This window comes from Triticum aestivum, chromosome 7B (genome assembly GCF_018294505.1).
Source record: "Triticum aestivum cultivar Chinese Spring chromosome 7B, IWGSC CS RefSeq v2.1, whole genome shotgun sequence".
Taxonomy (NCBI): domain Eukaryota; kingdom Viridiplantae; phylum Streptophyta; class Magnoliopsida; order Poales; family Poaceae; genus Triticum; species Triticum aestivum.
The window spans coordinates 516,423,513-516,495,601 of NC_057813.1; the positions used below are offsets into that span (position 1 = coordinate 516,423,513).

A 72,089-nucleotide genomic window follows, 5' to 3' on the forward strand; every position below is an offset into this window, starting at 1 on the left:
TGGCAAGATCCATATGTTTTTGTGGAGACTGTCAAAACAGTCACTGCCGACGAATGATGTCTGAGCGCACCGACATATGACCAATTCTGACCAGTGTGGTTTGTGTGGAGTCCAAGATTCATGGCGCCATTCATTGTTGGAATGCCCGTCGGCTCGAAGTGTATGGCATTGACAGAAGAGGAGGTCACACATAAAATCATGACCAATACAGAACCCAACGCCAAGCAATGGTTATTCACATTGATGGAACTGCTCCCCCATGACAAATTTGTCAACATGTCTGTTACCTTATGGGCGATATTGTATGCTCGACGAAAGGCAATCCATGAAGGGGTTTTCCAGAGCCCCCAAGCAACACATCCTTTTGTGCAGAGGTTTGTTGAAGAACTAGGATTGTTGGCAACATAAAACAACGACCCAGTCCATAGGCCGAGACCCCAGCAATGCAACGACGGGAACCAAAGAAGCCACCCCCAGGCTTTTGTAAAATCCATGTCGATGCAGGGGTGCGATCACGAGGAGGTTCGGCAGTCGCGGTATGCATGGACGACGTAGGCAACTACACGGGTAGTTCGGCCTTAGTAATTGAAGGAACTTTTGATCCAGCTACCTTGAAAGCAGTAGCATGTCGCGAAGCACTATCACTAGCAGAAGACCTGAACATCATGAATTTTGTCGTTGCTTCAGATTGCAGACAGGTTGTCCTGGATATAAGTGTGAAATCTCGGGGGCGATATGGATCAATTATAAAAGAGACCAACCTTAAAGCTTCTTTCTTTCTTTGTAATTTATTTTCGAGAGTCGTGCTGCTAATTATGAAGCACATTGTCTAGCTAAATTTTCTCTTTCTAGAGACCCTGGTCGCCATGTCTGGTTTGGTCAGTCCCATGACCAAAGATGCATCCCACACCATGTGGAATTTGATAAATAAATTTGAGTTTTACCCTAAAAAAACAATCGGGTCAATTGACTCCCAGGGCTCCCACCAAATCAATCGTGATTTAAGAGAAATTTGGAAGAAGTAATTTGAACCGTAGCTTCCTAGAAAAAAAGATTTGAACTGCTACTTTATTTCAGTCGTTCAAGTGGGAGTGGGTGAAACAACACTGTTCTGACGAGGGCGCCTCGCCCATTCTCACTGAGTCACTGTCCTCGTGCCCGCGGGTACGCCTCGCCCTCGCTTGGTTTCATCTTCCTCGCTGCTCTTTCTCGATTCAAAACTCCAAGCTCCTCTCCTCTCCCCTCCCCACCACCCCCCTCCACCGACGCCATGGCGTCGCCTCGCTCTCATGATCGATCCGACGGTAAGCGCCTCTGCCCATAGCCCATCCCTAACCCTAACCCCAGCCTAAATCCTGACTCTGCCCCCTCCCGCCCCAGTCCGCGACCCGCTGCTAGACATGGTCTTCCAGGCGGCCTCCGACGACAACCTCCCCCGCTTCAAGGGTACGCTGCCCCCTCCCCCGTCCCGGATTCCGACCCTGACCCAGTTTCGTTGCTTGACTGCTAACATTTTGGAGGCCCAATCCGTCGCAGCGCTGGTCATGATGCTGGACATGGGCAGGGGCCGCCCCAAGGAGGCGATTGAGGAGTTGAGGGTGGAAGATGATGCGAAGCTTCAAGGTTTCAGTGCGCTGCACATCGCGGCCAGTAGATGTAGTCTTGAGGTGTGCAGGTACCTCGTCGAGGAGCTGCTGATAGATGTGGATCTGGTCGACAAGGAAGGTCCATCTATCTTCAAAACCCTAATATACTAGTTTAGGACCCTGCACACACATTCAGTGTAGGTTTTGTCGAATCGTATGAAGTGCTATCTCACATGCTGGATTTATTGTTCACAAGGGTTGCTTGATCTGTAGGTTAGGTGTCATGATATCCGACTGTTTTGTGCTTTCTCTGGGTTTGGCATAGAGGTGCATTATGATAATCCAGCTTTTGGAACCAGCTTTTGCCATAGCTCCAAGCTCAGCACAACACAGTCCAGCAACCATAAACAGAGCCTAAGATTATCTACGTCAGTATGAACCAATGTATTATAAAGCACCAATATTTATCTCGCAAAATAAAATTATGATTTATCATATTCTGTTGTGCTAACTCATGATCATGCAGCTTTATATGAAATAAATTGGTCTTTTCAAGGGAACAAATAAGTCGGGCTTAATTATGATACTGAATGTGAATACCCTACATAAGCACTGTTCACATAAATAATTAAATAGGCTACTCTTTGAGGGCAAATTAATCTTTGTTTTAGGATAGTTTGGTTGTTTAGTTATTGCACATATGTATGCACTCCAACTCTGAGGATGCATTTGATTCTTCTATTCGGGTAGCCTAATGTCTAATTTTCATGTGTCAGTTCCATTTAACCAATACTCTCTCGAGCATTATGAAAACCCCGCTTCATATCATATCTAATTCGATGGGTCTACTTTGTGTGTCTTGGGGAGCCATATCTAAATTCTATACTCAGAGAAGATAGAGCAGTGTTAGGAAACTTCTGTGGTGGTATGCTTTTGAAGATAAGACATGCTTTGATACAAAAAAGATCTCATTTTTTGCTATGCTGAGAAGTGCTTTGATATAATTTCATTTTTGTGTGTTTGTCTGCTTTATAGGTAGAACACCTCTGTTGTTTGCAAAATACCACAATGGGGGTACTGCCGAGTATCTTCTTGATCATGGTGCTAATCCACACAAAGCCAATAACGATGGGGCTTTCCTGTTACATTATGCCGCTGAATTAGGTCCAACCTCTATAAACACATATCTCTGTTCTGCATCTCTGCATTGCAAATTGTTTTGTGTTATCTTATTCAGAGCTATTTTCCTTTGTTTCATGTAAGTAATTTACCAATATTGTTCTGTGCTAATAAATTATCTTCAAACCCGATGGTTAAGTTCTTGTAATGTGTCTCTCTGTTCAGAAGTACATGTTGTACACGCTTCTAAGTAGAGGTTTGGTGGTATTTCCTGATATACTCTTAGCTGTACTAAATAATAATCTTGCACACGCTTCTAGTCAAAGTCATCGATATATTTATGTTTAGCTATTAGCCGAAGTTCTGCCGTGTGCATGCATGTATTGCATCAAACCAGGGCTCTTTGTGTAGCATAATTACTAATATTTTAAACACTTTAACATGGATATAGTGGCTTAGCTGCTGTGCATGTGCAATATCCTAAAATGTCACCTCATTGGGAAGTCAAATAACCTAATACATGTCACTATCATTCCAGTCTTACATGGTTGTGGAGTCGCAATAATCTGGTAACTGACTTAATAACCCGGTTACCAAGTGGCTCTAACCTGGCAATTAGTAACGAAAAGAAGGTATCGAAACATATGTACGTGGGATCTACTTTCGGCGGTATCATCACAGCAAAGCCAACAATGAGCACAGATCGTCAATCATACACACGATTTGAGAGATAGAAGTTCTTGAAAATTAAAAAAAAAGGTGTCTTTCTGATTCCATGTTTGCATGCATTGGTCTTTTGGTATTGTGCATGTGGAAGCGAGTGACCATGTTGTACATCATGGTCTTATCTTATTGAATATCCCCCTTGATGGGAATTAGGCCTCGTCCCTAAATACTCCTATTAAAAGTTAACTTAACTATGAAAATTTTGGTTTTGATTCCTTCCAATCCAAACAAGTCCTCATTGGGCATTTTTGTAGCACATGATCAAGGCAAACACAGGTACAGGATACACCAGAAACAAAAGAAATTGTCACAAAAAAATACCAATCATCTTACTTGGTTTCTCATCTTACATTTTTACATAGAGATAAAAATATGTTGCATACTAACTAGATCCATAAAACCAGAATTGTTGTGTTTGTGAACCCATCTCCTGTTACTGAATTAGAGAGATCCATGCTGCACTTTGGGAAGTAGGAAGTAGCGAACTGTGAACCTGATGAATCATGAATCGAGTAGCCATGCTGTAGATCATGGTCTTATCTTATTGAATACCCCCCTTGATGGGAATTAGGCCCCATCCCTAAATACTCCTATTAAAAGTTAACCTAGCTATGAAAATTTTGGCTTTGATTATTTCCAATCCAAACAAGTCCTCATTGGGCTTTTTTGTAGCACATGATCAAAGGCAAACACAGGCCCAGGATACACCAGTAACAAAACAAATTGTCACAAAAAATACCTACCATCATACCTTATAAGCTCATGGATTCTTTTTAGAAGAGATTGCCGGAAAACCAAAGAGATCTGTAAAGACTGGAATATCACCAAAGAACTAGCCATGGACAGGGGTGCGTGGAATCTAGCTATCCATGTGCCAGAACCATGAGTTGGTTGCGAGATCTTATGAGTTTTAGCTCTAGCCTACCCCAACTTGTTTGGACTAAAGGCTTTGTTGTTGTTGTTGCTGTTGTATTGCCAGAAAATACCTCTCTTTGTAATAAGTTCCGTGTTTTCTCCCAGGCATTTGTGAAATGATAGAGCTTTTGCTTGCAAAAGGATCTTATGTTGACCCGGTATCTGCTCGTGGAACACCACTTCATGTTGCTGCTGGTGGAGGGCATTATGGTGCTATGAAGATTTTGTTGGACCACAATGCAGATGTAAGTTTAAGTACATACCGTTTCTGCCTCAAGTTACCCTACATGTTTTGAACTTTAATTACTTGTGTTTTGCAATTTTTTCCCTCGGCTATCTTGTCATGTTTTTTTTAATTGATTGTGTATGGTTGCTTGATGCTGCTATGGTGCTTGTGCTGCATAGTTAACTCTTGAAATCCTCAGTACATTTTTCTTCTATTCTGCATGCCCCTCGTTGTGTAGTAGTTGTAATGCTACATCTCATCATAGTGTCTTGGTAATAAGTATGCTTCATCCACTTCCCTTTCAATTCATAGCACTATACTATCAAATGTACAGTGCATTTCGAATATAATTCTATTTTTGGAAATTGAGCAGAGCACATAATACTGAACATCTTCTCATTTTTGGTCCCTTCAATGCCAATTTCCATGCCTAAAACTACTTAATATGGTTACTTTCTTTTTACATATTGGCCATAATAGATTAGTCTCTAACTCTCTGTCATGTATTGCCATTTGTTTCTGGGTGCTACCTAGAATTTTATGAAGTTTACTTGACCAATATGATAGTAAGCTACAAGGTTCCACAATATATTCACACCGTTGTTGACTTCTTGTGTGTTTTGTTAATGCCATGGGAGCTGTTTAATTTTCACTGAAGAGGCTTGCTTCGGTACGCCCCCTCTGAAAAGATCTTTTCACACACCCAATTCTACCTGCATCTGCAAATTCTACCCTCGCACAATCTTTCCCTGTCGGCTCATCCATCTTCCCATATAAGCTGTGGGTGTGACCGTGTGAGGGCGCTGTTGCCTCCCAAATCGTTCTCACTGCTGGCGTGATACATCATCTTCTTCGTTCTCTAGTTGTGGTTCCATATTCAGGTTTTAGTACCTTCTCTTATTGATGGCTGCATTGCTTTGTTCTCAACGTAGGAGAAGAGTCGTTGTCGGCTTGTTCCTCAATGATTGCCACATGATGGGTGATCGGTGGAGATCTGATTTCTCTCTGATCGGGTTTAAGCCCAATCCGATCATAGTCGGTTGTGACCCCCAGGGCGGTGATGCGATCTAGCAGTTCATTTAAGGCTGATACATCTGCCGAATTCATCTTGTCAGAGTATTCAGGGCCGATGCAGAGATGATTTTTGGTGATGAGTTGGGCCGCTTCTAGCTTAAAGGCCGGGTGAGCACCCATGATGAAGCTGCCGAGTCGGAGAGTTTGCCCTAAAGCTAGGGCTTCTCCGAAAGTGATGGTGTCTTTGATGACAAGGCGAGCCATCAATCCTTCTGTCGACGGCATAGAGGAACTCTCAATGAAAGCACCAATGTCGGTGTCAAAACCGGCAGATCTCAGGTAGGGGGTCCCGAACTGTGTGTCTAAGGATTAAAGGTAACAAGGAGGCAGGGGACACGATGTTTACCCAGGTTCGGGCCCTCTTAATGGAGGTAACACCCTACTTCCTGCTTGATTGACTTTTATGAGTATAGGGGTTACAAGAGTCGATCTACCTCGAGATCGTAATGGCTAAACCCTAGATGTCTAGCATGTATGATTGTGATCGTCCCTAAAGACTAACCCCTCTGGTTTATATAGGCACCAGAGGGGACTAGGCGGGTACAAAGTCAGTTTACAGAGGAAGGAAACTACACATCCGGATGCCAAGCTTGCCATCCACGCAAAGGAGAGTCCCATCCGGACGCGGGAGAAAGCCTTCGGTTATGTATCTTCACGGCCCATCAATCCGGCCCATGTTACATAGGCTGGCTCTCCGAGGACCCCATAATCCAGGAGTCCCTCACCTGCCACGACGCTCTGCATGGAACTGCACCAACTGACAGCTCCACCATTCAACAAAAATATGTATCCGGATTGTGATTTATTATCATCTGGATCAGTGTCAAAGCTAGCTTCGACGTAACCACTTATGACAAGCTCTTTGTCACCTCCATAAATGAGAAACATATCCCTAGTCCTTTTAAGGTACTTCAGGATGTTCTTGACCGCTGTCTAGTGATCCACTCCTGGATTACTTTGGTACATCCTTGCTAAACTTATATCAAGGCACACATTAGGTCTGGTACACAGTATAGCATACATGATAGAACCTATGGCTGAACCATAGGGAATGACTTTCATTTTCTCTCTATCTTCTGCAGTGGTCGGGCATTAAGTCTGACTCAACTTCACACCTTGTAACATAGGCAAGAACCTTTCTTTGACTGATCCATTTTGAACTTCTTCAAAACTTTATCAAGGTATGTGCTTTGTGGAAGTCCTATCAAGCCTTCTTGATCTATCTCTATAGATCTTGATGCCCAATATATAAGCAGCTTCACCGAGGTCTTTCATTGAAAAACTCTTATTCAAATATCCTTTTATGCTATTCAGAAATTCTACATCATTTCCAATCAATAATATGTCATCCACATATAATATTAGAAATGCTATAGAGCTCCCACTCACTTTCTTGTAAATATAGGTTTCTCCAAAAGTATGTATAAAACCATATGCTTTGATCACCTCATCAAATATTCCAACTCCGAGATGCTTGCACCAGTCCATAAATGGATCGCTGGAGCTTGACACTTTGTTAGCACCTTTAGGATTGACAAAACCTTCTGGTTGCATCATATACAACTCTTCTTTAAGAAATCCATTAAGGAATGCAGTTTTAACATCCATTTGCCAGATTTTCATAATCATAAAATGCGGCAATTGCTAACATGATTTGGACAGACTTAAGCATCACTATGGGTGAGAAAGTCTCATCATAGTCAACTCCTTGAACTTGTCAAAAACCCTTTGCAACAAGTTGGACTTTATAGACAGTAACATTACCATCAGCGTTAGTCTTCTTTTTGAAGATCCATTTATTCTCTGTGGGTCGCTGATCATCGGGCAGATCCACCAAAGTTCACACTTTGTTCTCATACGTGGATCCTATCTCAGATTTCATGGCCTCAAGCCATTTATCGGAATCTGGGCTCATCATAGCTTCTTCATAGTTCATAGGTTCGTCTTGGTCAAGTAACATGACCTCCAGAATAGGATTACCACCACTCTGGTGCGGATCGTGCTTTGTCAGACCTACGAGGTTCTGTAGCAACTTGATCTCTAGTTTCATGATCTTTATCATTAGCTTATTCTCCAGTTAGTGTAGGCATCATGGGAACAAATTTCTTGGTTGAGCTACTTTCCAAATTGAGAGCAGGTACATTTACCTCATCAAGTTCTACTTTCCTCCCACTCACTTCTTTCGAGAGAAACTCCTTCTGTAGAAAGGTTCCATTCTTAGCAACAAAAATCTTGCCTTCGGACTTGTGCTAGAAGGTGTACCAAATTGTTTCCTTAGGGTATCCTATGAATACACATTTCTCTGATTTGGATTCAAGCTTATCGGGCTGAAGCCTTTTGACATAAGCATCGCATCCCCAAACGACAGCTTAGGTTAGTTTCCAAACCACAGTTCATACGGTGTCATCTCAACGGATTTTGACGGTGCCCTGTTCAAAGTAAATGCAGCTATCTCTAATGCATAACCCCAAAATGATAGTGGTAAATCGGTAAGAGACATCATAGATCGCACCATATCCAATAAAGTGCGGTTACGACGTTCGGACACACCATTACGCTGTGGTGTTCTAGGTGGCGTGAGTTGTGAAACTATTCCACATTGTTTTAGATGAAGGCCAAACTCGTAACTCAAATATTCTCCTCCACGATCAGATCGTAGAAACTTTATTTTCTTGTTACAATGATTCTCCACTTCACTCTGAAATTCTTTGAACTTTTCAAACGTTTCAGACATGTTTCATTAAGTAGATATACCCATATCTGCTCAAATCATCTGTGAAGGTCAGAAAATAATGATACCCGCCACGAGCATCAACACTCATTGGACTGCATACATCGGTATGTATTATTTCCAATAAGTCACTAGCTCGTTCCATTGTTCCAAAGAACAGAGTTTTAGTCATCTTGCCCATAAGGCACGGTTCACAAGTATCAAGTGATTCCAAAAGTCCATCTTTATGGAGTTTCTTCATGCGCTTTACACCGATATGACCCAAATGGCAGTGCCATAAATAAGTTGCACTATCATTATCAACTTTTCATCTTTTGGCATTAATATTATGAATATGTGTATCATCATGATCAAGATTCAATAGAAATAGACCACTCTTGACGGGTGCATGACCATAAAAGATATTACTCATATAAATAGAACAACCATTATTCTTTGATTTAAATGAATAAATGTCTCGCACTAAACAAGATCCAGATATAATGTTCGTGCTCAACGCTGGCACCAAATAACAATTATTCAGGTCTAAAACTAATCCCGAAGGTAGATGTGGAGGTAGCGTGCCGATGGCGATCACATCAACCTTGGAACAATTTCCAACGTGCATCGTCACCTAGTCCTTAGCCAATCTTTGCTTAATCCATAGTCCATGCTTTGAGTTACAAATATCAGCAACCGAGTAGGTATCAAATACCGAGGCACTACTATGAAAATTAGTAAGGTACACATCAATAACATGTATATCAAATATACCTTTGTTCACTTTGCCAGCCTTCTTATCCGCCAAATACTTGGGGTGGTTCCGCTTCCAGTGACCAGTCCCTTTGCAGTAGAAGCACTCAGTTTCAGGCTTGGGTCCATTTTTAGGTTTCTTCATGGGAGTGATAACTTACTTGTCAGTCTTTTTGAAGTTCCCCTTCTTTTTATCCTTGCCCTTCTTCTTGAAACTAGTGGTCTTGTTAACCATCAACACTTGATGCTCCTTCTTGATTTCTACCTCCGCGGCCTTTAGCATTGCGAAGAGCTCGGGACTAGTCTTTTCCATCCCTTGCATATTGTAGTTCATCACGAAGCCTTTGTACCTTGGTGGCAGTGATTGAAGAACTCTGTCAATGACACAATCATCTGGAAGATTAACTCCCAGCTGAGTCAAGTTATTATGGTACCCATACATTATGAGTATGTGCTCACTAACAGAACTGTTCTCCTCCATCTTGCAGTTATAGAACTTGTTGGAGACTTCATATCTCTCAACTCGGCATTTGCTTGAAATATTAACTTCAACTCCTGGAACATCTCATATGGTCCATGACGTTCAAAACATCTTTGAAGTCCCGATTCTAAGACATAAAGCATGGCACACTGAACTAACAACTAGTCATCAACACACGACTGTCAGGCATTCACAGTGTCTGCAGTTGCTGGGGCAGGTGGTACACCTAGCGGTGCATCAAGGACATAATTCTTCTGTGTAGCAATGAGGATAATCCTCAAGTTATGGACCCAGTCCGTGTAGTTACTGCCATAATCTTTCAACTTAGCTTTCTCTAGGAACGCATTAAAACTCAAAGAAATGGTAGCACGGGCCATTGGTCTACAATGTAGATATGCAAAAAAACTATCAGGGCTAAGTTCATAAATTAAGTTCAATTAATCATATTACTTAAGAACTCCCACTTAGATAGGCATCCCTCTAGTCATCTAAATGATACGTGATCCAAATCAACTAAACCATGTCTGATTATCAAGTGAGATAGAGTAGTCTTCAATGGTGAACATCACTATGTTGATCATATCTACTATAGGATTCACGTTCAGCCTTTCGGTCTCCAGTGTTCCGAGGCCATATCTGTATATGCTAGGCTCATCAAGTTTAACCCGACTATTCCGTGTGTGCAAATCTGGCTTGCATCCGTTGTATTTGAGCGTAGAGCTTATCACACCCAATCATCACGTGGTGTCTCAGCACGAAGAATTTTCGCAATAGTGCATACTCGGGGAGAACACTTGTACCTGAAATTTTAGTGAGGGATCATCTTATAATGTTGCCGCCGTGCTAAGCAAAATAAGATGCATAAAATATAAACATCACATGCAATCAAAAATATATGTGACATGATATGGCCATCATCATCTTGTGCTTTTGATCTCCATCATCGAAGCAATGTCATGATCTCCATCGTCACCGGCTAGACACCTTGATCTCCATCGTAGCGTCGTGGTCATCTCGCCAACCATTGCTTCTACGACTATTGCTACCGCTTAGTGATAAAGTAAAGCAATTGCATATCGCTTGTATTTCATACAATAAAGCGACAACCATATGGCTCTTGCCAGTTGCCGGTAACTTTTACAAAACATGATCATCTCATACAACAATCTTTATATCACATCATGTCTTGACCATATCACATCACAACATGCCCTGCAAAAACAAGTTAGATGTCCTCTACTTTGTTTGTTGCAAGTTTTACGTGGCTGCTACGGGTTGCCAGCATGAACCATACATACCTACGGCACAAAAACCACACCGGTGATTTATCAAGTTTGCTGTTTTAACCTGCACAAGGACCGGCCGTAGTCCAATTCAATTCAACTAAAGTTGGAGAAACAGACACCCTCCAGCCACCTTTATGCAAAACTAGTTGCATGTCTGCCGGTGGAACCGGTCTCATGAATGCGGTCATGTAAGGTTGGTCCGGGCTGCTTCATCCAACAATATCACCACCCACAACTCTTTGTGTTCTACTCGTGCATATCATCTATGCATAGACCTGGCTCGGATGCCACTGTTAGGAAACATAGCATGCAATTTCAAAAAAAAATCCTATGACCATGCAAGATCTATCTAGGAGATGCCTAGCAACAAGAGGGGAGAGTGCATCCACGTACCCTCGTGGACCGAAAGCGGAAGCGTTAACTTAACGCAGTTGATGTAGTCGAACGTCTTCTCGAATCAACCGATCAAGTACCGAACGTACGACACCTCCGAGTTCTGCACATGTTCAGCTCGATGACGTCCCTTGAAATCTTGATCCAGTAGAGGCACGAAGGAGTCGATGAGTTCCGTCGGCACGACGGCGTGATGATGGTGTTGGTGAAGTGATCCACGCAGGGCTTCGCCTAAGCACTACGTCAGTATGACCGGAGGAGTAAACGGTGGAGGGGGGCACCACACACGGCTAAACAGTTGATGTGTATTGGGGTACCCCTCACCCTCGTATATAAAGGAGGAGGGGAGGAGGCCAGCCACAAGGGGCCAAGGAGGGGGATTCCTACTAGGACTCCACTCCTAGTAGGATTCGCCCCCCCCCCATCCTATTTTCCTTCTTCCTGAGGGGGAAAAGGGGAAAGAGAGAGGGAAGAGGAGAAGGAAAGGGGGCGCGCCCCCTCCCCTAGTCCAATTCGGACTCCCTATGAGAAGGGGGCACGACCACCCCTTGTGGGCTGCCTCCCCTCTCTCCTACGGCCCATGTAGGCCCAACAATTCCCCGGGGGGTTCCGGTAACCTCTCGGTACTTTCAAAAATATCCGAACCTTTCCGAAACCATTTCCGGTGTCTGAATATAACCTTCCAATATATCAATCTTTACCTCTCGACCATTTAGAGACTCCTCGCCATGTCCGTGATCTCATCCAGGACTCTGAACAACCTTCGATCACCAAAACACATAACTCATATAATACCTATCGTCATCGAACGTTAAGCATGCAGACCCTACGGGTTCGAGAACTGTGTAGACATGACCGAGACACCTCTCTGGTCAATAACCAATAGCGGAACATGGATGCTCATATTGGTTCCCACATATTCTACGAAGATCTTTATCGGTCGAACCGCAATGTCAACATAGTTGTTCCCTTTGTCATCGGTATATGTTACTTGCCCGATATTTGATTGTCGGTATCTTCATACCTAGTTCAATCATTATCGGCAAGTCTCTTTACTCGTTCCATAGTGCATCATTGTGCAACTAACTCATTAGTCACATTGCTTGCAAGGCTTCATATGATGTGCATTACCGAGAGGGCCCAGAGATACCTCTCCGATACTCGGAGTGACAAATCCTAATCTCGATCTATGCCAACCCAACAAACACCTTTGAAGATACCTGTAGAGCATCTTTATAATCACCCAGTTACGTTGTGACGTTTGATAGCACACAGGGCATTCCTACGGTGTTCGGGAGTTGCATAATCTCATAGTCGGAGGAATATATATTTGACATGAAGAAACCAGTAGCAATAAACTGAACGATCATTATGATAAGCTAACGGATGGGTCTTCTCCATCACATCATTCCACTAACGATGTGATTCCGTTATCAAATGACAACTCATGTCCATGGCTAGGAAACTTAACCATCTTTGATCAACGAGCTAGTCTAGTAGAGGCATACTAGGGACACGTTGTTTTGTCTATGTATTCACACATGTATCAAGTTTCCGGTTAATACAATTCTAGCATGAATAATAAACATTTATCATGAATAAGGAAATATAAAATAACAACTTTATTATTGCCTCTAGGGCATATTTCCTTCATGGTGTCATGTCATGGCACCAACATGTTGTGCTATATTTTTTGGCCGAATTGGGACAACTTTTGGTATAAGCTTCTTGCAAACCGGAGATTCTCTCAAGAAGGCTCATGATTCGGAGTGGGAATGTGTCACCTTTGTGTGCGAAATGACATATGCTATCCCCCTGCTGATTTTGTTTTACAGAGCCAACATAGAACTATATGAGTGTCATGTTAAAATTTGGAATTATTCCTGGTTTGTTTGTCCTTTTTTATACATTAATTGAGTTTCCGGGCATTTAATGTGCATAATTCAAATTTGAACTACAAGCACATGCTCCAGTGCACCAAAGTTGGTTGAAAAATCGCATGTGTGTCCTTGGGTGAATTTCTAGGTCTCATGCAAGAAATGAGAATGAAATTCAAACATCTGGGCATCGTGGCTCAATCAGAAACATTGAGAAACTTTTTTTTAAAATTCCTATAAATCCAAAATGCGCATGAAAATTATGAAACTTTGCATGGTGTCATGTCATGGCACCAACATGTTGTGCTAATTTTTTGGCGGAATTGGGACAAGTTTTGGTATAAGGTTCTTGCAAACCGGAGTTTCTCTCAAGAAGGCTCGTGGTTCCGAGAGGGAACGAGCCACCTTTGTGTGCGAAACAACATACGTTGCCCCCTCTTGATTTTTTTTATAGAGCAAACATAGAACTATATGAGTGTCGTGTGAAAATTTGGAATTATTCCGGGTTCGTTCGGCCTTTTTATACATTAATTGAGTTTTGGGGCATTTAATGTGCATAATTAAAATTTCAACTACAAGCACATGCTCCAGTGCACCAAAGTTGGTTGAAAAATCACATGTGTGTCCTTGGGTGAATTTGTATGTCCCATGCAAGAAATGAGAATGAAATTCAAACATCTGGGTATCGTGGCTCGGCCGGAAACAATGAGAAACTTGGTTTTTAAATTCCTGTAAATCCAAAACATGAATGAAAATCATGAAACTTGGCATGGTTTCATGTCATGGCACCAACATGCTATGGTAAATTTTTTGGCTGAATTGGGACAAGTTTAGGTATAAGTTTCCTGTAAACTGAAGCTTCTCTCAAGAAGGCTCGTGGTTCCGAGAGGGAACGAGCTACCTTTGTGTGTGAAACAACATACGTTGTCCCCCTCTTGATTTTTATAGAGCCAACATAGAACTATATGAGTGTCATGTTAAAATTTGGAATTATTCCGGGTTCGTTTGACCTTTTTATACATTAATTGAGTTTCTGGGCATTTAATGTGCATAATTCAAATTTGAACTACAAGCACATGCTCCAGTGCACCAAGGTTGGTTGAAAAATCACATGTGTGTCCTTGGTGAATTTCTAGGCCCCATGCAAGAAATGGGAATAAAATTCAAACATCTGGGTGTCGTGGCTCGGCCGGAAACATTGAGAAACATGGTTTTGAAATTCCTATAAATCCAAAACACGCATGAAAATCATGAAACTTGGCATGGTGTCATGACATGGCACCAACATGCTATCGTAATTTTTTTGGCCGAATTGGGACGAGCTTTGGTATAAGCTTCTTGCAAACCGGAGCTTCTCTCAAAAGGCTCATGGTTCCGAGAGGGAACGTGTCACCTTCGTGTGCAAAACGACATACGCTGCCTCCCCCTCTTGATTTTTTTCCAGAGGCAACATAGACCAATAGGATTTTTCTACTAAATCTTGGAATTATTCCAGGTTCGTTTGGTCTTTTTTCTATTAATAGGCGTTTCTGGGCATTTAATGCACATAATTCAAATTTGAACTACAAGCACATGTTCTAGTGCACCAAAATTGGTTAAAAATCATTTATGTGTACTTGGGTGAATTTCTAGGTCCCATGCAACAAATGAGAATGGAATTCAAACATCTGGGCGTCGTGGCTCGGCAAGAAACACCGAGAAACTTGATTTTTAAATTCCTGTAAATCCAAAACTCGCCTGAAAATCATGATACTTGGCATGGTAGTTATGACATGGCACCAACATGTTTTGGTAATTTTTTTGTCCGATTTGCAAAGGCGCACACATTAACAACCAACAAAGTCATTTTGAAACAAGTGTTGTCACGTTACAATCAGAAACACAAGTATTATTGAAACCGTGGGCGTTCTACTTACCTTCTATGTGCCGCCACGCGTCCTCTTTGTTTATTGGTTAGGAGGCGCCATGTGGAGTAGCTATTTGAGTACGGGAGGCATGTGACCAGATCCCTGCGCGTGCTTATCGGTAGGAGAGCCCTTTGACCCCCATGCGCCGCCCACCTCTCTCCCAACGTCTCCATTAATGGCGTCCGAGCCCCTGTTTTATGGCATGGCTATGTCTCACTCCACTGAGATTTAAGAAGAAGAAAGAAAATCTAAAAATAAAATTTTGCCCGGATATTGATGTAAGATCTGACGGACATATATAGCATCGACTGCAACTTGTAGCAAGACTGATATGAATATATAAGGATGATGATAGTGGGTAGTAATTGTCTTACATATTTAGGAAGATAAAAAAATGCCACATGCGGCAACGCCTGAAATACACAAGGGCAAAAGAAGAAGGAAGACGCAGACAACGATCTGGCTCACTGATCTCTATTTTCTTGATGCATTGCTGCAGGGCGTGGAGACTAGTTCTCGCGGCGAGCAGCAATGAAATCTTTCATGTCCTCAGTACGCTGGTTGAGAGCGTCCGCGGATTCCTCCACCAACCTTTCGCGCTTAATGCGGAGCATGGCATTATCGTCCATAAGTTTCTTGACGATGATGCTCGCCCTCTTCAACAAGGCAGTGGTCTCATCGTGCTGCTTCGTCCTTCTAGTGATCTTCGCCCTCAGTAGGTCGAGCTCGGCGCGGAGCTTCACCTTGTCCTCCCCTAGTCCTGGGATGAGGCCGGTAGCCTTTTCAAATGAGGTATTCATCTCGTCCTGCAACTTCATCCAGTCGGGGATCCGATTCATTGGGTCATAAAGCATAGTGCGCACGCGCCTGTGAGAGTCCTCGCCTCCCTGCAAGACAATTTCCTAGGCCCGATCGACACTTCCACCAAGAGAAATTTGATTTCCCCCCTTTAATCCCTTGCGGATCTTGTTACTATTGGGTGTTTGAGCACCCTAGATGGTCAAGGTCACCTGGGAGCAACATTCCATTGTGTTGAAGCTTCATGGTGGTGTTGGGGAGCCTTCAATTCGGTTCTAGAGAGAGCCCCAACCTTGTTTGCAAAGGTCCGGTTGCCGCCTTCAGGGGCACCACTAGTGGATTCCCGACATCTTGCATTGTGTGAGGGTGTGAGGAGAATACGGTGGCCCTAGTGGCTTCTTGGGGAGCATTGTGCCTCCACACCGCTCCAACGGAGACGTACTTCCCCTCAAAGGGAAGGAACTTCGGTAACACATCCTCGTCTTCACCGGCTCCACTTGTTGTTATTTCTTACCTTTACTTTGTGCAAGCTTTAATTATGTTGTATCCTTTTCTTGCTTGCTTGCTTGTGTTGCTGTTGCTAGCATCATATAGGTTGCTCATCTAGTTGCATATCTAGACAACCTATTTGTTGTTGAACTTAATTTGTTAAGAAAAGCTAAAGATTGGTAGTTGCCTATTCACCCCCCTCTAGTCAACCATATTGATCATTTCAAGATCTATCCGAGTGAGGATAATTCTTCGTGGGCGTAGGCCATGATGGAATAAACAAGGTTGCTTCTTCATGGACCCTTCGTGGGTGGAGCCTTCTGTGGACTCATGCAACCTTTACCCTATGTGGGTTGAAGTCTCCATCAACGTGGATGTACGATATCACCACCTATCGGAACCACGCCAAAAATCACCGTGTCTTCATTGTGTTTGATATTACATCTCTACTCCTTTACTTTCCGCACTATTGCATGTTGTATTCTTTCTGCTGCTCTATCTCTAGATATGCATGTGTAAAAAGTCTTGGTAGTATCTTAACTAGTGTCAAAATCTGCCTAAATTTCATGAACTAAAAATTGCACCTTTGGTTAGTTAAGTGCCTATTCACATCCCTCTAGACTTATCTTCTCGATCATACATACACCCTCTCTTATCCACAGATGAACAAAACATACACACTCTCTCCCCTTTATCCCCACCGAACACTCAACACTCGACCCAACATCAAAAAAATCCACGCGACGGAGTGCAACCTCATCGTTGCGGCCTCCCCCGCCTCGCGTTTTCCTCGGGCCAACCTTCTCTTCCTCACACCCTTGCCGCATAGGATTGTTCTGCCTTGCCGCCATATCTGCCTGATCTCCCCCCCCCCCTAGTGAACATGATGCAGGTGGCAACAGTTGGGCATGCAGATGCGGAGGGATACCACGATGCGGTGACGACTTTGGCCGCGGGCGGCTCAAACTGGTGCCATAATGTCGTCCCTTCTGAGGCACATGCGGAGGCGATGTTGGACGTAGCGATGCCCTTCTCCTTGGTGGTGACCGCTGATACGTCTCCAACGTATCTATAATTTTTTATTGTTCCGTGCTATTATATTATCCATCTTGAATGTTATATATGCATTTATATGATTTTTGGGACTAACCTATTAACCTAGAGCCCAGTGCCAGTTTCTGTTTTTCCTCATTTTTGAGTTTCGCAGAAAAGGAATACCAAACGGAGTCCAAATGACCTGAAACTTTACAGTGATTTTTTATGGACCAGAAGAAGCCCACAGAGCATCGGAGACGGACCAGAAGAGTCCCGAGGCCACCACAAGGACAGGGGCACGCCCTACCCCTGGGCGCGCCCCCCATCCTTGTGGTCGCCTCACGAACCCCCTGACTTGTCCCCGATGGCAATAATTCATATAAATACCAAAACCCCCAGAAATAAACGTAGATCAAGAGTTCCGCCGCCGCAAGCCTCTATAGCCATGAAAAACCTCTTGGGACCCTGTTCCGGCACCCTGCCGGAGGGGGGATCCATCACCGGTGGCCATCTTCACCATCCTGGGCTCTCCATGACGAGGAGGGAGTAGTTCACCCTTGGGGCTGAGGGTATGTACCAGTAGCTGTGTTTGATCTCTCTCTCTCTCTCCCTCTCTCTCTCTCTCTCGTGTTCTTGATTTGGCACGATCTTGATGTACCGCGAGCTTTGCTATTATAGTTGGATCTTATGATGTTTCTCCCCTCTACCTTCTTGTAATGGATTGAGTTTCCCTTTGAAGTTATCTTATCGGATTGGGTCTTTAAGGATTTGAGAACACTTGATGTATGTCTTGCATGTGCTTATCTATGGTGACAATGGGATATTCACGTGATCCACTTGATGTATGTTTTGTTGATCAACTTGTCGGTTCTGTGACCTTGTGAACTTATGCATAGGGGTTGGTACACGTTTTTTTCTTGACTCTCCGGTAGAAACTTTGGGGCACTCTTTGAAGTTCTTTGTGTTGGTTCGAATAGATGAATCTGAGATTGTGTGATGCATATTGTATAACCAAACCTATGGATACTTGTGGTGACATTGGAGTATCTAGGTGACATTAGGGTTTTGGTTGATGTGTATCTTAAGGTGTTATTTTAGTACGAACTCTAGGGCTGTTTGTGGTACTTATAGGAATAGCCCAATAGATCGATCAGAAAGAATAACTTTGAGGTGGTTTCGTACCCTACAATAATCTCTTTGTTTGTTCTCCGTTATTAGTGACTTTGGAGTGACTCTTTGTTGCATGTTGAGGGATTGTTATATGATCCAATTATGTTATCATTGTTGAGAGAACTTGCACTAGTGAAAGTATGAACCCTAGGCCTTGTTTCCAAGCATTGCAATACCGCTTTCGCTCACTTTTACCACTTGCTACCTTACTATTTTTATATTTTCAGATTGCAAAAACCTATATCTACCATCCATATTGCATATGTATCACCATCTCTTTGTCGAACTAGTGCACCTATACAATTTACCATTGTATTGGGTGTGTTGGGGACACAAGAGACTCTTCGTTATTTGGTTGCAGGGTTGTTTGAGAGAGACCATCTTCATCCTACGCCTCCCACGGATTGATAAACCTTAGGTCATCCACTTGAGCAAAATTTGCTATTATCCTACAAAACTCTACGCTTGGAGGCCCAACACGATTCTATAAGAATAATGTTGTGTAGTAGACATCAAGCTCTTTTCTTGCGCCGTTGTTGGGGAGGCTAGGTAAGCGGCACTCACATCCCGTCAATGAAGCTCTTTTCTGGTGTAGTTGCCGGGGAGGTGAGTGCTTGAAGGTATATCTTTAGATCTTGCAATTGAATCTTTTAGTTTCTTGATCACTAGTAACTAGAAGACTAGGCCCGTAAGGGTATGATTTTTCTGGTTTTTTCGGTATTTCTTTTACCCCTGCTGATTGAGCGACACGTGTGCACAGTGGCTTTCGTGAAGTGGTTGATATCTTCTCTCTTGGGTTGTGCACGTTTCTTCTGGAGGTGCATGGGCTTATCTTGTCTCATGTGTCTCATGTGAAAAGATGGTTTGACTGCATGGGTTGGTTTTGTCTCATGTGAAAAAAATATTAGCTGCATGGGCATGGGCTGGTATACGTGTGGTGCTGCATGGGCATGGGTTGGTATACGTGTGGCGCTGCATGGGCATGGGCTGGTATAGCGTGTGGTGCTGCATGGCTCATGCATGCATGCATGCATGTGTCCACCTTTGCATGTTTGTAGTTCCAGGTTTGCACACGTTTGTGTTCTAGATCCTTCTTTGCTCGCCTATAAATAGCTCATTGTTGTGTTCTTCTCTCGTGTGTACTTCTAGGTCTCCAGTCACTGCTGCGTCCAAACCACTCCTCATCTATAGGCCCATCTCTCCTCCTGATGCTACCCTCCAGCCTCCACCTGAGATCCCACGACGCGCTAGGTTGCCGCTCCGGCTGGCCGGTTGGGAGGTGCGTGCGGGCTACACCATGGATCGGAGAGCCGCGTGCCATCCTCTCCTCATGGATCTTCCTCGGCTCCGGCTCCGTCCCTGGCCTCCAAGGAGGATACACGGTGGTGGCCTCCCCGTGGTCCAAGGTGGCACGCCTGCAGCTGACGTTGGATAGCTTCCTACCCTGTCACGCTCCATCCTAATCACCTTCTCTCGGCCTTCCCCAGCTTTGGCCCCGGCAGCAGGTCCCCTCCATCCACCCCACGGCTGTGATTCCTGCCTCGCTACTTCAGTTTCAAGTTGTTCCTTGTGAAGGTAGACATTGTATCTACATTTCCTCTCCTCTAGTTTGCGTGGTTTCCCTAAACAAGTAGATGAGTTATTAGTACTATAATTTCATCAGATATAAAGTTGGGTGCATATGCTGCAAATTCTTAATCTAATAAGAATGTGCAGGTGTTGGGTGCAGGTCTGTGGTGAGGACACAAATTTGGGGGTCCAGCTCCTTGCGTGAATGTGCAAGGAATTCAGAACCTGCATCTTTAATATAACATGGTTTATTTATCCTTAATCTCTCCATTAAGTTGTGTTCCATTTTCTTGATGGAAGTAATCCTGGTTTAATTTCACATGATGTTTAAACAAATAAACACATGATGTGCTAAATATCTGACATACTAGGAAATGGTACAGCTTGATGACTATTGCAGTACTACATTATTTTCAGGTATTTATTGTTCCTTCTGTGATAGTTTTCTCTCTCCTAAAAGTAAAATGAATCATTTTTAACCCTTTGAGCAAGGTTGCCCAAAGTAAGGCGCTCAGCCATTGAGGCATTATCAATTTCTTTAAGAAGCTTCGCAAAATCTGCTCTTATACTAACAAGATCTAATGTAGGTTTCTTAGCCTTATAGGGTACTATATACTAAACACATGATATTAAATATACATTACATTGCGCTGTGAAGTGAGTATGTATATACTATCCACATAGGATTGCCATTTTTGCTGTTGCTGGGATAGTCATGTATTGGGGTGCATTCTGATAATAAGATATTAGAGTATTGATATGTGATCTGTATGTCACACTTGACTTCATCATCCTTTGTTTTCAGATGTATTCTTTAGGCATACACTAATATGGCAGCTTGGTCATATTCTGTAGCTAATTTAGTCACCACAATACTCGGATTTTTTCCCGACTCTCAGTATAAAGAACTTCCACTTGCCATCTCTATATGGATTTTCTTTTTGCTACTGATTTTGGCTAAGGATTTTTCGGATCTCATCTCTACATGGATATGTTTTTTTCAGGTTAGTAGTTTAGGAGTTCCTGCAAACACTGGCTTTTGGAAGTTATGCTCGCTTCACCAGTAGGTCTTAACACGGACATACTTAATTCTATGTTGGTAATAAAAAAATCTGTTTGGAGAAAACATCTCTTTTGTGTTGTTGTTTGCTTCTGAATTTTACTATATTTTTTTCATTTTTTTTCCAGGTTAGTAGTATGGGAGTTCCTATCAAGACTGACTTTTGGAAGTTATGCTAGCTTCATCAGTCAAGCTTTCTATACAAAACTAGACTCAATGTAATTTATTTTGGTGCTTGCAATGAGTATTAGACAGAGGGATGATGAACACATACTTCACCCAGTGTATAGCCATGGTGGCAAAAAAGAAGACAAAAAAACTCTGTCTATATGGTGTTTGTGATAATGCTATCAATTCACTAAACGCTAAAATACCGGGTTGTGCATTTCAAATCTAGCAAACTAATTTTCTTTATTGCTTTTTTTCAAATAGAAGTATTAGTCTATTCTGTTCCAGGAGTCTTACTGGCAAAAAAGAAGACAAAAAAACTCTGTCTGTATGGTGTTTGTGATAATTTTCTTTATTGCTCTTTCAAACAGAAGTATTACTCTCGCATTCATCGACAAAGGTAAATCAACTCCTTAATATCCTTACATACCGAATAGCTAATTCAACATTTTTTTGCTCCGCCTAGCCTCGATTTGTTTATCATAAGAAGTGACTCACATGCTGATTATTTCTTCCTCCCGCCTCAACTTATATTAGTTTTGATTTATTAAAACATATTGTGTCAGTCAACAACATATAGATCTGTTGACTTATGTCTTTTGATACTATTTATCTTTGGCTTCTCTATTGCACCGAATCCATTGTAGCGGTGAGCAAAAATAAAAAACCTTCAGTTTGGACAGTTTGTTTGAAAAGAAATAAAGATGCCATCTAAGTTTACAACCTTATTAAACAAACGAGTAGATTTTCTGTCACTTAAGAATTCTCAAAAAAGTTTGTCTTTAATTTCAAGATATTCTGCGATCGGTCGAGAGCTAGGATGTGCGTCCAGTAGCAACTTCAACATTGTGTACATGGGAACAAACCACCAAGAACAAGAGCATAAGAACTAGCCCCATCTCTTTACCACAACATCACATAGACAAACCGAGCTCGACGATCAACATCTCATATCAAAAAAGAGAACAGCTTTGCAATTCTGTGTCCAGTAGCCACTATCATTATCTACTATAGATCATTTATGCATGTACCAACTAGATATATCCTTTTCTTGTATGAACTATTTTGCAATGAATCAAGTCTTGAGATGAACTACCAAATATTATAAAAAAGCAAATAGTTTATCAATCCATGTGGCGCAGCGTGCCGCCGCGCACTACTCGCTAGTTTAGTCTATAAAATAAAACTACAAAAAATAGAATTGAGGTTGCCTCATATGCTTCATCTTTTTAATGTCTTTCGTGAAAATGATGGAAAGGAAAATTGTGCTCAAGTGTTAGAAGAAGAAGTTTATAAAATGTTTGGCATAAAATTTGTGTATGATGATCATGATTGCAATGTTGTTAGTATGAATCCTTTGAATATCCATGATGCTAATGATATGCAAAGCTACAAGCTTGGGGATGCTATGTTTGATGAATATGATATTTTTTGTCCCCAAGTTTTGATGAGCAAATTTATTTTGATGATAGCATGCCTACTATTTATGATGATTATATTGATGAAAGTGGGTTTGGAAGAGTCTCAACTTTAGGAAATAATGATCCCACTATTTTGGAGGGTGTTTAATCTTTTCACAATAATGATAAAAGTGGATTTGGAGAGTTCATGACTTTACTTAGTGATGAATCCACTATTTCGGAAGAGGTTCCAATTGATTATGAGAACAAAGTTGCTATCTATAATGCTTATTGTAATGACATGTATGCTATAAACAATAATGATAACCATGAAACTTGTCATCTTGATTTTAATTTTCAATTGGATTATGCCTCATATGATAGTTATTTTTTTGAGTTTGCTCCCACTACTATTCATGAGAAGAATTTTGCTTATGTGGAGAGCAGTAAAATTTCTATGCTTGTGGCTCATGAAAAGAATGCTTTATGTGATGGTTATATTGTTCAATTCATTCATTGTGCTACTGAAAATTACTATGAGGGAGGAATATATGCTTCTACATATTGCAATAATATCAGGTTTCCTCTCTATATGCTGAAAAATTTGAAGTTATGCTTGTTTTGTCTTCCTATGCTAGTTGATTCTTATTCCCATAAGTTGTTTGCTCAAAAAATCCCTATTCATAGGAAGTGTGTTAGACTTAAATGTGCTAGTCATATGCTTCATGATGCTCCATTATGTTTCAACTCTTATCTTTCATGTGAGCATCATTGAAATCATCATGCCTAGCTAGAAAGGCATTAAAGAAAAGCGCTTGTTGGGAGACAACCCAATATTTACCCCTACTGTTTTTGTGTGTCCACATGATTAAGCTACTATAGTGATCATGTTTTATTGCTTTTGTTTAAATAAAGTGTCAAGTAAAGCCTTTGGGATAGTGTGGATGATAGTTTGACTTGATTCTGTGCAAAAATAGAAACTTTTGCGCTCAGTCCAGGAAATTTGAAAATTCACTGGAACGTGGTTTTCATCTGATTTTTTTACAGAAGATTGATATACAAATTGCCTAAATTTTCCTATTTTTTAGAATTTTTGGAGTTACATAAGTATTCGAGAGTTACAGATTGCTACAGACTATTCTGTTTTTGACAAATTCTGTTTTTATTGTGTTTTTTGCTTATATTTATGAATCTGTGAGTAGTATCGGAGGGTATGAACCATGGAGAAGTTGGAATACAGTAGATATAACGCCAATATGAATTTAGAATGAGTTCAGAACAATAGCTAACTGGTGATTTATTTTCTTATACTAACGGAGCTCATAAGATTTTCTGTTGAGTTTTGTGTTGCGAAGTTTTCAAGTTTTGGGTAAGGATGTGATGGACTATGTAATAAGGAGTGGCAAGAGCCTAAGCTTGGGGATGCCCAAGGCACCCCAAGGTAATATTCAAGGACAACCAAGAGCCTAAGCTTGGGGATGCCCCGGATGGCATCCCCTCTTTCGTCTTCGTCCATCGGTAACCTTACTTGGAGCTATATTTTTATTCACCACATGATATGTGTTTTGCTTGGAGCATCATTTTATTTTATTTTGTTTTGCTTTCTGTTTGAATAATATCCCAAGATCTGAAATTCTTAAATGTTAGAGAGTCTTCACATAGTCACATAATTATTCAACTACTCCTTGATCTTCACTTACATCTTTTGGAGTAGTTTGTCATTAGCTCTAGTGCATCCGTTGCATGGCAATCCCTACTCACTCACATTGATATATATTGATGGGCATATCCATAGCCCGTTGATACGCCTAGTTGATGTGAGACTATCTCCCTCTTTTTGTCTTCTCCACAACCACCATATTCTATTCCACTCATAGTGATATATCCATGGCTCACACTCATGTATTGCGTGAAAGTTGAAAAAGTTTGAGAACATCAAATGTATGAAACAATTGCTTGGCTTGTCATCAGGGTTGTGCATGATTTGAATATTTTGTGTGATGAAGATGGAGCATAGCCAGACTATATGATTTTGTAGGGATAACTTTCTTTGGCCATGTTATTTTGAGAAGACATGATTACTTTATTAGTATGCCTGAATTATTATTGTTTTTATGTTAATATTAAACTTTTGTTTTGAATCTTATGGATCTGAATATTCTTGCCACAATAAAGAAAAATTACATGGATAAATATGTTAGGTAGCATTCGGCATCAAAAATTCTGTTTTTATCATTTACCTACTCGAGGACGAGCAGGAATTAAGCTTGGGGATGCTTGATACGTCTCCAATGTATCTATAATTTTTGATTGTTCCATGCTATTATATTATCCATCTTGGATGTTTTATATGCATTTATATGTTATTTAATATAATTTTTGGGACTGACCAATTAACCTAGAGCCCAGTGTAAGTTTCTGTTTTTTCCTTGTTTTTGAGTTTCGCAGAAAAGGCATACCAAACGGAGTCCAAATGACCTTAAACTTTACTATGATTTTTTATGGACCAGAAGAAGCCCACAGAGCATCAAAGACGGGCCAGAAGAGTCCCTAGGCCACCACAAGGATAGGGCGCGCGCCCCCATCCTTGTGGTCGCCTTGCGGACCCCCTGACTTGTTCCTGACGCCAATAATTCCTATAAATACCAAAAAAACAGAAGTAAACCTAGATTGGGAGTTCCACCGCCGCAAGCCTCTATAGCCACGAAAAACCTCTTGGGACCCTGTTCCGGCAACCTGGAGGGGGGATCCATCACCGGTGGCTATTTTCATCATCACGATGCTCTCCATGACGAGGAGGGAGTAGTTCACCCTCGGGGCTGAGGGTATGTACCAGTAGCTATGTGTTTGATCTCTCTCTCTCTCTCTCTCTCTCTCTCTCTCTCTCTCTCGTGTTCTTGATTTGGCACAATCTTGATGTATCACGAGATTTGCTATTATAGTTGGATATTATGATGTTTCTCCCCCTCTACCTTCTTGTAATGGATTGAGTTTTCCCTTTGAAGTTATCTTATCAGATTGAGTCTTTAAGGATTTGAGAACACTTGATGTATGTCTAGCATGTGCTTATCTGTGGTGACAATGGGATATTCACGTGATCCACTTGATGTATGTTTTGGTGATCAACTTGCCAGTTATGTGACCTTGTGAACTTATGCATAGGGGTTGGTACACGTTTTTGTCTTGATTCTCTGGTAGAAACTTTGGGGCACTCTTTGAAGTTCTTTGTGTTGGTTTGAATAGATGAATCTAAGACTGTGTGATGCATATCGTATAATTAAACCCATGGATGCTTGTGGTGACATTGGAGTATCTAGGTGACATTAGGGTTTTGGTTGATGTGTATCTTAAGGTGTTATTTTAGTACGAACTCTAGGGCTGTTTGTGGCACTTATAGGAATAGCCCAATAGATTGATCAGAAAGAATAACTTTGAGGTGGTTTTGTACCCTACAATAATATCTTCGTTTGTTCTCCGCTATTAGTGACTTTGGAGTGACTCTTTGTTGCATGTTGAGGGATTGTTATATGATCCAATTATGTTATCATTGTTGAGAGAACTTGCACTAGTGAAAGTATGAACCCTAGGCCTTGTTTCCAAGCATTGCAATACCGTTTCGTTCACTTTTACCACTTGCTACCTTGCTATTTTTATATTTTCATATTACAAAAACCTATATTTATCATCTATATTACACTTGTATCACCATCTCTTCACCGAACTAGTGCACCTATACAATTTACCATTGTATTGGGTGTGTTGGGGACACAAGAGACTCTTTGTTATTTGGTTGGAGGGTTGTTTGAGAGAGACCATCTACATGCTATGCCTCCCATGGATTGATAAACCTTAGGTCATCCACTTGAGGGAAATTTGCTACTGTCCTACAAAACTCTCCGCTTGGAGGCCCAACACGAGTCTACAAGAAGAAGGTTGCGTAGTAGACATCAACCGCGTCCATGGCATGCCCGAACAAACACAACCCAACGACGGTCCCGCGTGTCACTTGTCGTGCTTTGACGCACCGGCAAGGCTTCGATGTCGTGTTGGCCTGACCCGACCGAGTCACAAGCCCATCTCTTGATGGGAAGACCCGGCCAAAATCTACAGAACCAAATCAATCAGGTCAATGGGGTGCTAGTTTCCCCTCTCGCTAGGGTTTTCTCTCCTCTCGGCGGCGGTGGCGATTGATGGCTCCTCGCCACTGTAGAGATCCAAAATCCCATCCCGTCCTCCCTTTGCCGGTTCATAGCGAGGGACGGAGGCCAGCTAGAGTTTTACCGCCCCACGGATAGCTTTCTCTCGGGCAAGAGAACAATGGATGAATCTGCTGCGGGATCAGGATCGGGTGAGCCCGTCTCTAACCTAGAGGCGATGATGGGGGAATTGGGGCTGAAATAAGATGAAGTCGAGGACGTGGTTGTGGAAGATGAGGAGGTGCCGTAGGAGATGACTCGCTGGATGATCATTGCTAGGGTTCATACCGAGAAAAGCTACAGTCAGTTTTGGTTCTATAGGAACATGAGGGTGGCTTTGGACCTGGCAAAGGAAGTCAAGATCAAGCCGCTCGAGGAGAACCTATACACCATGCAATTTGGCTGCCTGGGAGATTGGGAGCGGGTGATGGAGGAAGGACCGTGGGCATACAAGGGGAAGACGGTGGTGCTAGCGCTGTATGATGGCTTCACTAAGCTGTCGATGATAGAGCTCGATAAAGTTGATATCTGGATTCAAATCCACGATTTCCCAAAAGGCTACTTCTCCAAGATCAAGGCTTTGTCTGCAACAGTTGGCGAGTTCATCTATGTTGAGCCAAGTTCACATGATTTTGAGGGTAATTTTGTCCGGGTAGGTGTTAAAATTGATGTCACAAAACCCCTCAAGAATGCAGTATCTCTGGTGATCAAGAAGAAGGACTCTGTTCAGCGACTTATCTTTAGAGTGAAATATGAGCGGCTCCCTGACTAGTGTATGGTCTGTGGTTATTTGGGGCATCTTTTCAAGGAGTGTGGTGATGGACTCCACCCTCCAAAAGCACTGGTTTATAAAGATCTACAGGCAACATGGTTTAGAGTTCCAGGCAGAGGACCGGGGGGAGGGAGATCTCATACAAGAGGCAGAAACTCAAGGGGAGGTCGAGGGAGAGGCTGTGGAAGCAGCCGAGGCCGAGGTCTAGCAGATCACAGCAGCACTGAAGGCGGCGAAGAGCATGATAATGTTTTTCAGGGATTGGATGTCACAATGAGAGAGGCAAACGGAAACAGAAAAAGGGAAGTAGTGGCAGATCCGAAGGCTACTATTGTTCAAGATGCACTCAAAGGAAAGTCGGATAAGCTCATGCTACTACCGCCCCTGGAAGTTCCACTCAGCCCTTCTTCTAAACAATACCAGAAAAGGAACAAGCCCAACACAACTCCAAGTGACATGATTGATGGAAAGAACACAACTTCAACCAAAAACTCTGATGCGCGTACAGCGGACCCCCATGTGGGGTCGCGCCGAGCGCAATGAGTCTCCTATGCTGGAACTGCCACAGAGCTGGCAAACCCGCGACAGTCCAAGAGCTTCATGATCTAACGAGGTAATTTGTCCCCTCTGTGTTATTCATCCTTGAAGCTCAAATAGAGGGATCTAGAGTAGAGAGTATGGTTGTTTCTTTAGGCTATAATAAGAGTTTTGCTGTCAGTAGCTCGGGAAGAAGTGGTTTAGGCATTTTTTGGAACAATGAAAATAAAGCTTGAAGTTGGTGGTTACTCTCGCTATCATATTGATGTTATAATTGTTGTACTTGTTGATGTCAGGACAAGAGTGACCTTTGTCTACGGAGAAGCTCGAGTAAATGAACGATACAAAACATGGGATATGTTACGAGGAATAGTAGGTGCAAATGATATACCCTGGCTTGTCCTAGGTGATTTCAATGAGGTAATCCATGCACATGAACACAATGGCGTTGGCAGCAGGAGCCAGGCGCAGATGGAAGCTTTCAGAGACGCCCTAGACACGTGCGGCCTGTCGGACATAGGCTACACTGGTAATAGTTGGACCTTTGAGAAAAAGGTAGCCGGAGGGACCTACACTAGAGTAAGACTAGACAGGGCGGTGGAGAACCCAGCCTGGTCAATTGCATTCCCAGCGGCAGTCCTCGAGCACAAATCTGCGACGATGAGCGATCATGTACCCATCTACGTCCAGTACGTGCATGGGGGTGCATGCAAAAGGGCCCCGCAGTCATTTAAGTACAAAATTGCATGGGAGAGGGACTCGGGCCTCACGCCGGTGGTGGAGCATGCAAGGGCGTGCACTGCCAGGGAATCTGCTTTGGACATTCACGATGAACTAAGGTCACTGTCAACAGACCTGTCCACTTGGGACAGAACACATTTTGGGAACATGCGACAAGAAATCCAGCGCCTGAACAGAGAGCTACAGGAGATGTGCAAGATCCCAAACCGATCCAGACCGTTGCATGCAGAACTCAAACTAATAGAGAGATTAATTGAACTTTATCATTGGAAGGAGATTTTATGGCGACAACCCGCGCGCCTGGAGTGGCTCATTCATGGGGATAAAAACACATATTTCTTTCACCTCAGAGCGAGTCGACAGAGGAGGAAAAACCAAATTAAAGCGGTACAGAAGCCTAGCGGTGAGCTCACTGAAAATGTGGTAGAGATGGAAAACATGGCCGCTTCTTTTTACCAACATCTTTATATGTCAGAGGGAGTTAACATTATGGAGCAGGTCATTGATACGGTTCCAGTGAAAGTAACATAGGCTATGAACGATATGTTAAATGCTCCCTACAACCAGGAGGAAGTAAAAACTGCCCTTTTTCAGATGTTTCCAATTAAGGCCCCGGGTCCTGATGGCTACCTAGCGCATTTCTTCCAACATCATTGGGAGATTTGTGGTGACGATGTCATAAAGGTGGTCCTGAAAATTGTTGAAGGAACCCGATCTCCAGAATGCATCAATGAAACTATTCTGGTTCTTATACCAAAGGTAAAAAAACCACACTTCTGTCACAGTTCCACCAATCAGCCTGTGTAACATGTTGTACAAGATTGCTTCGAAGGTCATATCTAATAGACTGAAGGTAGTTTTACCTGACATTATATCAGAGGAACAATCTGCTTTTGTCCCAGGTAGGTTGATCACAGATAACATCATCACAACTTATGAGTGTCTGTTCATGAAGAGGAACAAGGCCAAGAAAAATCAATCATGTGCTCTGAAGCTGGACATGATGAAAGCGTATGATAGGGTGGAGTGGCCTTATCTAAAGGCTATAATGCTAAAGTTGGGTTTCACTAAGAGGTGGGTGGATATTGTCATGGGCTTGGTAACAACAGTTGAGTTTGCAGTTCTTTTCAATGGTAAGAAGCTCAATAATTTTAAACCTTCAAGAGGGATCAGACAAGGGGACTCGATATCTCCATACTTGTTCTTGCTAGAAGCAGAGGGCCTATCGTTCCTTTTAAAATCCAAGAGTGAGTCATCCAATCTGCATGGACTACAAGTAGCACATACAGCGTCACTAGTAAACCATCTTCTATTTGCTGATGACAACCTGCTGTTTTTCAAGGCAAACGATGTGGGAGCTAATGAGGTGTACCATGTTCTCGATACTTATTGTCAGGCCACGTGGCAACGCATCAACTACTCAAAGTCTTTAGTTTATTTCAGCAAGGGGTGCCAAAAGACAGTAAGACAGGAAATAAAGGATATATTAAATGTCCCTGATGAAACTCTTAATGAGAAGTACTTGGGGATGTCGTTTGACATCGGTAACTCGAAGAATGGAGCATTTAAATACCTAAAGGACCGGTTGTGGAGCAAGGTCCAAGGGTGGATTGAGAGCACCTTGTCATCTGCAGGCAAGGAAGTGCTAGTGAAATCAGTCGCTCAAGCCGTGCCAGTGTTTTCAATGTCGTGCTTCAAGCTGCTAAGGGGTTTATTTGAACACCTAAACATGCTAATAAGGAAGTTCTGGTGGGGAAGTAAAGAAGGAAAACGGAAGCCACATTGGGTTTCCTAGAAATCGATGACACAACCAAAGAGATTAGGTGGGCTTGGTTTCAAAGATTTTGAGTTATTCAATTTGGCAATGCTGGCCAGGCAGGCATGGCTTATACTGCAGAACCCAGAGACATTAAGCACCCGCCTGCTAAAGATTATCTACTACTCGTCGTCTGAATTCCTTGCGGCCGAACTGGGAAGTCACCCAAGTCAAGTGTGGAGAGCAGTCATTGAATGTCGATACATTTTGAAACATGGTTTGATAAGAAGAATTGGGAATGGGGAGACCACAAACATCTGGACACATAACTGGTTACCAAGAGATGAAATACTTAGGCCATATTGGTGTGTATCGCCCAACAGGCCTACCTTGGTCTCGGAACTCATCGATCACACGACAGCTTCATGGAATAAGCAACGTGTTCGTGAAACTTTTATGCCAATGGACGTTCAGGTCATAATGGGAATTCCGTTGTGCACACGGAACCTACCAGATTTTTGGGCCTGGCATTTTGATAAACATGACATTTTCTCAGTTAAATCTGCTTACAATATGCTTGTGGCAACAAGACAGAGGAGGGAGGCTTGGCTCGAGAGTACAGCAGGAACATCGCGTTCGGCAACAGAGGAGGGAGCATGGAAGTCTCTTTGGAAAATAGAAGTTCCTGGCAAGATCCATATGTTTTTGTGGAGACTGTCAAAACAGTCTTTGCCGACGAATGATGTCTAAGCGCACCGACATATGACCAATTCTGACCAGTGTGGTTTGTGTGGAGTCCAAGATTCATGGCGCCATTCATTGTTGGAATGCCCGTCGGTTTGTTGAAGAACTAGGATTGTTGGCAACATAAAACAACGACCCAGTCCATAGGCCGAGACCCCAGCAATGCAACGACGGGAACCAAAGAAGCCACCCCCAGGCTTTTGTAAAATCCATGTCGATGCAGGGGTGCGATCACGAGGAGGTTCGGCAGTCGCGGTATGCATGGACGACGTAGGCAACTACACGGGTAGTTCGGCCTTAGTAATTGAAGGAACTTTTGATCCAGCTACCTTGAAAGCAGTAGCATGTCGCGAAGCACTATCACTAGCAGAAGACCTGAACATCATGAATTTTGTCGTTGCTTCAGATTGCAGACAGGTTGTCCTGGATATTGGTGTGAAATCTCGGGGGCGATATGGATCAATTATAAAAGAGACCAACCTTAAAGCTTCTTTCTTTCTTTGTAATTTTATTTTTGAGAGTCGTGCTGCTAATTATGAAGCACATAGTCTAGCTAAATTTTCTCTTTCTAGAGACCCTGGTCGCCATGTCTGGTTTGGTTAGTCCCATGACCAAAGACGCATCCCACACCATGTGGAATTTGATAAATAAAGTTGTGTTTTACCCCTAAAAAAACAATCGGGTCAATTGACTCCCAAGGCTCCCACCAAATCAATCGTGATTTAAGAGAAATTTGGAAGAAGTAATTTGAACCGTAGCTTCCTAGAAAAAAAAGATTTGAACTGCTAATTTATTTTAGTCGTTGAAGTGGGAGTGGGTGAAACAACACTGTTCTGACGAGGGCGCCTCGCCCATTCTCATTGAGCCACTGTCCTCGTGCCCGCGGGTACGCCTCGCCCTCGCTTGGTTTCATCTTCCTCGCTGCCCTTTCTCGATTCAAAACTCCAAGCTCCTCTCCTCTCCCCTCCCCACCACCCCCCTCCACCGACGCCATGGCGTCGCCTCGCTCTCATGATCGATCCGACGGTAAGCGCCTCTGCCCACAGCCCATCCCTAACCCTAACCCCAGCCCAAATCCTGACTCTGCCCCCTCCCGCCCCAGCCCGTGACCCGCTGCTGGACATGGTCTTCCAGGCGGCCTCCGACGACAACCTCCCCCACTTCAAGGGTACGCTGCCCCCTTCCCCGTCCCGGATTCCGACCCTGACCCAGTTTCGTTGCTTGACTGCTAACATTTTGGAGGCCCAATCCGTCGCAGCGCTGGTCATGATGCTGGACATGGGCAGGGGCCGCCCCAAGGAGGCGATTGAGGAGTTGAGGGTGGAAGATGATGCGAAGCTTCAAGGTTTCAGTGCGCTGCACATCGCGGCCAGTAGATGTAGTCTTGAGGTGTGCAGGTACCTCGTCGAGGAGCTGCTGATAGATGTGGATCTGGTCGACAAGGAAGGTCCATCTATCTTCAAAACCCTAATATACTAGTTTAGGACCCTGCACACACATTCAGTGTAGGTTTTGTCGAATCGTATGAAGTGTTATCTCACATGCTGGATTTATTGTTCACAAGGGTTGCTTGATCTGTAGGTTAGGTGTCATGATATCCGACTGTTTTGTGCTTTCTCTGGGTTTGGCATAGAGGTGCATTATGATAATCCAGCTTTTGGAACCAGCTTTTGCCATTGCTCCAAGCTCAGCACAACATAGTCCAGCAACCATAAACAGAGCCTAAGATTATCTACGTCAGTATGAACCAATGTATTATAAAGCACCAATATTTATCTCGCAAAATAAAATTATGATTTATCATATTCTGTTGTGCTAACTCATGATCATGCAGCTTTATATGAAATAAATTGGTCTTTTCAGGGGAACAAATAAGTCGGACTTAATTATGATACTGAATGTGAATACCCTACATAAGCACTGTTCATATAAATAATTAAATAGGCTACTCTTTGAGGGCAAATTAATCTTTATTTTAGGATAGTTTGGTTCTTTAGTTATTGCACATATGTATGCACTCCAACTCTGAGGATGCATTTGATTCTTCTATTCGGGTAGCCTAATGTCTAATTTTCATGTGTCAGTTCCATTTAACCAATACTCTCTCGAGCATTATGAAAACCCTGCTTCACATCATATCTAATTCGATGGGTCTACTTTGTGTGTCTTGGGGAGCCATATCTAAATTCTATACTCAGAGAAGATAGAGCAGTGTTAGGAAACTTCTGTGGTGGTATGCTTTTGAAGATAAGACATGCTTTGATACAAAAAAGATCTCATTTTTTGCTATGCTGAGAAGTGCTTTGATATAATTTCATTTTTGTGTGTTTGTCTGCTTTATAGGTAGAACACCTCTGTTGTTTGCAAAATACCACAATGGGGGTACTGCAGAGTATCTTCTTGATCATGGTGCTAATCCAGACAAAGCCAATAACGATGGGGCTTTCCTGTTACATTATGCCGCTGAATTAGGTCCAACCTCTATAAACACATATCTCTGTTCTGCATCTCTGCATTGCAAATTGTTTTGTGTTATCTTATTCAGAGCTATTTTCCTTTGTTTCATGTAAGTAATTTACCAATATTGTTCTGTGCTAATAAATTATCTTCAAACCCGATGGTTAAGTTCTTGTAATGTGTCTCTCTGTTCAGAAGTACATGTTGTACACGCTTCTAAGTAGAGGTTTGGTGGTATTTCCTGATATACTCTTAGCTGTACTAAATAATAATCTTGCACACGCTTCTAGTCGAAGTCATCGATATATTTATGTTTAGCTATTAGCCAAAGTTCTGCCGTGTGCATGCATGTATTGCATCAAACCAGGGCTCTTTGTGTAGCATAATTACTAATATTTTAAACACTTTAACATGGATATAGTGGCTTAGCTGCTGTGCATGTGCAATATCCTAAAATGTCACCTCATTGGGAAGTCAAATAACCTAATACATGTCACTATCATTCCAGTCTTACATGGTTGTGGAGTCGCAATAATCTCGTAACTTACTTAATAACCCGGTTACCAAGTGGCTCTTGAAGGAAATATGCCCTAGAGGCAATAATAAAGTTATTATTTATTTCCTCATATCATGATAAATGTTTATTATTCATGCTAGAATTGTATTAACCGGAAACATGATACATGTGTGAATACATAGACAAACATATAGTCACTAGTATGCCTCTACTTGACTAGCTCATTAATCAAAGATGGTTATGTTTCCTAACCATTGACATGTGTTGTCATTTGATTAATGGGATCACATCATTAGGAGAATGAGGTGATTGACATGACCCATCCCGTTAGCTTAGCACTTGATCGTTTAGTATTCTGCTATTGCTTCCTTCATGACTTATACATGTTCCTGTAACTATGAGAATTGTGTAACTCCCGTTTACCGGAGGAACACTTTGGGTACTACCAAACGTCACAACGTAACTGGGTGATTATAAAGGAGTACTACAGGTGTCTCCGAAGGTACATGTTGAGTTAGCATAATTCGAGATTAGGTTTTGTCACTCCGATTGTCGGAGAGGTATCTCTGGGCCCTCTCGGCAATGCTCATCACCTAAGCCTTGCAAGCATGTAACTAATGAGTTAGTTATAAGATGAAGTATTACAGAACGAGTAAAGAGACTTGTCGATAACGAGATTGAACTAGGTATTGGATACCGACGATCGAATCTCGGACAAGTAACATACCGATGACAAAGGGAACAACGTATGTTGTTATGCGGTTTGACCGATAAAGATCTTCGTAGAATATGTAGGAACCAATATGGGCATCCAGGTCCCGCTATTGGTTATTGACCAGAGATGTGTCTCAGTCATGTCTACATCGTTCTCGAACCGTAGGGTCCGCACGCTTAAGGTTTCGATGACAGTTATATTATGAGTTTATGTATTTTGATGTACCGAAGGTTGTTCGGAGTCCCGGATATGATTACGGACATGACGAGGAGTCTCGAAATGGTCGAGACATAAAGATTGATATATTGGACGGATATATTTGGACACCGGAAAGGTTCCGGAGAAGTTTGGGCCCCGGAAGGTTACCGGAACCCCCCGGGAGGTATATGGGCCTTATTGGGCCCATGTAGGAGGAAGAGAGAAGGAGCAAGGGAAGGGGGCGCGCCCCCCCAAGCCCAATCCGAATTGGGGAAGGGGGCCGCCCCCCCCCCCCTTTCCTTTCTCCTTCCCCCTCTTCCTATTACTACTACTAGTACTACTTCCTAATACTAGTACTCTTTCCTTCCCCCTCCAAATAAGATAAGGAAAAGAGAGGGAAACCTACTTGGAGTAGGTTTCCCCCTCCTCATGGCGCGCCCCCCCTAGGGCCGGCCACCTCCTCCCTCCCTCCTTTATATACGGGGGTAGGGGGCACCCTAGAACACACAAGTTGATCATTGATCGTTCCTTAGTCGTGTGCGGTGCCCCCCTCCACGATATTACACCTCGGTCATATTGTAGCGGTGCTTAGGCGAAGCCCTGCAACAGGAGAACATCAAGATCGTCACCACGCCGTCGTGCTGACGGAACTCCCCCTCGGCGCCTCTGCTGGATCGGAGATCGAGGGTGCGTCATCGAGCTGTACGCGTGTCAAGAACTCGGAGGTGCCGGAGTAACGGTACTTGGATCGGTTGAACCGGAGGACGTACGACTACTTCCTCTACGTTGCGTCAACGCTTCCGCTTCGGTCTACGAGGGTACATAGACAACACTCTCCCCTCGTTGCTATATCATCACCATGATCTTGCGTGTGCGTAGGAAAATTTTTGAAATTACTACGTTCCCCAACAGTGGCATCCGAGCCTAGGTTTTATGTGTTGATGTTATATGCACGAGTAGAACACAAGTGAGTTGTGGACGATATAAGTCATACTGCCTACCAGCATGTCATACTTTGGTTCAGCGGTATTGTGAGATGAAGCGGCCCGGACCGACATTACGCGTACGCTTACGCGAGACTGGTTTCACCGTTACGAGCACTCGTGCTTAAAGGTGGCTGGCGGGTGTCTGTCTCTCTCACTTTAGTTGAACCGAGTGTGGCTACGCCCGGTCCTTGTGAAGGTTAAAACGGAGTCTATTTGACAAACTGTCGTTGTGGTTTTGATGCGTAGGTGAGATTGGTTCTTGCTTACGCCCATAGCAGCCACGTAAAATTTGCAACAACAAAGTAGAGGACGTCTAACTTGTTTTTGCAGGGCATGTTGTGATGTGATATGGCCAAGACATGATGCTATATTTTATTGTATGAGATGATCATGTTTTGTAACCGAAGTTATCGGCAACTGGCAGGAGCCATATGGTTGTCACTTTATTGTATGAAATGCAAACGCCCTGTAATTGCTTTACTTTATCACTAAGCGGTAGCGATAGTCGTAGAAGCAATAGATGGCGTAATGACAACGATGCTACGATGGAGATCAAGGTGTCGCGCCGGTGACAATGGTGATCACGACGGTGCTTCGAAGATGGAGATCACAAGCACAAGATGATGATGGCCATATCATATCACTTATATTGATTGCATGTGATGTTTATCCTTTATGCATCTTATCTTGCTTTGATTGACGGTAGCATTTTAAGATGATCTCTCACTAATTATCAAGAAGTGTTCTCCCTGAGTATGCACCGTTGCGAAAGTTCTTCGTGCTGAGACACCACATGATGATCGGGTGTGATAGGCTCTACGTTCAAATACAACGGGTGCAAAACAGTTGCACACGCGGAATACTCAGGTTATACTTGACGAGCCTAGCATATACAGATATGGCCTCGGAACACGGGGACCGAAAGGTCGAGCATGAATCATATAGTAGATATGATCAACATAGAGATGTTCACCATTGAAACTACTCCATCTCACGTGATGATCGGACATGGTTTAGTTGATTTGGATCACGTAATCACTTAGATGACTAGAGAGATGTCTGTCTAAGTGGGAGTTCTTTAGTAATATGATGAATTGAACTTAAATTTATCATGAACTTAGTACCTGATAGTATTTTGCTTGTCTATGTTTGTTTGTAGATAGATGGCTCGTGCTATTGTTCCGTTGAATTTTAATGCATTCCTTGAGAAAGCAAAGTTGAAAGATGATGGTAGCAATTACACGGACTGGGTCCGTAACCTGAGGATTATCCTCATTGCTGCACAGAAGAGTTACGTCCTGGAAGCACCGCTGGGTGCCAGGCCTGCTGCTGATGCAACTGACGACGTTAAGAACGTCTGGCAGAGCAAAGCTGATGACTACTCTATAGTTCAGTGTGCCATGCTTTACGGCTTAGAACCGGGTCTTCAACGACGTTTTGAACGTCATGGGGCATATGAGATGTTCCAGGAGTTGAAGTTAATATTTCAAGCAAATGCCCGGATTGAGAGATATGAAGTCTCCAATAAGTTCTACAGCTGCAAAATGGAGGAGAATAGTTCTGTCAGTGAGCATATACTCAAAATGTCTGGGTATAATAATCACTTGATTCAACTGGGAGTTAATCTTCCGGATGATAGCGTCATTGACAGAATTCTCCAATCACTGCCACCAAGCTACAAGAGCTTTGTGATGAACTATAATATGCAAGGGATGAACAAGACTATTCCCGAGCTCTTCGCGATGCTGAAAGCCGCGGAGGTAGAAATCAAAAAGGAGCATCAAGTGTTGATGGTCAACAAGACCACTGGTTTCAAGAAAAGGGGCAAAGGGAAGAAGAAGGGGAACTTCAAAAGGAACGGCAAACAAGTTGCTGCTCAAGTGAAGAAACCCAAGTCTGGACCTAAGCCTGAAACTGAGTGCTTCTACTGCAAGCAGATTGGACACTGGAAGCGGAACTGCCCCAAGTATTTGGCGGATAAGAAGGATGGCAAAGTGAACAAAGGTATATGTGATATACATGTTATTGATGTGTACCTTACTAATGCTCGCAGTAGCACCTGGGTATTTGATACTGGTTCAGTTGCTAACATTTGCAACTCGAAACAGGGACTACGGATTAAGCGAAGGTTAGCTAAGGACGAGGTGACGATGCGCGTGGGAAATGGTTCCAAAGTCGATGTGATCGCGGTCGGCACGCTACCTCTACATCTACCATCGGGATTAGTTTTAGACCTGAATAATTGTTATTTGGTGCCTGAGTTGAGCATGAACATTATATCTAGATCTTGTTTGATGCGAGACGGTTATTCATTTAAATCAGAGAATAATGGTTGTTCTATTTATATGAGTAATATCTTTTATGGTCATGCACCCTTGAAGAGTGGTCTATTTTTATTAAATCTCGATAGTAGTGATACACATATTCATAATGTTGAAGCCAAAAGATGCAGAGTTGATAATGATAGTGCAACATATTTGTGGCACTGCCGTTTAGGTCATATCGGTGTAAAACGCATGAAGAAACTCCATACTGATGGACTTCTGGAATCACTTGATTATGAATCACTTGGTACTTGCGAACCGTGCCTCATGGGCAAGATGACCAAAACACCGTTCTCCGGATCTATGGAGAGAGCAACAGATTTGTTGGAAATCATACATACAGATGTATGTGGTCCGATGAATGTTGAGGCTCGTGGCGGATATCGTTATTTCCTCACCTTCACAGATGATTTGAGCAGATATGAGTATATCTACTTGATGAAGCACAAGTCTGAAACATTTGAAAAGTTCAAAGAATTTCAGAGTGAAGTAGAAAATCATCGTAACAAGAAAATAAAGTTTCTACGATCTGATCGTGGAGGAGAATATTTGAGTTACGAGTTTGGTTTACATTTGAAACAATGTGGAATAGTTTCGCAACTCACGCCACCTGGAACACCACAGCGAAATGGTGTGTCCGAACGTCGTAATCGTACTTTACTTGATATGGTGCGATCTATGATGTCTCTTACCGATTTACCGCTATCGTTTTGGGGTTATGCTTTAGAGACGGCCGCATTCACGTTAAATAGGGCACCATCAAAATCCGTTGAGACGACGCCTTATGAACTGTGGTTTGGCAAGAAACCAAAGTTGTCGTTTCTCAAAGTTTGGGGCTGCGATGCTTATGTGAAGAAACTTCAACCAGATAAGCTCGAACCCAAATCGGAGAAATGTGTCTTCATAGGATACCCAAAGGAGACAATTGGGTACACCTTCTATCACAAATCTGAAGGCAAGATTTTCGTTGCTAAAATCGGATCCTTTCTAGAGAAGGAGTTTCTCTCGAAAGAAGTGAGTGGGAGGAAAGTAGAACTTGATGAGATAACTGTATCTACTCCCTTATTGGAAAGTAGTTCATCACAAGAACCGGTTCCTGTGACAACTACACCAATTAGTGAGGAAGCTAATGATATTGATCATGAAACTTCAGATCAAGTTTCTACTGAACCTCGTAGGTCTACCAGAGTAAGATCCGCACCAGAGTGGTATGGAAATCCTATTCTGGAAGTCATGTTACTAGACCATGATGAACCTACGAACTATGAGGAAGCGATGATGAGCCCAGATTCCGCAAAATGGCTAGAGGCCATGAAATCTGAGATAGGATCCATGTATGAAAACAAAGTATGGACTTTGGTTGACTTGCCCGATGATCGGCAAGCCATTGAGAATAAATGGATCTTTAAGAAGAAGACTGACGCTGATGGTAATGTTACTGTCTACAAAGCTCGACTTGTTGCAAAAGGTTTTCGACAAGTTCAAGGGGTTGACTACGATGAGACTTTCTCACCCGTAGCGATGCTTAAGTCTGTCCGAATCATGTTGGCTATTGCTGCATTTCATGATTATGAAATTTGGCAAATGGATGTCAAGACTGCATTCTTGAATGGATTTCTAGAAGAAGAGTTGTATATGATGCAACCTGAAGGTTTTGTTGATCCAAAAGGTGCTGACAAAGTGTGCAAGCTCCAACGTTCCATTTATGGACTGGTGCAAGCATCTCGGAGTTGGAATAAACGTTTTGATAGTGTGATCAAAGCATATGGCTTTATACAGACTTTTGGAGAAGCCTGTATTTACAAGAAAGTGAGTGGGAGCTCTGTAGCATTTCTAGTTTTATATGTTGATGACATATTATTAATTGGAAATGATATAGAATTTCTGGATAGCATAAAGGGATACTTGAATAAAAGTTTTTCTATGAAAGACCTCGGTGAAGCTGCTTACATATTGGGCATCAAGATCTATAGAGATAGATCAAGACGCTTAATAGAACTTTCACAAAGTACATACCTTGACAAAATTTTGAAAAAGTTCAAAATGGATCAGGCAAAGAAAGGATTCTTGCCTGTGCTACAAGGTGTGAAGTTGAGTCAAACTCAATGCCGACCACAAGCAGAAGATAGAGAGAAAATGAAAGATGTTCCCTATGCTTCAGCCATAGGCTCTATCATGTATGCAATGCTGTGTACCAGACCTGACGTATGCTTAGCAATAAGCTTGGCAGGTAGGTACCAAAGTAATCCAGGAGTGGATCACTGGACAGCGGTCAAGAACATCCTGAAATACCTGAAAAGGACTAAGGATATGTTTCTCGTATATGGAGGTGACAAAGAGCTAGTCGTAAATGGTTACGTCGATGCAAGCTTTGACACTGATCCGGACGATTCTAAATCACAGACCGGATACGTGTTTTTATTAAACGGTGGAGCTGTAAGTTGGTGCAGTTCTAAACAAAGCGTCGTGGCGGGATCTACATGTGAAGCGAAGTACATAGCTGCTTCTGAAGCAGCAAATGAAGGAGTCTGGATGAAGGAGTTCATTTCCGATCTAGGTGTCATACCTAGTGCATCAGGACCAATGAAGATCTTCTGTGACAATACTGGTGCAATTGCCTTGGCAAAGGAATCCAGATTTCACAAGAGGACCAAGCACATCAAGAGACGCTTCAATTCCATTCGGGACCAAGTCCAAGTGGGAGACATAGAGATTTGCAAGATACATACGGATCTGAATGTTGCAGACCCGTTGACTAAGCCTCTCTCACGAGCAAAACATGATCAACACCAAGACTCCATGGGTGTTAGAATCATTACTATGTAATCTAGATTATTGACTCTAGTGCAAGTGGGAGACTGAAGGAAATATGCCCTAGAGGCAATAATAAAGTTATTATTTATTTCCTCATATCATGATAAATGTTTATTATTCATGCTAGAATTGTATTAACCGGAAACATGATACATGTGTGAATACATAGACAAACATATAGTCACTAGTATGCCTCTACTTGACTAGCTCATTAATCAAAGATGGTTATGTTTCCTAACCATTGACATGTGTTGTCATTTGATTAATGGGATCACATCATTAGGAGAATGAGGTGATTGACATGACCCATCCCGTTAGCTTAGCACTTGATCGTTTAGTATTCTGCTATTGCTTCCTTCATGACTTATACATGTTCCTGTAACTATGAGAATTGTGTAACTCCCGTTTACCGGAGGAACACTTTGGGTACTACCAAATGTCACAACGTAACTGGGTGATTATAAAGGAGTACTACAGGTGTCTCCGAAGGTACATGTTGAGTTAGCATAATTCGAGATTAGGTTTTGTCACTCCGATTGTCGGAGAGGTATCTCTGGGCCCTCTCGGCAATGCTCATCACCTAAGCCTTGCAAGCATGTAACTAATGAGTTAGTTATAAGATGAAGTATTACAGAACGAGTAAAGAGACTTGTCGATAACGAGATTGAACTAGGTATTGGATACCGACGATCGAATCTCGGACAAGTAACATACCGATGACAAAGGGAACAACGTATGTTGTTATGCGGTTTGACCGATAAAGATCTTCGTAGAATATGTAGGAACCAATATGGGCATCCAGGTCCCGCTATTGGTTATTGACCAGAGATGTGTCTTAGTCATGTCTACATCGTTCTCGAACCGTAGGGTCCGCACGCTTAAGGTTTCGATGACAGTTATATTATGAGTTTATGTATTTTGATGTACCGAAGGTTGTTCGGAGTCCCGGATATGATTACGGACATGACAAGGAGTCTCGAAATGGTCGAGACATAAAGATTGATATATTGGACGGATATATTTGGACACCGGAAAGGTTCCGGAGAAGTTTGGAGCCCCGGAAGGTTACCGGAACCCCCCGGGAGGTATATGGGCCTTATTGGGCCCATGTAGGAGGAAGAGAGAAGGAGCAAGGGAAGGGGGCGCCCCCCCACCCCCCAAGCCCAATCCGAATTGGGGAAGGGGGCCGGCCCCCCCTTTCCTTTCTCCTTCCCCCTCTTCCTATTACTACTACTAGTACTACTTCCTAATACTAGTACTCTTTCCTGCCCCCTCCAAATAAGATAAGGAAAAGAGAGGGAAACCTACTTGGAGTAGGTTTCCCCCTCCTCATGGCGTGCCCCCCCTAGGGCCGGCCACCTCCTCCCTCCCTCCTTTATATACGGGGGTAGGGGGCACCCTAGAACACACAAGTTGATCATTGATCATTCTTTAGCCGTGTGCGGTGCCCCCCTCCACGATATTACACCTCGGTCATATTGTAGCGGTGCTTAGGCGAAGCCTTGCAACAGGAGAACATCAAGATCGTCACCACGCCGTCGTGCTGACGGAACTCCCCCTCGGCGCCTCTGCTGGATCGGAGATTGAGGGTGCGTCATCGAGCTGTACGCGTGTCAAGAACTCGGAGGTGCCGGAGTAACGGTACTTGGATCGGTTGAACCGGAGGACGTACGACTACTTCCTCTACGTTGCGTCAACGCTTCCGCTTCGGTCTACGAGGGTACGTAGACAACACTCTCCCCTCGTTGCTATATCATCACCATGATCTTGCGTGTGCGTAGGAAATTTTTTGAAATTACTACGTTCCCCAACAGCTCTAACCTGGCAATTAGTAACAAAAAGAAGGTATCGAAACATATGTACGTGGGATCTACTTTCGGCGGTATCATCACAGCAAAGCCAACAATGAGCACAGATCGTCAATCAGACACACAATTTGAGAGATAGAAGTTCTTGAATTTTTTTTAAAAAAAGGTGTCTTTCTGATTCCATGTTTGCATGCATTGGTCTTTTGCTATTGTGCATGTGGCAGCGAGTAACCATGTTGTACATCATGGTCTTATCTTATTGAATATCCCCCTTGATGAGAATTAGGCCCCATCCCTAAATACTCCTATTAAAAGTTAACTTAACTATGAAAATTTTGGTTTTGATTCCTTCCAATCCAAACAAGTCCTCATTGGGCATTTTTGTAGCACATGATCAAGGCAAACACAGGTACAGGATACACCAGAAACAAAAGAAATTGTCACAAAAAAATACCTATCATCTTACTTGGTTTCTCATCTTACATTTTTACAAAGAGATAAAAATATGTTGCATACTAACTAGATCCATAAAACCAGAATTGTTGTGTTTGTGAACCCATCTCCTGTTACTGAATTGGAGAGATCCATGCTGCACTTTGGGAAGTAGGAAGTAGCGAACTGTGAACCTGATGAATCATGAATCGAGTAGCCATGCTGTAGATCATGGTCTTATCTTATTGAATACCCCCCTTGATGGGAATTAGGCCCCATCCCTAAATACTCCTATTAAAAGTTAACTTAGCTATGAAAATTTTGGCTTTGATTATTTCCAATCCAAACAAATCCTCATTGGGCTTTTTTGTAGCACATGATCAAAGGCAAACACAGGCCCAGGATACACCAGTAACAAAAGAAATTTTCACAAAAAAATACCTACCAACATACCTTATAAGCTCATGGATTCTTTTTAGAAGAGATTGCCGGAAAACCAAAGAGATCTGTAAAGACTGGAATATCACCAAAGAACTAGCCATGGACAGGGGTGCGTGGAAGCTAGCTATCCATGTGCCAGAACCATGAGTTGGTTGCGAGATCTTATGAGTTTCAGCTCTAGCCTACCCCAACTTGTTTGGACTAAAGGCTTTGTTGTTGTTGTTGCTGTTGTATTGCCAGAAAACACCTCTCCTCTTTGTAATAAGTTCCGTGTTTTCTCCCAGGCGTTTGTGAAATGATAGAGCTTTTGCTTGCAAAAGGAGCTTATGTTGACCCGGTATCTGCTCATGGAACACCACTTCATGTTGCTGCTGGTGGAGGGCATTATGGTGCTATGAAGATTTTGTTGGACCACAATGCAGATGTAAGTTTAAGTACATACCGTTTCTGCCTCAAGTTACCCTACATGTTTTGAACTTTAATTACATGTGTTTTGCAATTTTTTCCCTCGCCTGTCTTGTCATGTTTTGTTTAATTGATTGTGTATGGTTGCTTGATGCTGCTATGGTGCTTGTGCTGCATAGTTAACTCTTGAAATCCTCAGTACATTTTTCTTCTATTCTGCATGCCCCTCGTTGTGTAGTAGTTGTAATGCTACATCTCATCATAGTGTCTTGGTAATAAGTATGCTTCATCCACTTCCCTTTCAATTCATAGCACTATACTATCAAATGTACAGTGCATTTCGAATATAATTCTATTTTTGGAAATTGAGCAGAGCACATAATACTGAACATCTTCTCATTTTTGGTCCCTTCAATGCCAATTTTCATGCATAAAACTACTTAATATGGTTACTTTCTTTTTACATATTGGCCATAATAGATTAGTCTCTAACTCTCTGTCATGTATTGCCATTTGTTTCTGAGTGCTACCTAGAATTTTATGAAGTTTACTTGACCAATATGATAGTAAGCTACAAGGTTCCACAACATATTCACACCGTTCTTGACTTCTTGTGTATTTTGTTAATGCCCTGGGAGCTGTTCAGAATAGGGTTCAGCTGACAGTATGCTGTGTCTTTCTTTTTGTTGCTTTGGTCATGTATCCTCTAAATTTCGTGGTGCAAAGTACTCATTTTGTGATAATGGATATGGACCATGAGATATTCTTGGTACTTCTGCTCACTTGCTCAGGTATAAACAGAAAAAAAGTGTTACCATGATGACTAACGCAATATGTTCGAGGATGTGATTAGGATTTCTGTGTCTTGACCACTTTTTTGTCAGACAACTATATTTTTGTTTTGGAATTGCTTCCTTCCTTCCACTAACACAGGGAGGACCTATTTCGTTTTTTGTCTCAATTAATAAAGACCGCCGGGGGGGGGGGGGGGGGGGGGGGGTTGCCTCACAGTAGTTAGTCAGAAAAAAAAACACAGGGATGACTAGGATGAACGAGTGGGCTAATGGAAAAGCAAGCTGTTTAATATAAGTTATTTAGTTCAAAAGTTACTCTGCAGCTATGTGCAGATTTCTTGTTAGGACTAGAATAGAATGAACGAGTGTACTTAACATTGTGCTATATATTTAGTAAATGTATGTTAGGCTGGCCTTTGTAGACTTGCTAATTTGTATTTTATGTAGGCTAGTATGAATTTCTCTGCAGCTATGTGTAAATTTCTTGTTTGAGTGTTCACAGCTTCCTAACTATTTTTTTATTCAGTTAATAACTAATTCAATGTGAGTTAAAAGAAACTTAGTAGCTCAATTGTCGATTTGTCTTGTGTGATGTAGGCAATGCAGCTTGATCCTGATGATGCGGTCTTGTTCTCAGACAGGAGCCTTTGTTGGCTTAACATGGGGAATGGAAGAAAGGCTTTGCTAGATGCTAATAAATGCAGAAAAATGCGGCCTCACTGGCCAAAAGCTTGTCACCGGCAGGGTGAAGCTCTGATGCTACTGAAGGTTACATAGAGGATATGGCTGGCTGTTTTCTCTTGGTATTGCAAATTGTTTATGATCGCTCCCTTGGTCTTTTATCATCAGGACTATGAGGGCGCAAGTGAACGGTTCTTGGATGGACTCAAATTGGACCCAGTGGACACTGATATCGAGGATGCATTACGGTAAAACCCATCTGCCTCTTTGGTTACATTAATGCCTTTTGACGACTGGCTGGCCGTGTTTCAGCACATCTCAAGCACAGTATTAGTTATACGTTGAACACTTGCGTATGCTGTAAGTACATGCATGTGCCCTTGTCATGAGACTGGAGAACTTGTGAAGATATTGACTAGCTCCGTTCTATTTTGTGTTTGTTAGGATTTCTGAATGCCACTTTGTACTGTTATCAATGGCAATGCCATCTCTTGCCGTACACCAACCTACCCTGATGTATAGTAACTCCGTAATCTGCCCTTGAGTAGTATTTTACTGATATTTAGAAAGAGGCACACATGTCATATTCATTATCAATATATACTGTCGTGCAATGGCGCCTACAGAATTACAAGTGCCAGACGTAACTATGCAGTTCCAAAATATCTGATACTTCTTGGAATATTCAGGGAAGCTATGAAGTCGTTGAAGACGTCTCGGAGCACGAAAGCCAAGTGACTATTTGGGTGTTGGAGGGAAATCAGTTGAAGACTTGAAACGGCTCAGGAGCTTCTTCATTTGCGCAAAGACTGATTTCCTTTAAAAAGTACTTTAGTGATCTAAATGCTCTTATATTTTTTTACAGAGGGAGTAAAAGTAGAGCGACGTGTCTGATGGGAGTATTACCGTTGCATGTAACTGACAAACACAAAATACTAATGAGTATTTCCTCGGACAAGTATTATTTCCGGATGGAGGGAGTACATAACAAACACAACCTAAGTCTTTTTAGAGATTTCAATATGAACTACATACGAAGTAGAATAAGTGAATCTACACTCTAAAATATGTCTATATACATCTGTATATAGTTCGTATTGAAACCTTTTAAAAGACATTTGGAACGGAGTAACATGCATGCATCCTAGGTGAGTAAGAACATCTATAAGGGCAGGTTGCAAATCCAGGCCTCCAAATGCCAGCGGATGCGCCTGGGCACTGACCAGGTACGCCTCATTTAGTGACTTTCACACATGTGTCCTCATCTCTAAACCCTCAAAACCATACAACCCATGAAACGCTACGTAAACACAATCGACAACACTGACCAGGTACGCCTCATTTAGTGACTTTCACACATGTGTCCTCATCTCTAAACCCTCAAAACCATACAACCCATGAAACGCTACGTAAACACAATCGACAACACGCAGTTCATCGGAGCAACTATGCATCATTGGACAAAAGAAGCATAGTTCATCGGAGTTCAATGGCAAATCCATATAAAATATAAACATAACGGGGTAGGGCGGAGGAAATCATCATTTCCTCGTTGGCCCCTTCCCCTTCCGGTCATCGGCGCGGCTGTGCCCCTCCTCCGTGTAGGCGTCGATGTACGGAGGTGGAGCCGTCCGTCAGGTCCGAGTTTGAGTTGCACCTCATGCCTGACAACTTGTGGAGCAGGCGGTCCTGCTCCTTAGCATGGCGGGCTGCCTTCGCCTTCGCCGCCACTCCATGGCTGCCTCGCGCTCTGACAACTCAATGGCAAGTCGAAGTGCCATGGTATTCTTTCGGCGGAGGCGCCGCGCATCCGTCTCCATCGTCGTCAAAGAGCGACGAAAACCGACGGGAGGAGCACGGCCTGGGGATCCACCGACGCGCTCACGCGCGAACAGCGCGCCGACATCGCCTCCCCCCTCTCCCTTGCCCGTTGCCGCTCGCCCTGGGCTACACGTGCCTCAGACTCGGGCGTCCTCTTGCGTGCAGGCCCCGACGCGGGCACGAGGACCCAGCGATGTCCAGGTACCACTTCCACACTAGAGGATAGTGGAAGTGGGCGGCATACCTGGCGGAGCGAAGCAGAGCAGAGCTGCCAGTGCTGCACGGCGGGCAGGGAGGGTCGGCGCTGAGTCGACGGGTGACGGGCGACGGGTGTTGAGGAAGAAGATCTGCCGCTGCCGGGGCCGCCTTGCTCGAGCAGCGACCTCTGCAATGCGATGCAGAGGGCCACCTCCTCCATGGTGATATTCGACCCGTCAGATTCTAAACCAGATCCACCACTGCTTCCGTCGCCGGCCATTAGATCGGTGGGGAGGGGATTGGAAGTGGAGGGGGAGGAGAGGGGAGTGAAGTGGAGTTTGGATTGGCTGGTATTTAGGGTTTCCGGATGGGGGATATTTGTGGGGTCGGGGTCGGCCGAACTGACATTGCAGACGCGCCCGGGCATGATATGTTGGATTTTTTTTATTATTCCATGCTATTATATTATCCATCTTGGATGTTTTATATGCATTATTATGCTATTTTATATCAATTTTTGGGACGAACCTATTAACCTACTACCAAGTGTCAGTTGTTGTTTTTTTCGTTGTTTTTGACTTTATAGAAAATCAATATCAAACGGAGTCCAAACAGAACGAAACTTTTTGACGGTTTTTCTTGGACCAGAAGACACCCAGAAACCTTCGGGAGGGGGTCAGAGGGCCCACCAGTTAGCGACAAGCTCGGGAGGCGCACCCTAGGGGGGGGGGGCAGGCTTGTGGGGCCCCTGATGCTCCTCCAACCCTAATCTTTGCTCTATAAATACCCAAATATTCCCTGTATACCAGAGGGCACACCAAAAATACTTTTCTGCTACCGCAAGCTTCTGTTCTCATGAGATCCTATCTAGGGGCCTTTTCCGGCACTTCGTCGGAGGGGGATTCTATCACGGAGGTCTTCTACATCAACCTTGTTGCCCCTCCGATGATGTGTGAGTAGTTTACCATAAACCTACGGTTCCATAACTAGTAGATATATGGCTTCTTCTCTCTCTCTTTGATCTTCAACACAATGTTCTCTTTGATGTTCTTGGAGATCTATTCGATGTAATTTTTTTTGCGGTGCGTTCGTTGAGATCCGATGAATTGTGGATTTATGAATAGATTATCTATGAATATTATTTGAGTCTTCTCTGAACTCTTTTATGCATGAATAAGATAACTTTGTATTTCTCTTCGATCTATTGATTTGGTTTGGCCAACTAGATTGATTTTCTTGCAATGGGAGAGGTGCTTTGTAGTGGGTTCAATCTTGCGGCGCTCACACTGGTGCAGAGACGTCCTATACAAACGTTTTTTTACCCCCTTTCCGTGATGGATTTTTAAACCGTCGCCTCGTCAATGTGTGCGATAGGGGGGTCCTTCCCACATGACCCAGAAAGCGTTGGGGATAGGCCCTTCAGTCACACACGCTGCGCAAAATGAGCTCGTGTGCGATAGGGGGAGGCATCGAAGACAAATCATTTCCGCTCGTATGTACATCCCACACAGTGAATCCTAGGACAAATGTTTCCGTTCGTATGTATATCACATACGATTTTTTATGTGAAAACGTTTGTGCAAGGTGGCCTAACGCAAACAGTTCATTGGCTGAAGTCGTGTGTGATTCTTCATTGATCCAACATGCCTACTTTCTAGAAACCATGTGGGCTGTTTGAGTTCATCGCCCATGGTGTTGTTTGAGAAACCGTTTGCAATAGAGAACCCAAATAAGCAGTGTAATTAGCCTATTATGGATAATCCATATAGAAATCAAATTGACATTTCTTATAAAACACACCATATGTTTCATAACCGTATAACGGCAACCACGATTTCATAATCAAATTACATCAAATAGCTTCAGCACTCAGTTAAACCATATAGGGATATAGCTAGATACGCCATTACACAGCAGCACCAAGTTTCATATGCAACATCAAAAACCTTTGGAAAGTAGCATCATACACGGTAAATAGACAGATGAATCTCATCTGGGAAACTGCAGCAGCGGAAGGCGAATATTGAGCCTTCAGTGATGTGGAATGTCCTTGCAACTTTAGGCCAGTGGCTATGGATAATTGCCTGCCCAACCTTCGTCCTTTTGAGGAAAACTTCAATATTGTATCGTGGTGGTGTTGCATGAATACCTTCCTCGCCTCTTGACCATGCAGGTGGTTTGAGAGGTAATCGTCGGTGAACTGCTTTTGACAGTACTGAAAACAAAGATATGCATAAATCATTGTTATAAATTTTGAAATGGCACAAGGGGAAAAACAAGGTAAAAGAGTTAGTACCATCCTTTAGTTGATTGATGTCTTCTTCATTGTGCAAACAAAGATCTTGCTGTTATTTGTCGCAAGTTTCTTTATCCTAACAATCTTTCTGAGTTTCTTGACTTGACTGATATTCATGGACATCTCATTTTCCCATATGCAAAATGGGTCGAACAGTGGGTCTAAGCCTCTGACAACAGGACCTACATGTGCAAGACCAAATTGTAAGAAACCTAAATATTAGAATGATTCCTGCAACTGCACAATGATCATGCATGAGCAAACCTTGATGGTAAACCGCAATGCCTCCCATTGTTTCCCTGCAATCTTGATCAGGTAAACTGAGAGTTGCCATAATATTAGTAGAATATGTTAATGAAAAATAAACAAATTGCAGATCCAACAGATTAACTCGAGACGCATGGAAAAGCCAGTTAACCTAACCAAGCATGCTAAATAACTTGGAAATAGAGCAATTATATATGTTTCTCGTGTATTGAGTACAACCAAATTCGATTTATTTCTCACATGCATAATAATACAAAATTGTACCCATAACAAATGAAAATCAAATTGCAGAATTGAACCAAATATTTAACTGGACAACACAACAAATGAACCAAAATAGTTAACTGAGCATGACATTGCAGAATAGAACATATACTAGAAGATAAGACAGTTAACGAAACCAAGAATGTTTGAGAACTACTACAAAATGTAGCAATTGTTGGACCAAATTGTTAACTGAACATTACATTAGATTGCATATTAACATTACATAGTGAAGGAAATATGCCCTAGAGGCAATAATAAAGTTGTTATTTTATATTTACTTATATCATGATAAATGTCTATTATTCATGCTAGAATTGTATTAAATGGAAACTTGATACATGTGTGGATACATAGACAAAACACCATGTCTCTAGTATGCCTCTACTTGACAAGCTCGTTAATCAAAGATGGTTAAGTTTCCTAGCCATAGACATGTGTTGTCATTTGATGAACGAGATCACATCATTAGGAGAGTGATGTGATGGACAAGACCCATCCGTTAGCTTAGCATAATGATCGTTCAATTTTATTGCTACTGCTTTCTTCATGTCAAATACATATTCCTCCGACAATGAGATTATGCAACTCTCGGATACCAGAGGAATGCCTTGTGTGCTATCAAATGTCACAACATAACTGAGTGATTATAAAGATGCTCTACACGTATCTCCAAAGGTGTTTGTTGGGTTGGCACATATCGAGATTAGGGTTTGTCACTCTGAGTATCGGAGAGGTATCTCTGGGCCCTCTCGGCAATGCACATCATAAGAAGCCTTGCAAGCAATGTGACTAATGAGTTAGTTGCAGGATGATGCATTACGGAATGAGTAAAGAGACTTGCCGGTAACGATATTGAACTAGGTATGAAGATACCGACGATCGAATCTCGGGTAAGGAACATACCGATGACAAAGGAATAATTTATGTTGTCATAACGGTTCGACCGATAAAGATATTAGTAGAATATGTGGGAGCGAATATGAGCATCCAGGTTCCGGTATTGCCTATTGACCGGAGAGGTGTCTCGATCATGTCTACATAGTTCTCGAACCTATCGGGTCCGCACGCTTAACGTTCGATAACGATTTGTATTATATGAGTTATGTGATTTGCTGACCGAATGTTGTTTTGAGTCCCAGATGAGATCACGGACATGATGAGGAGTCTCAAAATGGTCAAGAGGTAAAGATTCATATATAGGGCGATAGTATTCGGACACCGCAAGTGTTCCGGGGGTACCGAGTACGTATCGGGTCACCTGAAGGGGTTCCGTGCAACCCCCGACAAACTACATGGGCCTAATGGGCCAAGAGGGGGATAGACCATCCCCTAATGGGCTGGTGCGCCCCATGTAGGCTGAATTAGGAGAGGGAAGGAAAGAGGGGAAGAGAGAAGGAAGGGGAGGGATTCGGCCTCCCCCTTCCTTCCCACCTCCCTCCTCCTTCCTTCCCCCTCCGGAAGATATGGAAAGGGGGGAGCCGAATAGGATTAGGGACCCAAGTAGGATTCCTCCTACTTGGGCACCCCTTGGCTGCCCCCTCTCCCTCCCACCTATATATATGAGGGTAGGGCACCGCTAGAACACACAATTTTGATTCCTAGCCGTGTGTGACGCCCCCTTTCACAGTTTACACCTCCGATCATATTCACGTAGTGCTTAGGCGAAGCCCTGCGTGGATCACTTCACCATCACCATCACCACACCGTCGTGCTGAAGCAACTCTCCCTTGACACTTTGCTGGATCAAGAGTTTGAGGGACGTCATTGAGCTGAATGTGTGTATAACTCAGAGGTGCCGTACATTTGGTACTTGATTGGTCGGAACGGGAAGAAGTTCGACTACATCAACCGCGTTAACAAACGCTTCCGCTTTCGGTCTACCAGGGTACGTGGACACACTCTCTCCCTCTCATTGCTATGCATCTCCTAGATAGATCTTGCGTGAGCATAGGATTTTTTTCGAAATTGCATGCTACGTTCCCAATAGTGTCATCCAAGCCAGGTCTATGCGTAGATGATATGCACGAGTAGAACACAAAGAGTTGTGGGCGGTGATCATCATACTGCTTACCACCAATGTCTTATTTTGATTCGGCGGTATTGTTGGATGAAGCGGCCTGGACCAACCTTACATGACCACGTTCATGAGACTGGTTCCACCGACAGACATGCAACTAGTTTTGCATAAAGGTGGCTGGCGGGTGTATGTTTCTCCAACTTTAGTTGAATCGAATTTGACTGTGGCCGGTCCTTGTGGAGGTTAAAATAACAAACTTGATAAATCACCGTTGTTGTTTTGTGCCGTAGGTAAGAACTGTTCTTGCAAGAAGCTCGTAGCAGCCACGTAAAACTTGCAACAACAAAGTAGAGGATGTCTAACTTGTTTTTGCAGGGCATGTTGTGATGTTATATGGTCAAGAGATATTGTGATATACGTTGTTGTATGAGATGATCATGTTTTTGTAGAAGTTATCGGCAACTGGCAAGAGCCTTATGGTTGTTGCTTTATTGTATGAAATACAAACACCATGTAATTGCTTTACTTTATCACTAAGCGGTAGCGATAGTCGTAGAAGCAATAGTTGGCGATACGACCACGACGCTATGATGGAGATCAAGGTGTCAAGCCGGTGATGATGGAGATCATGACATTGCTTTGGTGATGGAGATCAAAAGCACAAGATAATGATGGCCATATCATGTCACATATTTTGATTGCATGTGATGTTTATCTTTTTGCATCTTATTTTGCTTAGTACGGCGGTAGCATTATAAGATGATCCCTTAACTAAATTTCAAGGTATAAGTTTTCACCCCGAGTATGCACCGTTGCGAAAGTTCTTCGTGCTGAGACACCACGTGATGATCGGGTATGATAGGCTATATGTTCAAATACAATGGGTGCAAGCCAGTTTTGCGCATGCGGAATACTCGGGTTAAACTTGATGAGCCTAGCATGTACAGACATGGCTTCGGAACACTGGAGACCGAAAGGTAGAACGTGAATCATATAGTAGATATGATCAACATAGAGATGTTCACCATTGATGACTACTCCATCTCACGTGATGATCGGACATGGTTTTGTTGATTTGGATCACGTATCATTTAGATTACTTGAGGGATGTCAATCTAAGTGGGAGTTCTTAAGTAATATGCTTAATTGAACTTTAACTTATCATGAACTTAGTCTTGATAGTATTTGCAAATTATGTTGTAGATCAATAGCTCGCATTCTAGCTCCCCGATATTTTTTGACATGTTACTAGAGAAAACTAAGTTGAAAGATGATAGTAGCAATGATGCGGACTGGGTACGTGATCTGAGGTTTATCCTCATTGCTGCACAGAAGAATTATGTCCTTGATGCGACGCTAGGTGACAGACCTATTGCAAGAGCAGATACAGACGTTATGAATGTTAGGCTAGCTTAATATGATGACTACTTGATAGTTTAGTGCACCATGCTTTATGGCTTAGAACCGAGACTTCAAAAATGTTTTGAACGCTACAAAGCATATGAGATGTTCGAAGAGATGAAATTGGTATTTCAGACTCATGCCCGTGTCGAGAGGTATGAGATCTCTGACAAGTACTTCGCCTAAAAAATGGAGGAGAATAGCTCAGCTAGTGAGCATGTGCTCAGATTGTCTGGGTGCTACAATCGCTTGAATCAAGTGGGAATTAATCTTCCAGATAAGATAGTGATTGACAGAGTTCTCTAGTCACCATCACCAAGTCACTAGAACTTCATGATGAACTATAAGATGCAAGGGATGACGAAAGCGATTACCGAGCTCTTCGTGATGCTGAAATCGACGAAGGTAGAAATCAAGAAAAAGCATCAAGTGTTGATGATTAAAACAAGACCACTAGTTTCAAGAAAAGGGAAAAGGGAAAGAAAGGGAACTTCACGAAGAATGGCAAGCAAGTTGTCACTCCCGGGAAGAAACCCAAAGCTGGACCCAAGCTTGAAACTGAGTGCTTCTACTGCAAAGGGACTGGTCACTGGAAGCGGAACTACCCCAAGTATTTGGCGGATAAGAATGGTGGCAAAGTGAACAAGGTATATTTGATATACATGTTATTGATGTGTACCTTACTAATTCTCGTAGTAGTGCTTGGGTATTTGATACCGGTTCGGTTGCTCATATTTATAATTCGAAACATGGACTACAGATTAAACGCAGATTGGCTAAGGACGAGGTGACCGCCGCCGAAGCTCTACATCTACCTTCAGGATTAGTTTTAGACCCTAATAATTGTTATTTGGTGCCAATGTTGAGCATGAACATCATATCTGGATCTTGTTTAGTGCGAAATGGTTATTCATTTAAATCAGAGAATAATGTTGTTCTATTTATATGAGTAATATCTTTTATGGTCATGCACCCTTGAAGAGTGGTCTATTTCTGTTGAATCTCGATCGTGAAGATACACATATTCATAACATTGATGGAAAAAGATGCAAAGTTGATAATGATAGTGCAACTTATTTGTGGCACTACCATTTGGGTCATATCGACGTAAAGCGCATGAAGAAACTCCATGCAAATAGACTTTTGGAATCACTTGATTATGAATAATTTGATACTTGTGAACTGTGCCTTATGGGCAAGATGACTAAAACTCCGTTCTCCGAAACAATGGAATGAGCTAATGACTTAGTGGAAATAATATATACTGATGTATGCGGTCCGATGAGTGTTGAAGCTCGTGGCGGGTATCGTTATTTTCTGGCCTTCACGAATGATTTAAGTAGATATGGGTATATTTACTTAATGAAACACAAGTCTGAAACATTTGAAAAGTTCAGAATTTCAGAGTGAAGTGGAGAATCATCGTAACAAGAAATAAAGTTTCTATGATCTGATCGTGGAGGTGAATATTTGAGTTACGAGTTTGACCTTCATTTAAAACAATGTGGAATAGTTTCACAGCTCACGCCACCTGGAACACCACAGCGTAATGGTGTGTCTGAACGTCGTAACCGCACTTTATTAGATATGGTGCGATCTATGATGTCTCTTACCAATTTACCACTATCGTTTTGGGGTTATGAATTAGGGACAACTGCATTCACGTTAAACAGGGCACCGTCAAAATCCGTTAAGACGACACCGTATGAACTATGGTTTGACAATAAACCTAAGCCGTCGTTTCTTAAATTTTGGGGATGTGATGTGTGACGCCCTCGATTCAATCATACACTAATCATACACGCAAATGTGTACGATCAAGATCAAGGACTCACGGGAAGATATCACAACACAACTCTAGACACAAATTAAAATAATACAAGCTTTATATTACAAGCCAGGGGCCTCGAGGGCTCGAATACATAAGCTCGAATACAAACGAGTCAGCGGAAGCAACAATATCTGAGTACAGACATAAGTTAGACAAGTTTGCCTTAAGAAGGCTAGCACAAAGGCATCTACGATCGAAAAGGCAACGCCTCCTGCCTGGGAGCCTCCTAACTACTCTTGGTCGTCGGCGTCCGTCACGTGGTAGTAGGCACCCTCGGGGTAGCAGCAGTCGTCAAAGGTGGCATCTGGCTCCTGGACTCCACCATCTGGTTGCGACAACCAGAAAGAAGAAAGAAGGGGGAAAAGGGGGAGCAAAGCAACCGTGAGTACTCATCCAAAGTACTCGCAAGCAAGGATCTACACTACATATGCAACATTATCAAAGGAAGGCTGTATATGTGGACTGGGCTGCCGAAATGCCAGAATAGAGAGAAGGCCTAGTCCTATCGAAGACTAGCATCTTCTGGAAACCATCATCTTGCAGCAAACAGGAGGGAGTAGAGTATCATAAAGTAAAGTAGTAGTAGTGTTATCAACCTCGGCCAGAGATCCTTTCTCGACTCCCTGCGAGAAAGAAATCCCAGAGCCATACTATCCAGTTACCATCACAATCTAATTCTCGTCACAAGTATCCAGTTCTAGTTGTATCGATCGGGATACAACTCCAAGTGTCCGTTACCATAGGACAGGCTATTGATAGATGTTTTCTTCCCTGCAGGGGTGCACCAACTTACCCACCACACTCGCTTAACTCCGGCCGGACACACTTTCCAGGGTCATGCCCGGCCTCGGCCAAACAATACGCCGCAACCCGACCTAGTCTTAATAGAGAGGCCAGCACGCCGGACTAAACCTATGCCCCCAGGGGTCATGGGCCATCTCCTCGGAAACTCCTGCACGTTGCGAACGCGGCCGGTGAGCAGACCTTGCTACCTCCTTAAAGAGGTAGGTGCTTACCAGTCCAACCCGGCGCGCGCCGCTCAGTCGCTGACGTCTATTAAGCTTCGGCTGATGCATACGACGCAGAACGCCCATACTATGCCCACGTGATGGTTAGTGCTATCAGGCCAGAGGCCCCTCGGATCAAATATCCAAATCGTAGTGGATTAGGAACGCGCGGTAACAAGCAGAGACTCACGAAAGATGTGACCCCGTTGCCCCGTCTCGAGGACTTGCGGCAAGGGCTAAGAATGCCCGGCCACGCCTCGTAATTATCTCACGGGCACCTTCCAGGTCAACCCGACTCCTCATCACTCGCAATTATGCTCGCGCGGGCACCCCTCAGGGTCGACCCGTCTTTAGTAACATGGTTTAGTGTAAAGTCATAGTAACCATAGTAACTGTGTGTTTAAACATCAAGGGGGAAACCCGAGGAATCACCCCCGGTGAATTCCACTCAATGTACTCATCAAGGTGAACGTAAGAGGAATCACCCCCGAGGTTCACACTTGAGGGGTTGCACGACAGAGTCATATCGGAAGTGGTTAAGGTGGAATCACCCTCGATGACCACGACCGAATAGCTATACTACAGGGTTAACATCAGAAGTGTTGTAGAGGTCTCACCCTCGGCACTCGATAGTAACCCAGCAGTGTCGAACAACTAAGGGGAAAGTGATGTGCGGTGCCGGGGCCTGGTCTTCAATCCCGTTGATCGGGTCTTCAATGATGAAGCAGGGGAAACAAGGACAAGGTGGGGGTCACTGATGGATCACTAACCAACCTATACTAAGCAGATTAGGATAAGCAGGTAAGGTACAACAACAGATACAAAAGCAGGCTATGCATCAAAATAGGAGCATACAATAACAGTAGCAAAATCTAATGCAAGCATGAGAGAAAGGAATGGGCGATATCGGGATGATCAAAGGGGGGGGGCTTGCCTGGTTGCTCAGGCGACAAGGAGGGGTCGTCGGTGACGTAGTCGATCACAAGGGCATCAGCATCGTCACGGGGTCTATCGAAGAGAAGAGGGGGGAGAAACAGTAAATACATAGCAAGCAAGTGCATAACAGGATAACAGGCAGAGCTAGACGTGTTCTAACGCGGTGCTACACGATACCAGCGAAGGGGGAAGTCAACCGGGAATGTTTTCCCGGTTCCGAACCTGTGTCAGACAGATGACCAGCGGGGGAAAGTTCCATGTTCAGATAGTTAGAGGCATCTGACAGATGAACGGACCACGTATTCGGATTCGTTGAATTTTTCTGAGCAACTTTCATATAGAAAACATTTTCATCGGAGTTACGGTTTATTTTCTATGAATTTTTAAAGTTTAAACAATATTCTGGAATTATTTAAAATTAACAAAAATGGAAATATGACGTCATCATGGCGTCATTGTTGCATCAGCGGTCAACAGACTAGTTGACTAGTCAACAGGGCCCAGGGGGGACCCACTGGCAGTGACTGGGCGATGCCCAGTCAGCCATTGACTAGGTCAACAGGGCTAGCCGGGCCACTAGGGCCACGGGGAAGTGACCTGGCGAGGTGGACCCGGACGTCCACGTCGGCGCCGGTGTTGGGGAGCTCCGGTGAGTGTTCCCGCGGCGGAGGGGCGCCGGACCTCGCCGGAATTCGCCGTCCGGCGGCCAAAATGGCCGCGGGCGGGTGCGTTCGAACGGGGAGAAGATGCCGCGTCGAACTGGGGTGGTAGCCGGGCCGGGGGCGGCCGGAGACGACGGTGGCAAGCGGCAGAGCGGACGCCGGAGATCGGGCATCGTCGGGATCGGGGCTGGGGGGCTCTTGCGGGCAAACCACGCGGCTAGACGAGGCCTACGCGGTGCGGTGAGTGCGCTGGGCACTGGCCCGTGACCACTTGGTCACCGGAGTCTCGTCGGCGACGAGCTCCGCGGCGCTGCGTTCGGGCGCACGTGGGGAAGCAGCTAGGGGGCGCGCCAAGTAGGCAAGGAGAGGGAGAAGGTAGGAGATCTCACCGGGGAGGCACAAGGTGGCCCGGTGTAAGATTAGTAGCAGCAGCAGTTGCCGGAGATGACGGAGTTCGCCGGCGACAGAGGCGAAAGGGGGCGGCTCGATCCGCACCCCGCAGTGGCTCCCGGCTCGCGCTCATGGACGGGGACGGGGTAGACGACGACGGCAGAGATGATGGGCACGATGGCGAGGCGAACGGCGCTCGATGGCCGCGAGGACGGGCGAGGCACGGCGGCGACCGCGTCGGCCTCCTTTCCAGAACGAAGGAGTGGGAGAGGGAGAGGCGGAGAGGGCGAGGGGGGTTCGAGGCATGGGTGGAGGTAGGTGGGGAGGAGGTCGAGGCATCGAGGGGAGGGGCCCTTATCCACTCGCGGCGTTGCCGGCGAGGTGGTCGGGCGGCGACGCGCCCCTGTAGCGGTGCGCACCGGGGGAACAGGAGGGAGGGGAGAGCGATGCGGGGAGCTAGGCCGGCTGGTTGAGGTGGGCCAAGGCCCATGGGGGGCACGGTGGCCAGCTGGCCAGTCGACCCAGTTGAGGGGGGGCTTTTCCTTTTCTTTGTTTTTTTGTTTTTCTTTTCCAGCAGCTTTTGCATTTTCTTTTTGCCACAATTGACTTTGCAAAATTATGCCACTGGCCAAAACAATCTCAAAGGATTAAAGTGCACTGCCTCAAAAAGGGGGGGGGCTTTTGGAAAAGTTGCCAATTTTATAAATTAAAAAGGGGATTTAATTTATTGCTTAGGTCACTGTTTTAAGTAGTTTAGGCCACTTAAACCCTTTGCAAAAATGTTGGTTCACCACCAATATTAGTTATGGATTATTTGGCACATGATGAAAATTTTTGTGTTCATGTCTGAGCATTTTGAATTTCACTCATAACTTTAAATTGAATTCAACTGGAATGTGAAAGAGTATGAGACAAAATGATCAGGCACATGTTTAGCAAAACAAATAACTTAACCCCAGGGGTTACTATAGCATCATTACACCGGGGTGTTACAACTCTCCTCCTCTAAAAGAAATTCTCGTCCCGAGAATTAAGAGGTAGAAGGGAAAAGATCGGGGTATTCAGCCCGGAGGTTATCTTCGCGTTCCCAAGTGGCTTCCTCTTTAGTATGATTCGACCATTGCACCTTGAGGAACTTAGTAACCTTCTGGCGGGTTTGACGTTCAGCTTCTTCAGGAATGCAGATCGGATGCTCTTTGTAAGTGAGATCATCTTGAACTTCAATCAATTCCGGATCCACTTCACGTTCCGGATCCTTGAAGCATCGACGAAGTTGCGATACATGGAAGACGTCATGAACGTGAGAGAACTGAGGTGGCAACTCCAGTTGATAAGCCACCAGCCCACGACGGGCCAGAATGCGGAAAGGACCAATGTAGCGCAGAGCTAGCTTGCCCTTGACTCCGAACCGATGAGTGCCTCTCAGAGGAGTGACACGCAGATAAGCTTGTTCACCAGGTTGATAAGTTGAACCCCAGTGTTTCCGGTCATAGTTGCTCTTCTGGCGGGACTGGGCCGCCTTGAGATTATCCCGGACAATGCGAACCTGCTCTTCAGCTTGTTGAATAATGTCTGGACCAATGAGTGCCCGTTCCCCAGTTTCTGACCAATTCAGAGGGGTTCGGCACTTACGTCCATAGAGCACTTCGAAGGGTGCCATCTTCAAGCTGGCTTGATAGCTGTTGTTATAAGAGAACTCCGCATAAGGGAGAGATTCTTCCCACTTCTTGCCGAAAGAAATAACACAAGCTCGAAGCATGTCTTCAAGAATTTGATTGACTCGCTCGACTTGGCCTTGGGATTGGGGATGATAAGCAGTGCTCCAGGTAATATGAGTTCCCATTGCCTCTTGGAAACTATCCCAGAACTTAGAAGTGAAAATACTGCCGCGGTCTGAACTGATCTCCTTCGGAATGCCGTGGAGTGACACAATTCGGGAGATATACAAGGTTGCCAATTGACTAGCAGTGATAGTCTCCTTGACTGGCAGAAAGTGAGCAACCTTCGAGAATTGGTCGATGACGACAAAGATAGCATCGTTACCTTTCTGAGACTTGGGAAGGCCAGTGACGAAGTCCATTTGGATCTTATCCCACTTCCATTCAGGAATCGGAAGCGGTTGTAGAAGTCCAGCCGGTTTCTGATGTTCTGCTTTGACGCGACGACAAACGTCACATTCTTCAATATATCGAGCAATGTCTTGTTTCATCTTAGACCACCAGTACTTCTGACGGATGTCAAGATACATCTTGGTACTTCCCGGATGAATAGAGAGAGGGGTGTCATGCGCTTCTTTCATCACCTTCTCTGTCATAAGCTCGAACCGGGGTACTACAATGCGATCTCTGAAGTATAAGGTTCCATCTTCACCAAGTGAGAAATCTCTGGATTTCTCTAAGGCAAGATCCTTTTTCATCAAATCAACGTGAGCATCTTTGACTTGAGCAGACTTAATTGCTTTCAGCAGAGTTGGTTCCAGTACAAGGTTATTCAGAGAACCCTGTGAAACAGTTGAAGGTTTAGCTTGCATAGCTCTTCATAAAGGCGGGGTTGAGCTTTGTAAACCTGGTGATTATTGCAATAAGACTTTTGGCTCAGGGCATCGGCCATTACATTAGCCTTGCCAGGTGTATAAGATATACCGTAGTTGTAGTCCGCAATAGCTTCCATCCACCGCTGCTGACGGAGGTTCAGATCTGGTTGAGTAAACAGGTACTTCAGACTCTGATGATCAGTGAAGATCTCGCAACGATTACCGAGAAGGTATTGTCGCCATTGTTTCAGTGCAAAGATAACCGCTGCAAGCTCAAGGTCATGAACCGGGTAGTTTTCCTCGTGAGGACGCACTTGACGGGAAGCATAAGCAATCACCCTGCGCTCTTGCATTAGAACACAGCCTAATCCTTGACGTGAAGCGTCACAATAGATGACAAAGTCCTTGCGAGAATCAGGGGGAGCAAGCACTGGGGCAGAAGTCAGTTTGTCCTTGAGTGCCTGGAAACTTTCCTGACATTTGTCTGTCCAATCGAACTTAACGCCTTTGTGAAGCAGATTAGTCAGTGGCTTGGCGATCTTGGAGAAGTTCTCGACAAAGCGGCAACAATAGCTGGCCAGTCCGAGAAAGCTTCTGACTTGCTTGACAGTCTTCGGAGGGGTCCAGTCAAGAATAGCCTGAACGCGCTCTGGGTTGACGGCAATACCATCCTTGGAGATAACATGACCAAGGTAGGTGACTTCGGGTAACCAGAATTCACACTTGGAATACTTGGCATAAAGTTGATGCTCTTGCAGCTTCTCCAGAACAAGACGAAGATGTTTAGCATGTTCTTCTTTATTCTTCGAATATACCAGGATATCATCCAAATAGACTACGACGAACTTGTCGAGGTAATCCATGAAAATATAGTTCATCAGACGAGAGAATGTAGCTGGAGCATTGGTTAAACCGAATGACATGACGATGTACTCGTAAGAACCATAACGAGTCACAAATGCGGTCTTTGGAATATCCTCTTCACGAACACGGATCTGGTGGTAACCCAACCTCAAGTCGAGTTTAGAGAATATCGATGAACCAGCCAGTTGATCATACAGATCATTGATCCGAGGAAGGGGATATTTGTTTTGAATTGTAGCTTGGTTGATAGGACGGTAATCTTGGACCAAACGGTTCGTTCCATCCTTCTTCTTCACAAAGAGAGAAGGTGCTCCCCGAGCAGAGGAACTTGGACGAATGAAACCCTTGCGAAGAGATTTGTCGATTTCCTCCTTAAGCTCAAGGAGTTCATGAGGTGGCATCTTGTAGGGTCGTTTTGCAATAGGAACGGTGCCTGGTTTCAAGTCGATGACGAACTCGACAGCCCGGGCAGGGGGTATTCCTGGAAGTTCTTCTGGAAATACGTCTTGGAAGTCGCGGACGACTGGAATCTTTTCAATTCCCTCAAGAGGTGCCGCGTTCAACGCATTCAGCACATAAAGTCGTGCTTCAGCGTTTCGAACCAGACGAGCATTGTAGCTTACTATCTCATCTGAAGGGTGTAGAAGATGGACGGTTTTAGAGGCACAAACGATAGAAGCCGTATGTGCTTTCAACCAATCCATTCCCAGAATTAGGTCAATATTGGAAGACTTCAGAATAATGGGGGATGCAAAGAATTCCAACCCTTCGATTTCAATTGAAATGTTGTGGCTAATCATGGAGGTTTGGCATTGGCCCGCAGGGGCTTTTACCACTAGTGGAGTGTGCATCTCTTTGTATTTAATGCCATGCATGAATGCAAAATCTTCTGATATGAAAGAATGCGATGCTCCTGTATCGAATAAAACAGCAGCTGGTACTGAATTAACGAGAAGAGTACCCATCACAGTGGCGGGCTGGTCTTGAGCTTCATTCAGATCAACATGATTAGCATGACCACGACCATAAGGTCTGGCATTGTTGTTATAGGGCTGATTGTTACGGCCAGTTGAAGGTAGAGCCAGCTGGCTCTTTTTCTGAGTGCACTCTTTAGCAAGGTGGCCGGGGTGGCCACATCTGAAGCACAAACCATCATTGGGATCGGGAGCATGAGCTTGGGATGGTACATCTCGAAGAGGCTGCCTCTCTGGTGGAGGAGGCAGACGAGGTGCAGCATAGGACTGTCCTGGTGTAGGTGCAGTTGGACGATACATGCTGTGGGGAATCCATATCCGACGCTTCTGCGCTGACGGGCCCGAAGATGACCAACGTCGCGACTACGCCTAAGGGATCCCTGGTGTTCCTGAAGACGAGTCTCAACCTGAATAGCCTTGTTCACCAAGGTGGCGAAGTCGGCAAAGTCATGAACAAGCAATGCTAGCTTGATATCAGGGTGAAGTCCATCACGAAACTTCTCTTGCTTACGAGCATCAGTTGCAATGTCTTCTTCAGCATAACGTGACAAGTCCAGAAATCCCCGTTGATAAGCATCTACAGTCTTGTTGCCTTGGGTGAGGTTGCGGAACTCTCGCTTCTTCTTGTCCATGATTCCCTGAGGAATGAAGCGGGCACGGAAAGCGGCTTGGAAATCCGGCCAAGTGATGACCATTCCAGCAGGTAGGGTACGCCTGTGGCTGTCCCACCATTGAGCAGCGGGACCCTTGAGGAAGAAGGATGCGAAGGTGACATAGCTGGCAGGGGCAACACTAGCAGACTCCATTTCATATGTGATGTCTCGGAGCCAGTCATCAGCATCAAGGGGCTGAGTTGAGCTGCGGTAGATTGTCGGATTGAGGCCCATGAAGTCCTGCAGAGTAACTAGGGCTGGCTGCTGGTTCATATTCGGACAAGGAAACTGAGCCATCATTCCTTCCATGAACTGGCGGTTCAGCTCAAACTGTTGCATCATTCCAGCAAAGAATTCGGGTGGTGGTGGATCGTTGCCACCACGGCCACGACCAGCAGGTCTAACGATCCTGCTAACATGTAACAGGGGTAGTTCAGTATCGGGGATTTGCAAAGACAAAGGATCATTCATGATGAAAACATGCATAATGAAGGAGGTACGATGGATTCCACTCCGTAGTCAACACGACAGGGTGTGCACTACTCAAAATGCTACTCTAAGGAATAACTATGGCTTCATCCAACTTCGGGGTGAATGTGGTCACGGGATCCTAATGTTAGTAAATTCGTTTAACCCGAGTAGAAGAGAGTTCAGAGTCCCAGAGTATAGACGAGGAATAAAAGATCCTAATACCACCCAATAGCGACGTGGGCCCGTAAGCCACACAGCCAATGTTAGTAAAAGTTTTTCAGTGACTAGACTCAACTTCGGCCAGGGAGTTGGAAAGGGGGCTACCTACAGGCAGTCGGCTCTGATACCAACTTGTGACGCCCTCGATTCAATCGTACACTAATCATACACGCAAATGTGTACGATCAAGATCAAGGACTCACGGGAAGATATCACAACACAACTCTAGACACAAATTAAAATAATACAAGCTTTATATTACAAGCCAGGGGCCTCGAGGGCTCGAATACAAACGAGTCAGCGGAAGCAACAATATCTGAGTACAGACATAAGTTAGACAAGTTTGCCTTAAGAAGGCTAGCACAAAGGCATCTACGATCAAAAAGGCAAGGCCTCCTGCCTGGGAGCCTCCTAACTACTCTTGGTCGTCGGCGTCCGTCACGTGGTAGTAGGCACCCTCGGGGTAGCAGCAGTCGTCAAAGGTGGCATCTGGCTCCTGGACTCCACCATCTGGTTGCGACAACCAGAAAGAAGAAAGAAGGGGGAAAAGGGGGAGCAAAGCAACCGTGAGTACTCATCCAAAGTACTCGCAAGCAAGGATCTACACTACATATGCAACATTATCAAAGGAAGGCTGTATATGTGGAGTGGGCTGCAGAAATGCCAGAATAGAGAGAAGGCCTAGTCCTATCAAAGACTAGCATCTTCTGGAAACCATCATCTTGCAGCAAACAGGAGGGAGTAGAGTATCATAAAGTAAAGTAGTAGTAGTGTTATCAACCTCGGCCAGAGATCCTTTCTCGACTCCCTGCGAGGAAGAAATCCCAGAGCCATACTATCCAGTTACCATCACAATCCAATTCTCATCACAAGTATCCAGTTCTAGTTGTATCGATCGGGATACAACTCCAAGTGTCCATTACCGTAGGACAGGCTATCGATAGATGTTTTCATCCCTGCAGGGGTGCATCAACTTACCCACCACACTCGCTTAACTCCGGCCGGACACACTTTCCAGGGTCATGCCCGGCCTCGGCCAAACAATACGCTGCAACCCGACCTAGTCTTAATAGAGAGGCCAGCACGCCGGACTAAACCTATGCCCCCAGGGGTCATGGTCCATCTCCCCGGAAACTCCTGCACATTGCGAACGCGGCCGGTGAGCAGACCTAGCTACCTCCTTAAAAAGGTAGGTGCTTACCAGTCCAACCCGGCGCGCGCCGCTCAGTCGCTGACGTCTATTAAGCTTCGGCTGATGCATACGACGCAGAACGCCCATACTATGCCCACGTGATGGTTAGTGCTATCAGGCCAGAGGCCCCTCGGATCAAATATCCAAATCGTAGTGGATTAGGAACGCGCGGTAACAAGCAGAGACTCACGAAAGATGTGACCCCGTTGCCCCGTCTCGAGGACTTGCGGCAAGGGCTAAGAATGCCCGGCCACGCCTCGTAATTATCTCACGGGCACCTTCCAGGTCAACCCGACTCCTCATCACTCGCAATTATGCTCGCGCGGGCACCCCTCAGGGTCGACCCGTCTTTAGTAACATGGTTTAGTGTAAAGTCATAGTAACCATAGTAACTGTGTGTTTAAACATCAAGGGGAAAACCCGAGGAATCACCCCCGGTGAATTCCACTCAATGTACTCATCAAGGTGAACGTAAGAGGAATCACCCCCGAGGTTCACACTTGACGGGTTGCACGACAGAGTCATATCGGAAGTGGTTAAGGTGGAGTCACCCTCGATGACCACGGCCGAATAGCTATACTACAGGGTTAACATCAGAAGTGTTGTAGAGGTCTCACCCTCGGCACTCGATAGTAACCCAGCAGTGTCGAACAACTAAGGGGAAAGTGATGTGCGGTGCCGGGGCCTGGTCTTCAATCCCGTTGATCGGGTCTTCAATGATGAAGCAGGGGCAACAAGGACAAGGTGGGGGTCACTGATGGATCACTAACCAACCTATACTAAGCAGATTAGGATAAGCAGGTAAGGTACAACAGCAGATACAAAAGCAGGCTATGCATCAGAATAGGAGCATACAATAACAGTAGCAAAATCTAATGCAAGCATGAGAGAAAGGAATGGGCGATATCGGGATGATCAAAGGGGGGGGGGCTTGCCTGGTTGCTCAGGCGAGAAGGAGGGGTCGTCGGTGACGTAGTCGATCACAGGGGCATCAGCATCGTCACGGGGTCTATCGAAGAGAAGAGGGGGGAGAAACAGTAAATACATAGCAAGCAAGTGCATAACAGGATAACAGGCAGAGCTAGAAGTGTTCTAACGCGGTGCTACACGATACCGGCGAAGGGGGAAGTCAACCGGGAATGTTTTCCCAGTTCCGGACCTATGTCAGACAGATGACCAGCGGGGGAAAGTTCCATGTTCAGATAGTTAGAGGCATCTGACAGATGAACGGACCACGTATTCGGATTCGTTGAATTTTTCTGAGCAACTTTCATATAGAAAACATTTTCATCGGAGTTACGGTTTATTTTCTATGAATTTTTAAAGTTTAAACAATATTCTGGAATTATTTAAAATTAACAGAAATGGAAATATGACGTCATCATGGCGTCATTGTTGCATCAGCGATCAACAGACTAGTTGACTAGTCAACAGGGCCCAGGGGGGACCCACTGGCAGTGACTGGGCGATGCCCAGTCAGCCATTGACTAGGTCAACAGGGCTAGCCGGGCCACTAGGGCCACGGGGCAGTGACCTGGCGAGGTGGACCCAGACGTCCACGTCGGCGCCGGCGTTGGGGAGCTCCGGTGAGCGTTCCCGCGGCGGAGGGGCGCCGGACCTCGCCGGAATTCGCCGTCCGGCGGCCAAAATGGCCGCGGGCGGGTGCGTTCGAACGGGGAGAAGATGCCGCATCGAACTGGGGTGGTAGCCGAGCCGGGGGCGGACGGAGACGATGGTGGCAAGGGAGGAGCGGACGCCGGAGATCGGGCATCGTCGGGATCGGGGCTGGGGGGCTCTTGCGGGCAAACCACGCGGCTAGACGAGGCCTACGCGGTGCGGTGAGTGCGCTGGGCACTAGCCCGTGACCACTTGGTCACCGGAGTCTCGTCGGCGACGAGCTCCGCGGCGCTGCGTTCGGGCGCACGTGGGGAAGCAGCTAGGGGGCGCCCCAAGTAGGGAAGGAGAGGGAGAAGGTAGGAGAGCTCACCGGGGAGGCACAAGGTGGCCCGGTGTAAGATTAGTAGCAGCAGCAGTTGCCGGAGACGATGGAGTTCGCCGGCGACAGAGGCGAAAGGGGGCGGCTCGATCCGCACCCCGCAGTGGCTCCCGGCTCGCGCTCATGGACGGGGACGGGGTAGACGACGACGGCAGAGACGATGGGCACGATGGCGAGGCGAACGGCGCTCGATGGCCGCGAGGACGGGCGAGGCACGGCGGCGACCGCGTCGGCCTCCTTTCCAGAACGAAGGAGTGGGAGAGGGAGAGGCGGAGAGGGCGAGGGGGGTTCGAGGCGTGGGTGGAGGTAGGTGGGGAGGAGGTCGAGGCGTCGAGGGGAGGGGCCCTTATCCACTTGCGGCGTTGCCGGCGAGGTGGTCGGGCGGCGACGCGCCCCTGTAGCGGTGCGCACCGGGGGAACAGGAGGGAGGGGAGAGCGATGCGGGGAGCTGGGCCGGCTGGTTGAGGTGGGCCGAGGCCCATGGGGGGGCACGGTGGCCAGCTGGCCAGTCGGCCCAGTTGAGGGGGGGCTTTTCCTTTTCTTTGTTTTTTTGTTTTTCTTTTCCAGCAGCTTTTGCATTTTCTTTTTGCCACAATTGACTTTGCAAAATTATGCCACTGGCCAAAACTCTCAAAGGATTAAAGTGCACTGCCTCAAAAAGGGGGGGGAGGCTTTTGGAAAAGTTGCCAATTTTATAAATTAAAAAGGGCATTTAATTTATTGCTTAGGTCACTGTTTTAAGTAGTTTAGGCCACTTAAACCCTTTGCAAAAATGTTGGTTCACCACCAATATTAGTTATGGATTATTTGGCACATGATGAACATTTTTGTGTTCATGTCTGAGCATTTTGAATTTCACTCATAACTTTAAATTGAATTCAACTAGAATGTGAAAGAGTATGAGACAAAATGATCAGGCACATGTTTAGCAAAACAAATAACTTAACCCCAGGGGTTACTGTAGCATCATTACACCGGGGTGTTACATGATGCTTATGTCAAAAGGCTTCAGCCTGATAAGCTTGAACCTGAATCGGATAAGTGCATCTTCATAGGATACCCTAAGGAAAAAATTGGGTACACCTTCTACCACAGATCTGAAGGCAAGATCTTTGTTGCCAAGAATGGAACCTTTTTAGAGAAGGAGTTTCTCTTGAAAGAAGTGAGTGGGAGGAAAGTAGAACTTGATGAGGTAATTGTACCTTCTCTCAATTTGGAAAGTAGCTCATCCGAGAAATCCGTTCCCATGATGCCTACACCAACTGGAGAGGAAGCTAATGATAATGATCATGAAACTTCAGATCAAGTTACTACAGAACCTCATAGGTCAACCAGAGCACGATCCGCACCAGAATGGTACGTAATCCTGTTCTGGAAGTCACGTTACTTGACCATGACGAACCTACGAACTATGAAGAAGCTATGATGAGCCCAGATTCCGATAAATGGCTTGAGGCCATGAAATCTGAGATAGGATCCATGTATGAGAACAAAGTGTGGACTTTGGTGGATTTGCCCGATGATCGGCGACCCATAGAGAATAAATGGATCTTCAAGAGGAAGACTTTGGTAGTGTTACTATCTACAAAGCTCGAATTGTTGGAAAAGTTTTTTGACAACTTCAAGGTGTTGACTATGATGAGATTTTCTCACTCGTATCGATGCTTAAGTTTGTGTGAATCATGTTAGCAATTGCCGCATTTTATGAAATCTGGCAAATGGATATCAAAACTGCATTCCTTAATGGATTTATTAAAAAAGAGTTGTATATGATGCAACCAAAAGGTTTTGTCAATCCTAAAGGTACTAACAAAGTGTGCAAGCTCCAGCGATCCATTTATGGACTGGTGCAAGTATCTTGGAGTTGGAATATACGCTTTGATGAGGTGATCAAAGCATATAGTTTTATACAGACTTCCGGTGAAGCCTGTATTTACAAGAAAGTGAGTGGGAGCACTACAGCCTTTCTGATAAGTATATGTGAATGACATATTATTGATCGAAAATGATGTAGAATTTTCTGGAAAGCATAAAGGAGAGTTTGAAAGGAGTTTTTCAAAGAAAGACCTCGGTGAAACTGCTTATATATTGGGCATCAAGATCTATAGAGATAGATCAAGATGCTTGATAAGATTTTTCAATGAGTACATACCATGACAAAATTTTGAATTAGTTCAAAATGGAACAGTCAAAGAAGGAATTCTTGCCTGTGTTGCAAGGTGTAAAGTTGAGTAAGACTCAAAACCCGACCACAGCAGAAAATAGAAAGAGAACGAAAGTCATTCCCTATGCCTCGGCCATAGGTTCTATAAAATAAGCTATGCTGTGTACCAGACCTATTTGTGTAACTTATTATGAGTTTGGCAAGGGGGTACAATAGTGATCCAGGAGTGGATCACTGGACAGCGGTCAAAGTTATCCTTAGTTACCTAAGAGGACTAAGGAAATATTTCTCGGTTATGGAGGTGATAAAGAGTTCGTCATAAAGAGTTACATCGATGCAAGCTTTTACACCAATCCGGATGACTCTGAGTCTCAATCTAGATACATATTGAAAGTGGGAGCAATTAGATAGAGTAGCTCCATGTAGGGCATTGTAGACATAGAAAATTTGCAAAATGTATACGACTCTGAATATGGCAGACCTCTTGACTAGACTTCTCTCACAAGAAAAAAATGAGCACACCTTAGTACTCTTTGGGTGTTAATCACATAGCGATGTGAACTAGATTATTGACTCTAGTAAACCCTTTGGTTGTTGGATACATGGCGATGTGAACTATGGGTGTTAATTACATACAGATGTGAACTATTGGTGTTAAATCACATGACGATGTGAACTAGATTATTGACTCTAGTGCAAGTGGGAGATTGAAGGAAATATGCCCTAGAGGCAATAATAAAGTTTTTATTTTATATTACCTTATATCATGATAAATTTCTATTATTCATGCGAGAATTGTATTAACCAGAAACTTGATACATGTGTGGATACATAGACAAATCACCATGTCCCTAGTATGCCTCTACTTGACTAGCTCGTTAATCAAAGATGGTTAAGTTTCCTAGTCATAGACATGTTTTGTCATTTGATGGACGGGATCACATCATTAGGAGAATTATGTGATGGACAAGACCCATCCGTTGGCTTAGCATAATGATCGTTCAGTTTTATTGCTATTGCTTTCTTCATGTCAAATACATATTCCTTCGACTATGAGATTATGCAACTCCCGGATACCAGAGGAATGCCTTGTGTGCTATAAAATGTCACAACGTAACTGGGTGATTATAAAGATGATCTACAGGTATCTCCAAAGGTGTTTGTTGGGTTGGCATAGAACGATATTTGTATTTGTCACCTCGAGTATCGGAGAGATATCTCTGGGCCCTCTCGGTAATGCACATCATAAGAAGCCTTACAAGCAATTTGGCTAATGAGTTAGTTGCGGGATGATGCATCATGACATGAGTAAAGAGACTTGCCGGTAACGAGATTGAACTAGGTATGAAGATACCAACGATCAAATCTCGGGCAAGTAACATACCGATGACAAAGGAATAACGTATGTTGTCATAATGGTTCGACCGATAAAGATCTTCGTAGAATATGTGGGAGCCAATAGGAGCATCCAGGTTCCGCTATTGGTTATTGACCAGAGAGGTGTCTCGGTCATGTCGACATAGTTCTCGAACCCGTAGGGTCCGCACACTTAATGTTCGATGACAATTTGTATTATATGAGTTATGTGATTTGGTGACCAAATGTTGTTCTGAGTCCCGGATGAGATCACGAACATGATGAGGAGTCTCACAATGGTCGAGAGGTAAAGATTCATATATAGGGAGATAGTATTCGGACACCAGAAGTGTTCTGGGGGTACCGAGTACGTATGGGGTCACCAGAAGGGGTTCCGAGCAACCCCCGGCAAACTACATGGGCTAAGAGGGGGACAGATCAGCCCCTAAGGGGCTGGTGCACCCCATGTAGGCCGAATTAGGAGAGGGGAAGGAAAGAGGGGAAGATAGAAGGA

The 72,089-nt window shown here is 44.1% G+C and overlaps 2 protein-coding genes across 3 annotated transcripts; both read left to right on the plus strand.

The window, feature by feature from the left end:
- Positions 1-32,355: 32,355 nt before the first annotated feature.
- Positions 32,356-34,479, plus strand: LOC123158814 (ankyrin repeat domain-containing protein 39-like). 2 transcript variants are annotated; one of them, XM_044576651.1, is made up of 4 exons: positions 32,357-32,514; positions 32,591-32,656; positions 32,747-32,935; positions 33,832-34,479. In XM_044576651.1, exons 1-4 carry the CDS (start codon positions 32,481-32,483, stop codon positions 34,056-34,058), a joined length of 516 nt encoding a protein of 171 aa, XP_044432586.1. In that variant the 5' UTR covers positions 32,357-32,480; the 3' UTR covers positions 34,059-34,479. The 2 variants fall into 2 exon arrangements, with proteins under 2 accessions (XP_044432585.1, XP_044432586.1); XM_044576650.1 differs by having other exon boundaries at positions 32,356-32,656.
- Positions 34,480-45,916: 11,437 nt separating this feature from the next.
- Positions 45,917-46,905, plus strand: LOC123158815 (STI1-like protein). Its single transcript, XM_044576652.1, has 3 exons — positions 45,917-46,147; positions 46,229-46,308; positions 46,750-46,905. Exons 1-3 carry the CDS (start codon positions 45,980-45,982, stop codon positions 46,796-46,798), a joined length of 297 nt encoding a protein of 98 aa, XP_044432587.1. The 5' UTR covers positions 45,917-45,979; the 3' UTR covers positions 46,799-46,905.
- Positions 46,906-72,089: the final 25,184 nt, after the last annotated feature.

Excerpts from the sequence above, each read along its gene's own strand:
- LOC123158814 (XM_044576650.1), top strand. The coding sequence starts at position 32,500 with ATGATCGATCCGACGGTAAGCGCCTCTGCCCACAGCCCATCCCTAACC. Across the intron at positions 32,657-32,746 it reads CAACCTCCCCCACTTCAAGG|CGCTGGTCATGATGCTGGAC; the intron begins GTACGCTGCCCC and ends AATCCGTCGCAG. Across the intron at positions 32,936-33,831 it reads GGATCTGGTCGACAAGGAAG|GTAGAACACCTCTGTTGTTT; the intron begins GTCCATCTATCT and ends TCTGCTTTATAG.
- LOC123158815 (XM_044576652.1), top strand. The coding sequence starts at position 45,980 with ATGCAGCTTGATCCTGATGATGCGGTCTTGTTCTCAGACAGGAGCCTT. Across the intron at positions 46,148-46,228 it reads AAGCTCTGATGCTACTGAAG|GACTATGAGGGCGCAAGTGA; the intron begins GTTACATAGAGG and ends TTTTATCATCAG. Across the intron at positions 46,309-46,749 it reads GATATCGAGGATGCATTACG|GGAAGCTATGAAGTCGTTGA; the intron begins GTAAAACCCATC and ends TGGAATATTCAG.